The sequence below is a fragment of the Thrips palmi genome, unplaced genomic scaffold (assembly GCF_012932325.1).
Source record: "Thrips palmi isolate BJ-2018 unplaced genomic scaffold, TpBJ-2018v1 HiC_scaffold_12, whole genome shotgun sequence".
NCBI classification, from domain to species: domain Eukaryota; kingdom Metazoa; phylum Arthropoda; class Insecta; order Thysanoptera; family Thripidae; genus Thrips; species Thrips palmi.
The window spans coordinates 9,914,970-9,975,917 of record NW_023144623.1 but is presented as its reverse complement, the minus strand read 5'-3'; the positions used below and the strand labels follow the sequence as shown (position 1 = coordinate 9,975,917).

General features: G+C 56.1%; 14 protein-coding genes across 16 annotated transcripts in view; 7 read left to right on the top strand and 7 right to left on the bottom strand.

Moving 5' to 3' along the window:
* Positions 1 to 17,312: 17,312 nt before the first annotated feature.
* On the bottom strand, positions 17,313 to 17,908 carry LOC117640135 (vasotab-like). Its single transcript, XM_034376396.1, has 3 exons — positions 17,791 to 17,908; positions 17,570 to 17,710; positions 17,313 to 17,495 (listed from the first exon to the last, which is right to left on the bottom strand). Exons 1-3 carry the CDS (start codon positions 17,885 to 17,887, stop codon positions 17,413 to 17,415), a joined length of 321 nt encoding a protein of 106 aa, XP_034232287.1. The 5' UTR covers positions 17,888 to 17,908; the 3' UTR covers positions 17,313 to 17,412.
* Positions 17,909 to 19,237: 1,329 nt separating this feature from the next.
* On the bottom strand, positions 19,238 to 19,835 carry LOC117640084 (extracellular protease inhibitor 10-like). The gene is made up of 3 exons (XM_034376317.1): positions 19,653 to 19,835; positions 19,437 to 19,580; positions 19,238 to 19,363 (listed from the first exon to the last, which is right to left on the bottom strand). The coding sequence occupies exons 1-3, from the start codon at positions 19,708 to 19,710 to the stop codon at positions 19,305 to 19,307; spliced, it is 261 nt and encodes an 86-aa protein (XP_034232208.1). The 5' UTR covers positions 19,711 to 19,835; the 3' UTR covers positions 19,238 to 19,304.
* A 56-nt stretch (positions 19,836 to 19,891) lies between these two features.
* LOC117640082 (turripeptide Gsg9.2) lies at positions 19,892 to 20,671 on the bottom strand. The gene is made up of 3 exons (XM_034376315.1): positions 20,554 to 20,671; positions 20,306 to 20,479; positions 19,892 to 20,074 (listed from the first exon to the last, which is right to left on the bottom strand). Exons 1-3 carry the CDS (start codon positions 20,597 to 20,599, stop codon positions 19,986 to 19,988), a joined length of 309 nt encoding a protein of 102 aa, XP_034232206.1. The 5' UTR covers positions 20,600 to 20,671; the 3' UTR covers positions 19,892 to 19,985.
* Positions 20,672 to 20,987: 316 nt separating this feature from the next.
* On the top strand, positions 20,988 to 22,208 carry LOC117640083. The gene is made up of 5 exons (XM_034376316.1): positions 20,988 to 21,045; positions 21,123 to 21,326; positions 21,397 to 21,709; positions 21,833 to 21,997; positions 22,075 to 22,208. Exons 1-3 carry the CDS (start codon positions 21,003 to 21,005, stop codon positions 21,438 to 21,440), a joined length of 291 nt encoding a protein of 96 aa, XP_034232207.1. The 5' UTR covers positions 20,988 to 21,002; the 3' UTR covers positions 21,441 to 21,709; positions 21,833 to 21,997; positions 22,075 to 22,208.
* Positions 22,209 to 22,548: 340 nt separating this feature from the next.
* Positions 22,549 to 23,140, top strand: LOC117640129 (vasotab-like). Its single transcript, XM_034376392.1, has 3 exons — positions 22,549 to 22,664; positions 22,737 to 22,892; positions 22,970 to 23,140. The coding sequence occupies exons 1-3, from the start codon at positions 22,625 to 22,627 to the stop codon at positions 23,077 to 23,079; spliced, it is 306 nt and encodes a 101-aa protein (XP_034232283.1). The 5' UTR covers positions 22,549 to 22,624; the 3' UTR covers positions 23,080 to 23,140.
* Positions 23,141 to 23,475: 335 nt separating this feature from the next.
* On the top strand, positions 23,476 to 24,747 carry LOC117640130 (vasotab-like). The gene is made up of 3 exons (XM_034376393.1): positions 23,476 to 23,544; positions 23,648 to 23,809; positions 24,030 to 24,747. Exons 1-3 carry the CDS (start codon positions 23,511 to 23,513, stop codon positions 24,137 to 24,139), a joined length of 306 nt encoding a protein of 101 aa, XP_034232284.1. The 5' UTR covers positions 23,476 to 23,510; the 3' UTR covers positions 24,140 to 24,747.
* Positions 24,748 to 33,005: 8,258 nt separating this feature from the next.
* Positions 33,006 to 42,283, top strand: LOC117640092 (LIM/homeobox protein LMX-1.2). The gene is made up of 7 exons (XM_034376326.1): positions 33,006 to 33,197; positions 39,276 to 39,567; positions 40,338 to 40,558; positions 40,649 to 40,785; positions 40,891 to 41,077; positions 41,612 to 41,755; positions 42,018 to 42,283. The coding sequence occupies exons 1-7, from the start codon at positions 33,023 to 33,025 to the stop codon at positions 42,281 to 42,283; spliced, it is 1,422 nt and encodes a 473-aa protein (XP_034232217.1). The 5' UTR covers positions 33,006 to 33,022.
* Positions 42,284 to 43,575: 1,292 nt separating this feature from the next.
* LOC117640126 (U6 snRNA-associated Sm-like protein LSm2) lies at positions 43,576 to 44,958 on the bottom strand. The gene is made up of 4 exons (XM_034376389.1): positions 44,801 to 44,958; positions 44,440 to 44,507; positions 44,267 to 44,357; positions 43,576 to 44,181 (listed from the first exon to the last, which is right to left on the bottom strand). Exons 1-4 carry the CDS (start codon positions 44,801 to 44,803, stop codon positions 44,056 to 44,058), a joined length of 288 nt encoding a protein of 95 aa, XP_034232280.1. The 5' UTR covers positions 44,804 to 44,958; the 3' UTR covers positions 43,576 to 44,055.
* Positions 44,959 to 45,127: 169 nt separating this feature from the next.
* LOC117640125 (mitochondrial fission regulator 2-like) lies at positions 45,128 to 46,870 on the top strand. The gene is made up of 5 exons (XM_034376388.1): positions 45,128 to 45,287; positions 45,537 to 45,736; positions 45,819 to 46,021; positions 46,094 to 46,355; positions 46,436 to 46,870. The coding sequence occupies exons 1-5, from the start codon at positions 45,270 to 45,272 to the stop codon at positions 46,617 to 46,619; spliced, it is 867 nt and encodes a 288-aa protein (XP_034232279.1). The 5' UTR covers positions 45,128 to 45,269; the 3' UTR covers positions 46,620 to 46,870.
* Positions 46,871 to 47,084: 214 nt separating this feature from the next.
* LOC117640123 (eukaryotic translation initiation factor 2 subunit 2) lies at positions 47,085 to 50,073 on the bottom strand. 2 transcript variants are annotated; one of them, XM_034376384.1, is made up of 7 exons: positions 49,917 to 50,073; positions 49,105 to 49,267; positions 48,892 to 49,022; positions 48,685 to 48,802; positions 47,995 to 48,196; positions 47,636 to 47,909; positions 47,085 to 47,556 (listed from the first exon to the last, which is right to left on the bottom strand). In XM_034376384.1, the coding sequence occupies exons 1-7, from the start codon at positions 49,935 to 49,937 to the stop codon at positions 47,512 to 47,514; spliced, it is 954 nt and encodes a 317-aa protein (XP_034232275.1). In that variant the 5' UTR covers positions 49,938 to 50,073; the 3' UTR covers positions 47,085 to 47,511. The 2 variants fall into 2 exon arrangements, with proteins under 2 accessions (XP_034232275.1, XP_034232276.1); XM_034376385.1 differs by lacking the exon at positions 49,917 to 50,073 and adding an exon at positions 49,623 to 49,658.
* A 377-nt stretch (positions 50,074 to 50,450) lies between these two features.
* On the top strand, positions 50,451 to 55,344 carry LOC117640124 (circadian clock-controlled protein-like). Its single transcript, XM_034376386.1, has 6 exons — positions 50,451 to 50,611; positions 50,778 to 50,873; positions 50,952 to 51,099; positions 51,686 to 51,819; positions 51,915 to 52,073; positions 55,024 to 55,344. The coding sequence occupies exons 1-6, from the start codon at positions 50,515 to 50,517 to the stop codon at positions 55,266 to 55,268; spliced, it is 879 nt and encodes a 292-aa protein (XP_034232277.1). The 5' UTR covers positions 50,451 to 50,514; the 3' UTR covers positions 55,269 to 55,344.
* A 583-nt stretch (positions 55,345 to 55,927) lies between these two features.
* On the top strand, positions 55,928 to 59,438 carry LOC117640466 (transcription factor E2F8-like). The gene is given in 10 exon segments (XM_034376984.1): positions 55,928 to 56,135; positions 56,468 to 56,698; positions 56,820 to 56,967; positions 57,049 to 57,147; positions 57,222 to 57,330; positions 57,433 to 57,539; positions 57,642 to 57,942; positions 58,022 to 58,132; positions 58,216 to 58,767; positions 58,770 to 59,438. Coding segments are annotated over 9 exon segments (1,929 nt in total). The 5' UTR covers positions 55,928 to 56,135; positions 56,468 to 56,474; the 3' UTR covers positions 59,048 to 59,438.
* LOC117640473 (39S ribosomal protein L21, mitochondrial) lies at positions 59,404 to 60,723 on the bottom strand. The gene is made up of 5 exons (XM_034376993.1): positions 60,548 to 60,723; positions 60,157 to 60,297; positions 59,917 to 60,080; positions 59,687 to 59,843; positions 59,404 to 59,607 (listed from the first exon to the last, which is right to left on the bottom strand). The coding sequence occupies exons 1-5, from the start codon at positions 60,651 to 60,653 to the stop codon at positions 59,507 to 59,509; spliced, it is 669 nt and encodes a 222-aa protein (XP_034232884.1). The 5' UTR covers positions 60,654 to 60,723; the 3' UTR covers positions 59,404 to 59,506.
* A 146-nt stretch (positions 60,724 to 60,869) lies between these two features.
* Positions 60,870 to 60,948, bottom strand: part of LOC117640468 (tryptophan--tRNA ligase, cytoplasmic) — a 2,333-nt gene continuing 2,254 nt past the window's right edge. For both annotated transcript variants that reach the window (XR_004587427.1, XM_034376987.1), the window contains one exon: positions 60,870 to 60,948. This exon is cut by the window's right edge. The gene's annotated coding sequence lies outside the window, so the exon portion shown is untranslated.

Below are 60,948 nucleotides of genomic sequence, written 5' to 3'. Positions count from 1 at the left end.
GCGGCGCGACGTTCTCAGTTTGGCTCTTATTTCGGCGTGAGTAGTATGTTGCCCCCATAGTCACCGGCAGCCATTCCGAATGGTCTTTGGTGTCGCGACAGAGTGGTCGGCTACACCTTTCCTCGCGACTCGGCCCTCGCGCCTCTCGACCAGCTGACGAGGGTTGGCCCTTTGAAACGGACACCTCGACTCACACACGCACACACCCAAACAACAACAACAAAAGGCAGGCGGACAGCCAGACAGAAAAGCGCATGCACAGCCTGTTCCTCCCCGGCCGGTTGCACCGTGACATTGTGCGATTCCCCGCCCCCTCCCCCTCCCACCAAGACAAGTGCGGAGGCACCACGTGCACCGCGGGCAAGGCGGGCATGGCGGCAAGGCGGGGAGGGTGGCTAGGTGCGGCGCGGCGCGGGGTTGGGGTGCCGCTGCAGCTGGCTGGCGCTGGCTGGAGGGACCCTTGGAGGGAACGTGCCTCTGCATCCAAAGAACTCTATCAGCCGGGGAGCGGATTCAAAGTCGTGTCGATGTCTGGTGGGCTGGACGCGGCCGCGGCCAGGTCCTGCGAGGACGCCCAAGCCCGAAGGGACAGCGAACGGACGCCAAAGGGACAACGAAAGGACGAGGAAGAGACAACGAAGAGGAAGGGAGGCTGAAATAATCGCGTGACGGCGTTCAGCGATAATGGCCGGACATTTATTCGCTGCAAATTCGGCCGGAAATGCAAGTAATGTCTGACGGGCTCGCGGGGCTCGCAGGGTGGCTCGCAGGGCTCCTTGTACCTCGCGGGGAATCCGGCCACGCTTTACGAGAGCAAAACGTGGCCCGCCCAATTAAACTTTATGTGACTTGACATTTTATTCGTGTGCTGCTGCCCTTGCCGAGGGAGGTCCGCAGCAGCTTGTGCCTCCACAAGGAACGGTACTACTCAACAAAAAAATGTAGAGAATGAGGGAATAAAAAAATCTCACGGTGACTCACGCAGCACGGTGTATTTTTTTGTGAATTTTTCAGGTCTTTTTTGTCGGTAGGAAGTTGTCTTTTATACCAGGGTTGGCAGCACTAGCGTGGCCGGGCGCGGCGCGCGGCGTGTTGCGCCCATGTTGGCGGCCCCGGAGGCCCGAACGGGCCCGAAGGCACTGGCGCCACCCCAGCAGCTTCCAGCAGCCAGCCTGTGTTCACTTTAAAATTCAATGTACGATGCGGGGCTGGAGGGGGAGGGGGAGGGTCCGGACGGGCCCAGCCCAGCGGACGACAGTCGGAGGGGCCTCTCGGGCCGCCCGGCGCGCCCGGCGCCCGCCTCGACCTGCCAGCTACACTGTTCTCGCTTCTTTGTATGAAAGTTTGCTCAACGTGCAAAAAAAATACTCATCACTAAGAAGGAAAGCCAGATCTCGAAAGCAGGGCGCAGATTTTAGAAGGCAGGTCATAGGTTTCTAAATGCGTCAGAGATTTGCAAAGCTAAATCCAAATGTATTGGAACCAAAACTCCTAAATGTTTCCGATCCCGGCAACCATCTAAGTTTCTATGTTCCAACGCTCAAAAACACACTCAAACGCTGCACGCGCGCTCACTGATGAGCGTGTCTGGGCGGCCGCCCTTCCCGGGCCGCCAAGGCCGCGCCGCCACCACAACAAACTACAACTGCAGTGGATGATTGCGCCGCGTTGCGCCGCGCCACTGCACAGCTACACAAGTTTGCAAATAGCACGGCGGAACGGCGGAACAAGGGCCGGAACCAGGGACAAGGGGCGGCAGAAACCCCGCGCCGAGTCGGCCCGCTATTCGGTGCAACTTGGCGATGGCGGCGCGGACTTGACAAAGACAGGAGGGACGACGTACAGGCTGCACTTTGGCGGCGGACCAGACGCATTGTCGCCGAGCCACCTGTGCTACGAAAACACGGGGACAGCGCCCCGCGGCGCCGGCCAGGGGACGCCGAGGTTGGCACACCTGTCTGACTTGCCGGATCGCGCAGCCCGCGCCGCGGGAGAGGCCGCGCCGAGAAAACAAGTCTCATTCCGAACAGGCCTCAGTCTCTCTCGCCCTCGTAGGACGTTCCGCTGGGGTGCGAGAGAGACGGAGTTGCCCCGTTGTTTGGAACGAGACCCCTGCTGCCGAATATTAAAAGGCACCGCGGCGTGGCGCGAGAGGAACGGAGTGGATACAATGGCCGATCTGCTGCTAATCGCATTTGGCGACGCGTCAGAACAGGCATTGCGACAACACGCCGGCCGGGGGGTGAAACTGCGTCAGGGCCGCGTCAGGGCGCCGTCACTCTGTCTCTCCCCAGCAGCCCCGGGTTCAACTCCGCCTGTCGCCAGTCTTTCCTCTCTCTTTCTTATTTTAAAATTCACCGCCTGCAGATGGAAAAGACAAAACAAGAGAACGCCAGAGTGAAGCGGATGAGTGGGGCCTGACGCGGCGCCTCGGTAAGCGTCGCGCATTTTCACTTTCGTTCTTCCTCTCTCTCCCTCCCCGTGGCCCCAGTCGAGGCCCCAGTGGCCTTGCGATCCCGCCCCGCATTAGCTTCATGGCGGCACTCAGCTTTGTCTGCCTGCACTTGGCAGTGCTTGGCAGTGCTTGCCTTCGCAGGTGTGGCAGATGGCACCTTATAACGCGGGCCGGGGATCAAAGCGGAATCGTCTTCCCACTCCGTCAAGCAGCCGACGGATGAAATGAAAGGAAAATGGCCGAAGGAGGAGGCAGTTGGCACCGTTCAAATTCGCACTCGATTTTTTTTCTCCCGGCCGCGTACTGTGCCTGCTGTAGTTTCAACTCGGGACAGTTGGTTCCAGAGGACGATTTGAGTCGCGGCTTGAATCCGCGGGCACCCCGGCCCTGAGATAAATGCGCCTCGTTACGAGGTGAATTAGTTTGCGCGACTGTACGGTCGCGCTCTACAAGGCGGTGACGATGCAGACAGAGGTGAATTAGTTTGCGCGACTGTACGGCGCGTCTACAAGGCGGTGACGGTGCAGTCAGAGGCCGCGGCGGTGGTTAATGAGGGTCATTTCGCGACCCAGCAGTGAACCCCAGTCTTCTGGCTCACTGGCCTTTCGGCCGGGCGAAGCGGCGAAGCGGCGGAGCAGCGGGGCGGCTCTCGCACCTCATTCACAAACAGAAGAAACAATTTGTCCCTCCGCACCCCTTTTCGCGCGCTTCGCACCCTCGGCTCGCGCCTTTCCTTGCATTTAAACGTTATTGCTTTAAGCCGGTCCGTTTTCGGAATGAATCCCGTATCTGCCGCCCTCGTTGCCCCCACCTCGTTGTTGTTGTTTTGTATTGTTTTCCCCGGCCCGTGGCGCCGTGGTCCAGCGCAGGCTGCTGTTTGTGTAATTCTTTGGCCCTGGCGTTGGGCGGCGGGCCGAAATGGCGACTATCGTTAACACTTGTGGCGTGGCCAATCTTTACGACAAGCGGCCCATTTCTATCGCCAAATGGCCTTCCACCGCCATCGGACTGTCCACCCCGCCCCGCCACCCCGCCCCGCCGCCCCGCCACCCCGCCCGGCCACGCCGCCACCGGCCGCACGTGGGGCGCAGTGCCGATACTTTCCGGATACATCGCGGTTGTTTTTGTGTTGCCTTTTTTTAATCGATTAATCTAATGATAATTATTGACGATGCTAAACATCCTGCGGGTGGGAAAAACAACAACAAACACACAGAATGAAAAAGGAAATGTTGCGGGCATATTAAATTGCAGGGGGGAAAGCTGAAGGCAGCATGGTTGGCCGCGGCCAGGGCGGCGGGGCGTATAATCTGGGTGTTGTTGCTCATAAGATGGTGTGGAGACGGATTTTTGTTTTATTTTTTTTAATATCTCGTGCTGGGAGATCCTCACAGGAGCGGGCCGACCTGAGCGTCTCTGCCTGCCTATAAACCTGGACGGTCTTAGCAGCGTCCTGGTGGCCCCTCGGTGGCCCCTTGGTGGCCCCGAGCCCCTCCTCCCCCAAGTCCTTCCGGCCTTGGAAACGCCCCCCTGAGCCGGAGATCAGAGTTTGGCCTGCAAGGCAATGTAACACGGTGGCCAAAAAAAGAACGGAAAAACAGCAAAAAAATAAAATACGCGGGTAAGCAAGAGGTATGAAAAATTGGAGGGCCGTAAGTCACTTTTGATACGCTGCAAGGGACAACGATGACGGTACAAAGTGTGTACCAGCGCAAGTTGGCGCGGGGTGTGTCGTGTCGGGAGAGGAAGAGCTGTCAGCGGGAGAGCAAAAAAGAGAGAGAGGAAATGCGCGGCCCCTGGTTATTTCGCTCCAACTCACTTGCTCCACACAGTGTCTTCCCCCTCCGGCCCTCCGGCCCTCCGCCGCTGCAACAGCGGGGGGTGGATTCGGAGGCGGGATGGCCAGGGATTTGGCACTCCGGGACTTTTTATGTCCGGATTAGGGCTGCCAGCTCGGCAGCTCGGCCGGCATCAGGAAGGAGGAGGGGGAGGGGGGGGGGGTCACCTGGCGCCACAAATATTGCGCGCACTCTTGGCTTAATTAATTGCGAGACTGATTGCCCTTCACCTTCTGGGCCTTCTGGGTCTTCTGGAAAAGGGATTCGGGAGGGAAGACACCTAAAAATGGCCGCTCGTAAATTCAACGGCTCAAGATTTTCGCTGACAAAAAAATATGATGAAGTCGTTCTCGACGACTTGACGCCCCGCTGCTTCGGGGCGCGAATGAATGCGTAAGTGAATGGCGAAAACAACCGCGCGTTGAAAACTATTGGCCGCTTTTAAAATCCAATGGGGAAAGGGAAGGGTGAACGGTAGACGACGTCGCCGCCTAGAAAATGAGACAGGCAGATTCCGCGCAGTGTTTTATCTCACTCCGTCTCTCTCGCACTGCTGCGGGGCGGCCCGCGAGTGCGGGAGAGACAGAGAGGCGGGCGATATGAATATTCAGGACCGCGGGAAGACCTTCGGGGGAAATGAGCGAGACACTCGGCGCGAAATAACGGAGGCCGAGAAGAGAAACCGAAAGCCGTCGCCGCAAGGACACATTGCAATTCAATTTTTTAAAGTTTTTTTTTTTTTTTTTCAAAATTTGGTCGGTGGATTGAACCCGAGCCTTCTTCCTATAGATTTTTCTGAACCAGACGCGGCGAGGAGATGATGGCGCCTGGCGGGTAGGCAGTCCCGGATGGAGCCCTGTCCGACGGGACGGCATAGCGGCGCGGGGCTCCCAGCACGCGGCCCTAAAAAAACAACAACAATTTAACACCACCAGCAGCAACAAAAACAAACAAACTCACTCGCCACAAACGCGAGACGTGGAAATTTTTGAGAAGTAGCTCCCCCACATGGCACCCCGTCATGTCTCCGATTCAAAATGCCCCTCCCCTCCCCCTCTCTCTCACGCTCACGGGCTGATGCGCCCCTTGATCTTTCAGACAGCAGCACGGCTCGTGGCACCGCTTTGCTCTGTGAGGTATGAACTCGCCGGAGAGAGACAGACAGAGAGAGGCAGCCAGCCGAACGCATTGGCAGCCAACCGGCAGCCAACCGGCAGGCAGAGGCCGCCATGGGCGCCACGCCGTCAAAGGCAGCCCTGTTTCTTCACCGCCGCCTTCGCCTGCAGTTTCCGTCCTGCCGTCTCCATCATGGATCCGCGGACCGACTTTTTGGCGCGCGATTTGAATGAAAATCGGCGCGCTAGCATCGAAAAACTCGATGCAGTAATTACGAACGATATGTGCGTGCAATCGCCGGGCGATGGCCAGCACGGCCAGCCAGACGGCAAACTCTTTGCCGTTTTATGTGCGCGGATCGGAATGAAAATAAATAGAGATAAAAGTGGTGCGTCCACCCGGCGCTGCTCGGCCTGCCCGGCCTGCGGACGGACAATGACTGCTCAGAGGAGGGGCGAGTTGAAGTGTTGGCCATTATTTTATTTCCGGTTCGAGAGCTCGCGCTCTGCATGCAGTGCCTGCAACCTGCGCGGCGCCGAGGCTTGTCCGAGACGGGAAAAAAAGGAAGAGCAGCGACGGCAATAAATTGGGTAATCGCGTTTGCGATCCCGTTTCTGTCAAAAATAGCCGGCTTTCTTTTCCTCAGCGTTTCCAAAACGCGCACACAAAGCGCTTAAATCGCAAAAACGCACCGGAGGAAATTTCCGACCATATGCAGAAAGGCTCGCGCGTGTTGTGGTGCACTGCTCCTTGCCCGCGGAAGTTCCTTTTTAAAATTATTGGGAAAAGTGTCGTTTTTTCGATTATTGCGATTTTCGATTTGGCGAAATCGGAAAATTTTGATTATGCATTCTTATTTTGGATTAATCGCATGAAATCGCGATATATGAGAAATCGCAATCGCGATACTAAAATTTGGAAATCGCCGTCCCTAAAGAGCAGCGAAACAATAAACTTGATCTCTCTTTTGCGTTCCCCCTCTCTCTGTCAACTAGCCGGCTCTCTTTCTCTCTCTCTTTCACTCGCGCACACAAAGCAGGTTCAATATTGTCATTGCACGGAGGAAATATGATTCCGAGATATGCAGAAGTCCGCCCGTCCGTCTGTTTGATCTGTTCCTTGCCGCGAGTTCCTTTCAATTATTGGGAACAGTGTCGTCTTTTCAAAGTGCAGAGTTCGAGGGGCGCAAACGGAAATTTTGAATGAAAAATTTATTTTAAAGGAAATTATGATAATTTTCATGCTCCACAGAAAGTGGGAAAAATTATATATGTTCTTAAATTGTTATTTATTATTTTTGAAGAAAAAAAAATATTTGAGTGACAGAAACGGGTACCCTCATTTTGGCAGGAATTACCCCCCGGGTCTCCCTCGTGAAACTTACTCTGAAAGAGCGGAGGGAAAAAAATGTAGCAGCTTGCGGACTCCGGTGGGCCAAGTTTCATCTGTGACCCTATCTTAACCCAGGCCTTCCTCCAGACAGACAACAAGACCACACACACACGCGTACACACCCACACACACCCACACACACATACACGCCGCCGCCCCCTGTGCCGTCAACCCCCATACCACACCCTCCCGCCCCGCCATCCCCTCCCTCTGTGGCCGTAGAGCAGGGAGCTGGTTTAATATCAGCGGAGCCCTACTCATCTATCAGATCCCAAACAGACTGGAGTTTTATTAAAACCCGAGACAAGGACGCGATGCGCCGCGCGCCGGCTGGGAGTGAGAGAGAAAAAAGAAAGAGGGAGGAGGGGGAGAGAGAGAGGGGAGGGGGAGAAAGAAAGAGATGCCGCTACAGAGAGAGGGCCACGCGAAGCCGCGCCGCGGAAGGGCGGCAGCAGAGAGACGGGCCGAGAGGGAGAGAGAGCATCTCTCTGTGAGTGTGTCTGTAAGTGTGTGTGTGTTTTGGAGTCGAGGGCAGGGGGGCAGAAAGCTCCCGATACGGACCGCTTCTGTTCCGCATCCGTTTTCGCCTCACCGATAATCCGCTTCTTATCTTACTTCGCGCGACTTTACATGATAATCAGAAAACAAATTCGCCGGATGAAAAACAAGGGGAGGGGGATTTTTAAAAGGGATTAGTCATTGTGAACAAAATTAAAATTCAGAGCTGGCTTGTTGGTGCCCATGTTCTGGCCTCTGGCTTGCCTTTCTGTGTCACGATTTTAGTACCAAGTTCCGGGGCTTCCTCCCAAGCTTGGACCGCACCTCTTGTAGCGTACGACGGGCAGTCTCTCTCTTACACACACACACACACACACACACACACACACACACACACACACACACACACACACACACACGGCGACACACCCACACATACACTCCACTTACTTGCGCCGGGGCGGCCAGGGCCGGCAGGCGACGTAAACAACGCGGCCACACAAAATGAGCGGCCCGGGGAGACATCTTTGGAGATGGAGGTGCGCCATCACTTGTGGCGTGGAGGTGGAGGCCGAGGCCACTCCGTGCCAGGGCAGCCGAGGCAGCGCTCGGTGTGCCGGTGCGGCGAGGCGTGGCGTTGCAAGGCCCGGCCGAGCGAAGCAGCGCGGCAACCGCACGCCAGCGTCGGGGCACTGCGCCAAACCGGATGCACGAACCGAATTTCAAGATTCGAAAACAAAGCGCGATGTGCGACCTGGCGCTGAGGCACACGTGACCTGGCTCGACGCTCAACGTGACAATTAGGTTAGGTAAGGTTAGGTGAGGTTAGGTTTGGTGGGGTTAGATTAGGTTAGGTTAAGACTTAAGGACTTAAGTATTTAGATTCTTCATCGTTGAAGTTTTATTGAGACGCGTCATATGTGCGGGGCTTTTGAAATTGCAATGAAGATGTGTGTGTGTGTGTGTGTGAGTGTGTGAGTGTGTGTGTGTGTACGTGCGTGAGGGCCTCGCCAGGGGCCCACTGGGCTGTGTCAGTGGCGTGGTGGGAGGGCGGGTGAGGCGGGGCGGATATTTTGCAAGGGGTGACGCATGTATAAGCGAACAAGTCCATATTTTTAATAATGTGCGCGCCGCCCTGACTCCCTGACTGTGTGTCGCCCCGTCCCGAGCCCCGTCCTCAGGCGTCCGTGCACCCTGCGCCAACCCTGTAAAAAGAGGAACCGGCCAAAATTTATCAGTTTCACTTGTTGTCTGAGTTAATGGTCAGAGTGTTTAGCCAGCTAAAAGAGGACGGGATGCAGAAGATCATAATCTTAAAAAAACGGTTGCTTTCTTTCGTCCAAATTCCTTGTAAAACTCATTTGGTATTTTTATTTTCTCTCGCTAAGATGGCGGACGCTGAGGGGCCTGGCGAGCCCCTCCACGCGCCGTCGTGCCGTCGTGGACTCGGTCGCTTTTTGCCTTTTTGTTCTCTAGCCCGGTAGCGCGGATGCTGGCCGTGCTGTGCTGGCCGTGCTGCGCGCGGGTGGCGCGGTCTCGTCGCCGCCATGGACGCCCCGACGGCCCGACGGCCTCCACTGTAAGGCCCGCCCCGCGGCGCCCCCCACCGCGCCACGCGCTGCCACGCCCCTGTCGCTCCATGCTTGATCCGTGCCGCCGAGCAGCGCGGCAGCCGATGGCGCCGCTCAAAGAAAAAGAGAGGGAGGCACAGTGTGAAGAAAAGATTGCCGGGGAAAGCGCGGTCGCGGTCCGGCTGTCCGGTCGGTACCCATCGGTACCGCCTGCCAGTCAGTCGCCGCCACGACGGCCAGCCCGGGCAGGGCAGCCAGGGCAGCCAGGGCAGCGGCTCGTCAAGGCCAGCCAAGGCCGCCTCCCCTCTGTTTGCGGCTCGGCCCAAATCCAGAGGGACGCAATTTGTAAATAGCGCTCGGCTCGCACGCTCCGGGCGGGGCGGGGCGGGGCCGCAAACGCCGACATCGTTTTTCTCACCCCGCAAATGGCCCTGTGGGACTGACTCGACGGACCGGGCCGTCACCCCCCCCCCCTTTCCCCCCCTCCCCTCCCCCGCCGCCGCGGTGGCTTCCGCTCCGAATCTGGCGACACCTGGGAGGACCGCGGCGACGGCGGCGACACCCGGGAATGGCCCGAACGGATGATGCAGACTATAACACGACTGAAACCGAAAAAAACCAAGTCCGTACCGTATGTACTCCTGCGTCAAACTGGATCGACCTGGGAAACAAATGACTGTCGATGGGAGTGGGAGGGATGCAACTCGTTGCTCGCCCCTTCCCCCACCCCCGGGTCCAGGCGGCATCAGTCAGTAAATCGCTACAATCGAATAAAACCCACCTTGTTGATGTGTGATACAATCTGCACCCCCCGCGCGCGCTGCACCCTCAGCGTGGGTGCGAGAGAGAGAGAGAGAGCAAGCCGTTCCCACGGAGCGCGGCGTAAATAGAGCCAGGCATACTGAGTAAATAATAATAAGGAGAATCTGCCGGCCGGGGACGATGTCCCGGGACATGCGCCGCCGCAGGGCCGCCGACGGCTAGTGGCGGCTGGGTCTCGAGGGGAGGCTCGTGGGACTGGTGGCACCGAGACACCGCCCTGCACGCCCTGGGGCAACACTTTGGTCTCTATCTCTCGCACGCATGGCGCGCGGAGCTCTCAGTTTGTCCTGCCTTCTTTTGTCCGATCTGGCCCTGGCCAAAATTCTCCTGCCAGTGAATCGGCCGAAATTTCGTCCGACCTAGCTCCTTGTACGCCGCTCTCCGCCACCGAAATCCGCGAGGGAAGCTGGGCGAGGCGTAGGGCTGACTTCGTTCCACTGACGCGCAGCTCCTCCAGTAGTTTCTCCAGCTTCGGCAGCGCGCCCAGCGCTTCCACCTGAGCGGCCGACGCCGTGGACCGGACGGACCGAGGAAACTTTCAATATGTTGCAAGTCGAGCAAGTGGCGTGACGGTGCGGGGCAGTGCAGGGCCACGCGGCCACGCGCCGTGTCAAACACGCGGCCACCTCCCCGGCACGCGGCGCGCGGCACGCGACCGGCACGCGGCGGGGGAGCGCGCGCACGCCGCCTGCGCGGGTGGCCCGCCCTGGCCCGCCCTGGCCCGCCCTTGGCCCGGCCCTTGCCTGTCTCGCAGGACGGCTAATGAATTTGTTTGCGGCCGAGGAGCAGAACTTCCACGCCGGGCACGGAGGGCGCCTTGCGCGCCTTGCGCCCGTACGCTGTTGCCGAACTCTCTCTATCGCACCTTCGCGGGACGCCCAATGAGTGCGAGAGAGACAGGTATTCTTGGTGGGGATCAGCCCAATCAGCCTGCCTGCAGGTACACTGCGTCGCCCTTGCCCTCTTGGAGGCCGCGGCTCAGCCGCGTACACTGCCAAGAGCGTTTCTTTTGCTTGAGAACGTTGAAAATTGCGGTGCTCGCAGTACGAATATTGTGGCTGAAGGTCAGAAACCGAGGCTGAAAGAGGGTCCTTCGCAGAGTCCCAGACACCGAGCCGCCGGCCGCACGACGCGCACGACGCCGCCAAGTCATCACGCCGACGTCATAAATAACAATACGGCGGGAAACCGCATTCACATTCACGTCCACATTCACATTGCCGTCGCGCCCTCGCGGCATTATTCATTACCCTCCGGAATTAACCGGCCACTGATATAAATATTGAAATAAATATTGACTGCGTCGGCGTGCATTCGGGTGACGGGCGGCCCAGCCGCGTGCCCGCCGGTCTGGCGCACGCCGCGCGTCCGCGCGTCCGCGTGCGGCCAGCGACGGGGAGGCTAGCCGGCGCGGCGCCGCGGGGAGGCGATCCGTGAAACGAGAGGACTTGTTGATGTTGATTCCGACTCAAAGCTCTAAGCGGCCTCGTTTTTTGCTCGTTTAATCTCAATCTGACGCGCGGCTCGCCAGACAGGCATGGGCACCGGGGGGGCGCCGCCACGCCGCTACACAGCCGCTACACTCCGAAAAGCCTCTGGCGCCCCATTTGACGCAGCGCGCGCGGCGCCGTTTGACGCGCGCTGCTGCCGTCGCCCTGTACACAATGCACGAGGCGAGGCGCCGCGTGAGGCGGCAAGCCTCGGCAAGCCTAGCGTCGCGAGCGCGGGGCGGCGTCTTTTGTGACACCAGCCTCTCCCTCATCTGCACCACAATAGGTGCGAGAAGAATTTCACGCGAAATGTAGAATATTGGATACGCAGAATTCTCTCCCCCCAGCCCACCCCTTCCATGCACAGCAGCAGCAGCACAGCCTCATTCCGTACTCTCTCGCACACACAGTTACTTTCCCGTGTCCGGACATATTGAGTACGGCCGCTGCGTTTGACCGCGCGGCGGTCCGGCCGTTTGGCGGGCCGCGTGCGCCGCGTGCGCGTGTTTATAGTCTTTAGCCTTTCGCGTGCGTCGCGCTGTTTATTTACTTAATACCGCGTGTCACTTGGCTGCCTTCGCTGCAGCCCGCAGGACAAAGCGAGGTAATTTCGGCCTCCCCCTTCTTTCTTTTCCCACCCCAACGCTGCTCTTCTTCTTCTTCTTCTTCTTCTTCTTCTTCTTCTTCTTCTTCTTCTTCTCTTCTTCTTCTTCTTCTTCTTTTCTTCTTCTTCTTCTTCTTCTTCTTCTTCTTCTTCTTCTTCTTCGCCATCATCTTCTCACGCTAATGCGTCGCCGTACAAGACACAGAGAAAAAGGGAAACCCTTTCTTTCCCGTCCTCCGCGAACGAAATTGAAGAATGTGACTGTGTGTGTGAGAGAGAGTGTGTGAGTGTGTGCGCCGCGTGCAATGGAATTCAGGCCTTCCCCGCCGCCGCCGATGGGGCTTTGATGCTGATTTCAATTGCCGGCCTGCTTTGAAGTCGGCTTCCTCCAGCTTACTGTTCCGGGGCCTATGGCCGCCTCCTTCCCCCCACCACGGCGTGCCTTGCCGTGCCGTGCCTTGCCGTCGCTGCAGCGCCGTGTATGCCAAATCGCTGGCAACTAAGGCGGGGCAAAGGACTGTGTGTGTGTGTGCCCGCGCATGTGTGTATGCGTGTGGGCGAGGCTTTACTGCAGTGTAGGGTGAAAGGCGTGGTAGGCGTAGCGTAGCGTAGGCGTAGCGTAGGCGTAGCATGGGGGATGTTTCGTCCCGGCCGCATCCGCACGTATCCCAGCGAGACGCGCCGTGTGTGTGTGTGTGTGCGTGGGTGTGTGTGAGTGTGTTTGCGCGGCCGGGGGAAGGGAGGCCGGCAGGCCCCAGTGCCGCGGGCAGCTGGTGGCGGACAGGGTAGGACTGTTTGGCCACGGCAGACCAGGCCAATTGAACCAGAGCCAAGACGGGGCCCTTCCTGCCCGCCACGCCACACAGCCCTGGGCTGCCCTACGGGCCCTACGGGGGTCGACACTGGGCTGACGTCACGCCGGCCGATACAAACACGGTGCCCTTTTTTATGAAAGTCGTAGGGGAGAATTATAGTGTGGGCCCGGCGGTGCACTGGGGGCGGCCAAAACCCCAAACGCGTTCTGAGCTCCAGAGTCCCGAAACAGGACTCGAGCCGAACGTGTGTCCCCACCCTTGGATTCGTCGTTCGGAGAGCTGTCCATTGATGGGGTCGCACGTTCGGTTCGAGTCCCATTTAGCGACTCTGGAGCTCAAAACGCGTCTAGAATTTGGGCCGCTTCCACCGGCCTTCTGGCAAATCCACCGCGGCGACGCGGGGGTTCCTCGGGCCGTCGGCCCTCGCACGGACTGGCTCAAGTAGCGGCGTGCTGCGCGGTGCTGCGGCCAGTGTGGCGGTGCGTGCGCGCTGCGTGGTGGCAGGCCGAGGGCCAAGCCGAGGGCCAAGCCGAGGGCCAAGCAGGCCGCGGCCCTCGAGTGTCAACACAGCTGGACAGGCGCGCCGTGCCTGGCCCTGCCTCTCCCGCCGCGGGCCTGTGGGGGGTGGGGGTGGCTGGCCGGCCGCGGCGTCCACTGGTCCGCACACGCCGGCCACGCCGCCCTCCGCCCCACCGCAAGGGCTGCTCCACCGCAATGAAAGTGACGTCTTCCCTCCCCTTTTCCCCTCCCGCTCGTTTCATATTTATTTTATTCTTTTTCGCTCTCTCTGCTGCGCGCCCCGCCGATATCGGGGAGATAATGAAAATGATTAAAAGTCGCGCCGCAAAAGGACGAGCGGCCAGCGGCGCTGGGCTGGACCGGCTGGACGCTGGCATGCAGCACGACCGTTGGTGGTCCAGCATCGTTGGCGTTGACGTCAACAGCAAGGGCAGCGAGCGCGCCGTGGCGGTAGGCAGCCTCCGGGGCCCTCCGGCAGCCGTGCGCTCGCGTGGCCTACTCGCCAGGCGCTAGGCACGGTGTCCACGGTGTCCACGGTGTCCTTCGCGGCGCGGCCCCCGGTTGGCCGTCGCCACTGTGCAGCCGGACTCTCTGGACTGTCTGGACCGAGCGTCGCCGCGACGCCCCGGGCGGCTGGGACGGCCTGCGCCACATGTGCGCGGTTGTGCCGCCTGACACTGGCGGTGCTCCACAACTTATCCTCTCCAGTTTTTTTTCTTTTTCCCGCTTCTGGCTGCTTCTGGCTGGACCCAGACTGCGCGCCGAGTGCGGACTGCTGGACGTCGTCCTTTTGTTCTCCCTCCACTGTCTGGCACAGTGCCTCGCACGCCTCGCAGTGTGGTGCCGTTAATCCTTTGCCCTGATCGGCCGCACCGGGCCGCACCGGCTCGGAACGGACTAAGTCGACAGTATGAAGCCGGGGTGCCGGGGCCTCCCATGGCGCTGTCTGACTGTCCGTCTGTCTGTCTGTCTGTCTGTCTGTCTGTCTGCCTGCCTGCCTGTCTGTCTGTCTCTGGTCGAGCTTTCCCAGCGCGTTGTTGCACCTCACGGTTCGCTGGGCCATGGAGGCCATGGCTGGGCCGCGGCGCCCCGACGGGATCTTTGTCGGAAACCAGTGGAGCCGTCAAGTGGCAGATTGACTGAGTCGACGGGGGGCGGCGAGGCGACTCAGTCGCGCCGGCTGGCGTTCCCACGAGGACATGCCAGGAAGGACAAGTGTCACAATCAGATCAAAAATTCAAAATTTTCGCAATTTTGGAACTGTGCCGTACTGAGTCTACGAGTCTACCAAAAGAAGCAATTTATCGTTTTTGTCAGAAAAATACTTTTGGTCGTTTCATTTTCCTCACTCCTTGCAGGCGCGTGTATGCATATCCGGAACGCCTCGACAAATGCAAAGAAGGCGGCGCGGCCAATATTCCATACAGTCGCGCGAAGAAGAAGTCTCTCTTTTTCGAGGGGGATATTACACCCACTTGACGCGGTGAGACACGCGAGCGAGCCGAGCGAGCGCAGTGAGCGCGAGGGTGGCAAGGAAGCGTTCAAGAGGTGTGCGAGAGCGACAGTGCCACAGCGCGACGCGGTGCGCGCGCGTGATCGGACCGATAAGTATCCCATGCGTGTGAGTGTATGTGTGTGTGTATGTATATGTGTATGTGTGTGTGTGTATGTATGTGTGTGTGTGTGTGTGAGTGCCTGTGTGGCGGACGCATTATTCAACAGGTTCAAGTCCCCCTCAGCGTTACTCACACCCCGTTGGCCGCGCGTCCCCGGGGGGCTGGCCCGGGTTGGCCCTGGCCGGCGGCGCTCGGTCGCTCTGTCTCAGTCGCACCCTCGTGGAGCGCCCCATGAGTGCGAGAGAGAGACGAAAGCGATGTTCGGAACAGCGCTGTTGTCTGGCTAGTTAGTGCCTTGCGCGGCGTGGCGCGGCGCGCATGCCCCGGGGGCCCGCTTATGGTGGAGCCGCGACACCGCAGCGACTCCATGCACTGGCCGCACTGACTGGGTGCAACCTGCTGCATCCCTGCAGCCCTGCAGCGCGCCAGGCCGCGTGGCGTGGCGTGGCGGGCCGCACCCACAGGTTCCCACGGGAGGCTAGGACGGCCGGGCGATGGTATCACTGTCATCGAGTGAGAGTGAGATGCACCCCGTGACGCGCAGCGCTGCACCCCGTCATGATGTGTATCAGTCAATTCAATTCAAAGTGTCCAGCGCGGCCTCCCCCTCGCCGAACCGCTCTCTCTTTCCCGCACTGCAGCGGAACTCGCCGCGGCCAACCGGAGCTTTCCGGAGCGCCAGCACTCATATCGACGACTGTTGCCGGAAGCGCGGGTTCGATCCCTGCCGACCGTCACATTTTTTTTTCTTCGTTATTTTTCTTTATACTTTTGAAAAGTGCATGCAGCCTCCAGCGTTTGGTGGTCCGGCACTTATAAAGTCCCCTGCGGACCCCGAAAGGACCCCCAAAGGGCTCCGAGAGGGCTCCGAAAGGGCGCGGCTGGGGTCTTCGCTGGCTGCTCCCTCCAACTTTGGCGAAAGTCTCCGAGTTGCCCGTCAGAGTTCGGAAAGGCAGGTCCCGTGAGTGTCGACGTGCTGCAGGGCTGTGCCTCGCCCTGCCTCCGCCTTCCGTCCGTCCGTCCGTCCGTTTGGCCCACCTATCTGCCCTACCTGCTGTCTGTCTGTCTGTCTGTCTGTCTCCGTGAACACTAACTCGCAGAAAGCCCTCCAGCGGCCACTCTGCCGGGCATTCTTTTCCCGTCCTTTGCTCCCTGAAAGGTGACCCCTGGGCTTGCCCTGCGCTTGCCCTGGGCCCCCAGCTGCGTCACGTACACTGTGCACCCCGAAAGAAAAGTCTCCGGTTCGACTACCAAGAGCGGCGGTGCCTTTTTTTTTCGCTTTTTCCGGCCGGCCGGCGGCGCGCTATCTACAGAGGGGTCGCCTCGCCGCCACCGCTATCATCGCGCCACTTTCACTTTTCATTTTCCGGCGGGCCGCCGCCAGCGCGCCTCTCTCTCGCACTCCGAGGGGCGGCCCCGTGAGTGCGAGAGAGACGGAGCGCCGACGGCACACTGCACGCACAGCCGCCAGGTGCCGATACGCTCGGCAAACAGCCACCGCGGTGACACAGGTGCGGCGCGTGGCGGCAGCAAGGGGCGGGGGAGCTCCCCCAATCACAGCTTTACAATTATTATTTTACCATTTTTAACTACTTCGTCCCGCAAATACCCAGCCACTCGTGGAGGTGGCCTCCTTCACCTGGGCGGCGTCGTCGCGCGCGTCCTCCTCCTCCTCCCCGTGCACTCCTCGGAGGGCAGCGGCCGTTCACGACGCCAGAAATGGAAATCTAATCCCCTCTCGCTTTTAATTAAGTCTTGCCATTAATCAGAAGTGGTCGGAGGTCGGAGGGCGAAGTGAGGCGAAGCAGTCCCCGAAGGAAGAAGCCCGGCCGCAAAATAATAGTGTGGCGTCGACCTCGCGGAAAGGGCGGGAAGAGGCGGCAAAATGGCGGCAAAATGGCGGCGTCTTTATTTCGCGCGCCAAAATCCGGGCTGGACAACAGCGGCGCGACAGACGGCGCAAATATTTGCATATCGGAGCGCCACTTTTAATATCCAGTGCGATGTGTGTTTTATGCCGCTTCGAAAATTAATAAGTGCCTTGCGCGCGCGTTTTCACGTGCGTTGGTGTGGCACTGTGTGTGCGTTCCTGTGTGAGCAGGGCAATCGTGTCACGGCAGTGCCAACTGCAGTCGATGAAGGGGCATGTAGTTTGCACCCGTTACACAGTGCCCCGTACACACACGGCAGCAAACAGACGTGTATGCGCACACATGCGCACAGGCACGCATTACGCCATGTACTTAATTTTTAGGGCGCTGCACGCCGCATCGATTCGACCAGAAGTGACCGCTGGCGCGGCTGGCGCGGCCGGCCGGAGGGAGGGCGGCATGTCCGGCGGTTGGTACGCCTGTTGGACACGCTGCCCCCGTGATAATGACCCCATTACTCGTCAGGCGCAACTGGGGATGACGTCCTCAATGCACCGACACAAAATTCGCAGAATTCTTTACTTTTAACAGTATTCAATATTGCCCGAGTCGTTTCTTCTTTATCGTAGACGTACAAACGACAGTGAGAAAAATTGTAACCGTAAAATTTTCTGGTTGTGAGTTTTTTTTTAGTAAAACATGGAATGTCTTGGTCGCATCATAGCTGTTTTATTTGTTGGAGTACATGTTTCAGGCTTGGCCACTCGACGATTCGTGGAGCTGTTGATGACGTTCTCGCTGGGCCTTACTTGCCGACGCTGGGGCGGTAGCTGCCGGGAGGGGCTCCCTTCTCGTCGACGCAAGCGCACTTGGCCACCACTCTCCAGGCTGGACCGGAAGGGCGGTTATGCGAGAGCAAAGGCAACAGTTGGCGAAAACAAAGCAGCAAATGGAGTACTCACGCTGGCGCTTCTTGCAGATGGTCATGGCGAGCTGGCACTCGTTGCTGAAGGTCCTGTACACGCCCCTGAGCACCGCGCACACGGGGGCGTAGTCCGCGGTGCACACGTCGGGGCAGGGCCTCACGGCGGGGTTGCCGAAGACTGTGTGACAGCCGTTTCAACGAAAAAATTTAATTGCACAGTTAAAAATGATGTTTATAGTGGTTGGCCTCCGAACTGACCTGCCACCAACAGGCTGAGGAGGACGATGACGACGGTGGCTCTCATGGTGCTTTGGAGTGCGGAACGAGACTGCGGACTGCCACCCCGCCCGGCCATTTATACTTCCCGCTGTCCGGCTTGGGCGTGGCCGCGTGACCACACCTGCAGCCATATTCCCAATCGTCGCTCTGTCCTTCTCGCACTGTGGCGGCACGCTCGTCAGACCTCGTCAGAGCGAGCGAGACAGTGCGGAATCAGTCGCCTGTCACTCCGTGTCACTCGCCGGACTTAATGCCGTCTGGAGTCGTGCCTTATCGGTGCCGCCATGCCAGCGTGCCGACGTGCTGTGAGCGCAGCGCCCGTCACGGTCAAGGTGCCCTTCCCCTTCCCCCACCTCCCGCTTTCCACCGCTCACCTCTCATTTGTTTTTAAATTTTCGTTCGTAGGGATGTAAGAGCAAGTAATATTACCGGTAAAGAATGATAAATTACGGTAAAATACGGTATTTTACGCAGTCCCCGGTAAAATTAGTATTTTTTGGTAATTTTGAAACTATTGTTAATTTTGAAATAAGCAGTCCGCAAAGTTTGTCGAAACAGCGTCAAATGGGTAGAAATCGTGGTTTGAGCTGACTTTGGGCAGCCACTGCGTCTGATCTAAGGCGGATAATCGCTCTCCCTCAACGGGTGGCTGGTATTTGGGCCTTCCTTTAGAACACCTTTGTTACGGAGTGCGATTGGCCGCCTTAGTTTGGGAGCGGTATTGCAGCAAAGTTTGTCGAAACGGTATCAATGTGTGGAAATCGTCGTTTGGGCTGACTTTGGGCAGCCACTGCGTCTGATCTAAGGCGGATAATCGCTCTCCCTCAACGGGTGGCTGGTATTTGGGCCTTCCTTTAGAACGCCTTTGTTACGGAGTGCGATTGGCCGCCTTAGTTTGGGAGCGGTATTGCAGCAAAGTTTGTCGAAACGGTATCACATGTGTGGAAATCGTCGTTTGGGCTGACTTTGGGCAGCCACTGCGTCTGATCTAAGGCGGATAATCGCTCTCCCTCAACGGGTGGCTGGTATTTGGGCCTTCCTTTAGAACACCTTTGTTACGGAGTGCGATTGGCCGCCTTAGTTTGGGAGCGGTATTGCAGCAAAGTTTGTCGAAACGGTATCAAATGTGTGGAAATCGTCGTTTGGGCTGACTTTGGGCAGCCACTGCGTCTGATCTAAGGCGGATAATCGCTCTCCCTCAACGGGTGGCTGGTATTTGGACCTTCCTTTAGAACACCTTTGTTACGGAGTGCGATTGGCCGCCTTAGTTTGGGAGCGGTATTGCAGCAAAGTTTGTCGAAACGGTGTCAAATGCGTAGGTGTCCACCGCCTCCAATCTGGACCAAGTTTCGTACTAATTTGACTGGGCCGTTTTCTTTAATGCTTCTTTTATTGGGAAGGCGGGATGTGAATGCATGAAACTGTATTTCCTCTCATCATTTTTATTGACGCATACGTTGGAACATTTGAGCGCGGTGTCTTGATTGCCCCCCTCATTTTCCAGGGGCCAGGGCCGGCGGAACGCAGGCGCAGTCCGCCACCTTCCTCCAGTCTGGAACCGACAAAACGAAACACTTTACTGCAATAGCACTGTCGAAAATTGGTTTCGCGCGGCGCGCACTCACACTGCCTCTTGACGCAGTTCTCGAGGTCCATGATGCACGAGTTGCTGAAGGTGCGGTGCACGCCGCGGTAGAAGCCGCACACGGGGTCCTCGACCGCCAGGCACCCGAAGGGGCACCGCTCGCCCGGCTCGTCGCCCGCGAACGCTGGACAGCGAAATCATTCCATTTGAGTGTAAGAGTAATTTCATCTTCGAGGTGTATCATCCGTTGACCCACCGCTGGCGAGCAGGCCGGCGGCGAGGACGGCCACCAGGAGAACGCTGAAGGCCTTCATGGTGTGGCTGACTTGCAGAGTGGGACTGGCGGTCGTTGGGGCGTCCCTGGGTTTTGTACCCTTGTCGTTGTGCACCGGAACTGCGCTGACGTCGTCACAATCGTCGCCACTCAACGGACTTTACGAGTGTTTCGCACATCAGAGAGAGTGGGGACATGGCCAATGAAGAAAGACACCGATCTCATGGAATCGTCTCATTTATTGTGGAAGCGTTCATGTCAAGGCGTGATGAAGGGGGCGGTAGAGGACAACAGTTTGAACTAGGCGACTGGCGGCTAGACGTCGAACCTCGCGAAAGCGTCCTCGTCGTTCTGCCACTCCAGGGGGGCGTCGGGGCACTCGCCGTCGGACACGAACTCAAAGTCTGCGAGAAACAAAAGACAAACATTTTGAAAAAACGTAACAAAAACAGTTAGTTAAATCGGCGGTGCCAGGAGCATTGCCCCTTGGGGCCAAGGCCGGGTAGGCACGACGAGCACGTCGCAGCGCTGCGGGCTTGCCTACGTGTGCGCCTCACGGGCGTTGACAGGCAGACCCGCAACACAGCACACATTAATTTTGATTCCAGAAAGTTAAGTCACGCAGTCCGCCTTACCGGTGTTCTCCCTGCAGTTGAGGTAGTCGATGAAGCACTTGTTGGGGTAGGTCCTGTTCCTGCCCTCCCCGTTCTTTGCGCACACGGGCTCCAGGTTCTTGTGGCAGACCTGGGTGCACTCCTTGGGGTACTGCCCGTAGTAGCTCGGCACGGGGTCCTCCAGCGCCAGAATCACTGGAAAATTGTCGCAAGTGCTACACGCTCAAAAAAAGACGGGGAGCGACAATGATTCTTTGTCTTTGCTTCACCTGCGACGGCGGCGCTGGCGACCAGAGCGGCGGCGACGAACTTCATTTTTGCTGTCCTGGCGGCGCGACGCGCTGGGTGCAACTGGGTGCGTCCGGGCGCAGGCCGAGCTATATAGCGCGGCTCGCCGAAGGCCGCGGGGAACGTCCGCAAAAAGTGTCCACATTTGACCCCATTTTCTTTTCCCTGCTGAAGTGGCAGTGTACAGCTAGGCGACTTGGATCTCCACAACGGCGCCGCCGTGTGATGCGCACGCCGAGGGGGAAACTGGTTTCGGCCTTCGGGCCGGCCGACCCGTTAATCTTCCGAAAGGAACATTTTTTTGAGCGTCAGGGAAGGCCTAACTGCAGCGCTATCGGCGGCCGGCCTCGCGGCGCAGCGCACCGCCCTCTATAAGACACCGGCCGAGGCCTCCGACGTGCATTCGGCGCTCTCCCTCCTCCTCCACACCATGAAGGCCGTGCTGCTCCTCGTCGCGATGCTGGCGCTCTGCGGTACGGGCCACCCGGGCAAGGGCCAAAACTTTGGCGCCAAAATTTGGCGCCAACCGTCACGACTCTTGCTGTTGCAGCGGCCGGCCTGCCCGACGGCCTGGCCAAGGGCCTTCCCGCCGAGGCCAGGCGGCCCTACCTGCCCGACGACTGCCCCAAGGAGTGCCACATCAACAACATCCAGCCCGTGTGCGCGGCCGAGTTCGTCTCCAAGTACTACGCGCGCCTCAAGACCTTCGCCACCTCTTGCGAGATCCGCAAGTACAACTGCGCCAACGGAACACGTGAGCACCATCCACAAGTTTGCGGCACCGCAGGTGAACGCTGTTTCTCATTCCTCTTTCCTTTCCACAGGCTACGTCTTCCTGTTCAATGGCGGCTGCCCGCGCGAGGGCTAACTTCTTGAATCGCGACAGACTGAAACCGAAATAAAAATGTCAGCATAAACCTGAGTGTTGTGTCCCTGTCTTTCCAACCCCATTCCGCCGGCTTTAATTGCCGCCTTATATTTTCAAGAGCTTTGGGCTATCTCTGCCGGAAACGGACACTCATTCAAACCACGTCGGCTGGCTATAAAGCCCGGTGCGCGGCGGTGCTGGAGTACAGTACTCCCCGTGCTTCACCATGAAGGCCTGCATCATCTTCTTAGCTGTGTCTGCGTTTTTGGGTAACTGCGCAATTTTGGTTTTTCCAAATTTTGACTCAAAACTAAAAAGAAAATTAAAATGGTTGTAAATTTTTCAAAACGTGACAAATGTTACAAAAATATTTCGGGAATTGGCTGACTCAGGAGCGGCGTACGGTGCGTCACTGGAGCCCCGCAAAAGCTGCCTTCAGTGCGACGAGGCGGGCCCGTGGCCGATCTGCGGCATCGAGTTCCGAATCAAACGCATCAGCGTCAAAACTTTTGCCACGCCCTGCGCAATGGACCAGTACAACTGCGAGCACAACACCCGTCAGTATCAGTGCAACGGCAAAATCTTTTTTTTTCTTGCTGGCTTCTTAAAAGAATTTATTGTTTTGTTCTTTAAGACTTCATCGAGCTTTTCGCCGGCGCCTGCGAGGGTCCGAACGTCAATACTTAGGAGGACGACATCGAGATGGCCGCCTTGATTTCTCATTGATGTAAAATTGAAATAAACGCCAACGAGTTTGTTTTACTACAAGAATGTGTTTTGTTATTGTATACGGGAAAGCCCCACGCATACTCACCTTGCTTCAGGACATTCCCTCTGGGCGATTGCGTCGGACACGGGGACACACACACACACACACGCACACACACAGGCGGTCCGAGACGATAGCACCTCACTTGAGGCAGGTCGCGGTGACTAATTAGTCCGACCACCAAGTTTTTTTTTCTTTCACAAATTGTTTATGTTGCTGTTGTTGTTAGCATACAACATCGCCGTTCCATCGCCGGAAGCTCCTTGTTTACCTGCTTTTAAAAATAAAATATATTTTGTCGGTTGGCTGCCGATATCGTGGGCCTGGCCCCCGAAAAAAGTGCGTCCGTTCAGGTTTTTCCGACTTAAATACGTCACGGCGCCCGGCCCAAGCCAGTGAGAGGAACGCCGTAAACATGAACGCCTCTTTGTCTGCTCTCGTGGCGCTCCTGCTAGGTACGATTTCGGAAAGGGGACTTGGAAGTTGAGGCGGGGAAGGGGACTGTGGGTTTGCTTGCCTGCTTCCAGTGGCCGGCGCGGCCGCGGACCCCGTGGAGGGAGAGCCCTGCCCCGGCGTGTGCCCCTTCATCTTCGCGCCCGTGTGCGGCGCCAAGTGGTTCGACCGATTCCAGACCTTCCCCAACGACTGCGTCCGGCGCTCCCGCAACTGCCGCACCCGCGAGAGTGCGTAACGTGGACACTTGTGGACCAACAAAGGCACCGCCGCCTTCATTGCGGGGTTTTTGTTTCTGTTTCGCCAGCTTTCGAGTTCGTCTGCAACGGGACGTGCCTGTTCGAGCACGGCAAGGCCGAGCAGAAGCAGTGCGCCCCACTCCGGCCCGGCGACCTCTGCGTGCCGTTCAAGGGGTGATGCGCCACCAAGACAGTTTTAAACGACGAGAAACTGGCAGAATAAAAATCATTTTCTAACACTCACGCGTTATTTGAACCCGCCGTCAGTCACTCCACTGATACTCTTCTCATGGAGACGCCACTTTGGCCGGGATAGTTCACACGTCACTTTCCGACTTCGAGGACTCGGGTTCGATTCCCAGCACTTCTCAACAGTTTCCCATAAGGTTCTCTGCCAAATTTAATGTTTCTGGCGGGCTGGCGAGGCCTGTCCCCGGCTCCATATTGTTCTAAACCGATTTTTGCGTCCCGCCGTGCGATGCCCGGAAGTCGTATCTGTCCCAGCGCCCTCTGCCTGCCTCTGGCTGCCTCCGGCCGACGAGTCGCTCCTACAGTATAAATAAGCGGACCCGGCCTCGCCGACCGTCAGTCGAGTCCAGGAACGCCGCCATGAAGGGTCTCGTCGCCGTCCTCGTGCTGATTGGTGCGTTTCGGTACTCTTCAAAGAGACCAACATGAAAGAAAAGTAGTTCTCATAGAAAAGTCTTTGTGATTCAAATTTTTAAATTCGAGTGCTTGTGTGCCAGGTGTTGCGGCGTGCGTGCGCGCGGACCCCGTGAAGGGCGAAAAGTGCCCCCGCGTGTGTCCGTTGAACCTCGCCCCCGTGTGCGGCGTGCAGTGGGGCGACCGCTTCCAGACCTTCTCCAACGACTGCGTGCGCCGCTCCCACAACTGCCAAACCAAGGAGAGTAAGTGTTTTTTCTTCGCGTATTTATGCGTGTTTACGTTTTCAAATTGAAAATTTCGTCGTCTTCTCACGGCAGTTTGGAAGACCTTGTCTCGTTAAAATTCTGTAGACTTGTGTGCGAATAAATGTTGACAAAAAGTGCAGCCTTGTAATTTTTTTAATTTTTTTTTCCAAGGTCCGTTTTGAAAAAATATTTGAATGTGGCTGCTCTTTTATTGCAGCTTTCGAGTTCGTCTGCAACGGCACCTGCATCTACGCCCCGGACGACCTGACCCCGAAGCCCCGGGCCGGGTACCTGCCCGCGTCCACCCTGTGCCGGCCATGGGGCTAGCCGGGCCAGCCGGGCCAGCTGGATATCAAGTCGAATAAAGTATTTGTCGCGTCCGTCCGCCAGAACGCTCCTTTTTATTCATTGACCGTTCCTCGGCGCAGTAAAGACAATCCCCGGCGCGCGCTGGCGGCGCTGGCGGTCACCGCGAGGAACGAGGACAAATTCGGAAAACGGGCAGGACGCGCCGCGACGGCCGCGACCTCCCGCCAGGAAGGACAGGACGAGACAAAAAAATAAAAAAAGAGAAAAGGCGGTCGCTAAACGATGGCCACTTGGAGAGGCCGGCGCGGCCACCCGCACGGCCACCCGCGCGGAAACGTAAACAAGACCGATTTCATGAGCCCGGTGGCTTTGATAAATCGCGTGTTTATGTATCGCCCGAGGGAGGGGGAGGGGGGAGGAGCGCGGGAAACCTGAACGCGAGGAGCGGCCGGAGGGAGATTACGCGAGCCGAAGGCCGAGAGCCGAAGGGCGCCCAAAGGCCGAAGGGAAAGTTTGCTGTTGTTTCCATCGGTCCGCGAGAAGCAAGAAACAAGGCTCTACATTTCAGAGACCCGTGAGTCAACAAACACGGAACGCACGGCACAGCGTCAACACGACAGTGTGTGAGTGAGGGAGGGATGGGGAGGGGAGGGGAGGGGGGGGTTGAAATGTCTGAATGACGACAAGGCGACGAGCGTTAAGCCTGGAGGCCTGGAGGGTTGAATGAGGGGGAGGTGGCTCCGAGGATCGGTAGTAATCCTGGCCCGGGGGGCGGGGGGGGGCGGGGCGGGTGGGCTCGGCGAGGGGGATGCTTCGACAGCGTAAGGTTGCCGATATTCCCTCTGGCGGTAAGCTGCATAAGTCGTAACGTGGCGGCAGGGCGTGGCGGGGCGTGGCGGGGTGCGTCCCCGGCCATTTAGCGCCCCGCCCCGCCCGCCCACACAGTCCGTGGGATCTTCGCGGTGTACACTTTGCGCAACACCCAGGGATGCAATCTTTCCACCAAGAAGGAAAGAGAAAGAGGAACGGCGAAAAAAAAGGTACTAAAAAAATAATAAACTTGTCTAATTTTGTGGGCACACCTCCCTAACTAACCTTTCGCCCTGCTCATGCAGACGCCACAACACGTAAAAACAACACAGGCCGCCGAATTGGTGTTCTGGTGGCCCTGCGAGGCCTGTGCTGTGCGCTGGCGGACGGGCCGACGGACCTACACTGTGTCGGGCGGGAGGGGGAGGCGGGGAGCGCGGTGGTTTAGAACCGCCAAGATGTTGGCCGCGGAAATTGTCATCATAATAGCCTCTAAATGGGCTGGTCGATGCCGGCGTGCCCGTATTCGCACGCGACTCCCCCCTCCCCTTTTTCCCCTCCCCTCCCCCTCCCCCGGCTCACCTCGCTAATCCCCAGCATCAGGTCCGACTGCCACTATATTGTTATCCCATTGTGGCGCGTGCGCCACCAGCCGACTGCGTTTAAACGGCCGCGTGTAACTTTGGCCGTGAGCGGGACTGAGCGGGGCTGAGCCGGGGGTTGGCGGGGGCGGGCCGTGAGAACCCGGACCACCGGCCGTGTCATTGCCAGAGTGATTCCGACCGTCGAGTTAACCGAGCGGGGTAATTGCCGAGGGTGGCCTCCGCAGTGGATTTGCCAGAAGACCGGTGGAGGCGGCCAAAGACGCGTTTTGAGCTCCGTTGAGTCGCTAAACAGGACTCGAACCGAAGGTGTGACCCCACCAATGGATTCCTCGTTCGGAGAGCAATCCATTGGTGGGGTCACACGTTCGGTTCGAGTCCCGTTTAGCGACTCTGGAGCTCAAAACGCGTCCAGGATTTTGGCCGCCTCCACCGGTCTTCTGGCCCACTGTGGCACGGCCCAAGGTGCAGTCGCGCCTTTGAAGTTCGCGCCACTGCACTGCCAGCGAGGCGGCCAGCCAACCCCCTGCAGGGCCACGGCGTTATCAGCGGCGCCTCGACCAATCAGGGACCGGCGGGGACCGGCAGGGCGTCGCTCTGCCTCTCTCGCACTCGCGGCCTCGCCGGGCGTGCCGGAGGGGCGCGAGGGAGACACAGCCGCCGGGCCGTGCCGGGCCGTGCTGCAAATAAGACGAATCTGTCAGAGATGCCGTGGAAGTTTCCTTTGAGAGCGGCAGCGCCACTGCTCTTGGCGTCTCGGCGTCTCGGCTCTCTGCGGCACGGCACGGCACGGCACGGCACGGCGCACGGCAGGGACTTCAATATACTTCGCGCAGCGCGCAGCGGAAAGAAAATAAAAAATATCAAAAATAAAAAAGTAAAAAAAAAAAATAAGAAAGACGCGGCGGCAGCGCGTTTCGTCTCCGTCTCGCTCGCCGAGCGCGCGCGATACTACACCATATTTTATTAAACGTTATTTCCAGCGGAGAAGAGCAGCCGGTTGAATGCCGAACGGTGCTCTGTCTCTCTCGCACTCGTGTGGAGTCGCCGGCGTCGCGCAGCGGTGCGAGTGAGAGAATGGCGAAAGAAAGGTTCTGAACCGGGCGACATCGCTGCTTTGCCAAAAGTTGGTCAAAGAGTCCTAGTATATATAGGACGAAAGTAGCCGTTTTCGCTGATTTTGGGCGGCCACAGCGTCCGATCTAATTGCGGTCAACGGGCTTCCTCGACGCCCTAGTATTCTTAAGACCCTACTCTTTCATGCCCTGTATTGGGAAGACGTTGACCACAACGATTTTGGCTTTGACCGCAACGATTTTCCAACCAAGTTGGTCAAAAAGTGGTCGAATCTCGGAAATTTGCTGATTTTGCTGACTTTGGGTGGCCACTGTGTCTAATCTAGTCGCTGTAAAAGGCCTCCCTCAACGTCCTAGTATTCTTAAGACCCTACTCTTTCATGCCCTGTATCGGGAAGACGTTGACCACAACGATTTTGGCTTTGACCGCAACGATTTTCCGACCAAGTTGGTCAAAAACTGGTCGAATCTCGGAAATTTGCTGATTTTGCTGACTTTGGGCGGCCACTGTGTCCAATCTAGTCGCTGTAAAAGGCCTCCCTCAACGTCCTAGTATTCTTAAGACCCTACTCTTTCATGCCCTGTATCGGGAAGACGTTGACCACAACGAGTTTTGGCTTTGACCGCAACGATTTTCGACCAAGTTGGTCAAAAATGGTCGAATCTCGGAAATTTGCTGATTATGCTGACTTTGGGGGCCACTGTTCAATCTAGTTCCGCTGAAAAGGCCTCCCTCGACGCCCTAGTATTCTTAAGACCCTGTCATCCTGCATCGGAAGCTGACCCAACGTTTTGGGACCGCCCAACGAGTTGTCGAAGGGCAAAACATGAGTCGAATTCGGAATTTGCTGGGCTTTGGGGCCAGTCGGCCATCTGTGCCGCAAAGCCTGCCCTCGACGCCTGTGCTTAGCCCTCTCTGCTCTGCCTGCTCGGCGAAGCGCAATTGACGCAATAGTTGGGAGCGGTAGCCCCGTTGGTGCATGGAGGGCAAAACAATGATGATTGGGGGCCTTTTGCGGTCTTATCCGCTGGGGCCTTTTGGGGCCCAGTCCGAGCCTGGTCTCTCTCGCACCCGTGCGGGACGCCCCACGAGTGCGAGAGAGACAGAGCGACGAGTCGGCTGGCAGTCGGCCTCGTCGCGCAATCCTGCCCCGCTGCCTGCGCTGCCTGCGCTGCCTGCTCTGCTCTGCCTGCAAGCGAGTCAATATTGAAAAGTCTGGCGGGCCGGGGGCCGTGGGCGCGGAGGCGTGGAGTCCGCGACTCCAGAAGCCTTGCCGCGCCTTGCCGCGCCCAGCCGGCAGGGGGTCGCACCCTTGGCCGCACCGCGCACCGTCTGTACACTGTAGGCGTGCCCGAGTCTGCTCTCCTCTTTTCGCTCCCTTTAGACCGCTCTAGGCTGCTCTCTCTAGACTCTAGGGGGGAGCGGGGCGGGCAGCGGGGCGGGGAGTACCCCCTGGCAAACACGGAGGACGCAGAGAGACGCGCTCGCCCTGCCTAGCAAACAGACGCAATCCGCCGCCCTGGCACACACACACATACGCACACACGCACACACACGCACGCATGCACGCACACACATGCACAAACACACGCACGCACACACGCACGCATGAAGTCAACTTTGAGAGAGACATTTGGTACCGGAAAAGATGGAGCGTCAAGAGTTTAGCGTGCTTCGGAGGGGCGCTAGTGTGTGTGCGTGAGGGAGAAGGGCGTTATGCGTGCGTGTGAGTGAGAGAGTAAGTGTGTGTGAAAGCGCGTGTGTGTGTGTGTGTGTGATCCTCTCCATGATCCCGCGCTGAGCTCCGGAAGGAAGTCCGAGCCCAGGACGGGGGAAAACGTTCACCCAAAACAAATGCACACACACGCACACACACACACACGCACACACACACACACACGCACACGCACGCACGCTCCGTCTTTCCATTCTTCCAGCCGCTTCCAGCCCCACAATGGCCACAATGCCCCTCGGCCTGCAAAGGCCTGCGAGCTGCAAATTGCCGGAACGAGCGGCTACGGCTGATGAGGTCGCGATCTGCAGGTCGTCGGTGCGACCGCAAGGAAGAGGAGGGAAAGCAGACAATATCATCCGGCAGAGTGAGTGAATAGAATGCGGACCGAGTTGAGCGAAAGGGGGCAGAATTTCCCGCCGGCACGCGTCTGGGCACGCGCCACGCACGCGGCACGCGCGGAGCACGCTCGCGCCTGACGGCCCGGACGGCCGCCGGCGACGCGGGGGCGGTGTGCCACGGGGTGTGCGACGTTCGCGGCCGCGGAACGTCGACAGGACGTATATTATTCAAATCTTCCCGCCCCGCCGACGACCAGAGGGAAATCCCAAACCAAGTTTAATCGCACCTGCCATAAAAAAAAGTGGTATGAAAAAATAAAAGAGAGAAGGGAGAAGAAGAAATAAATATGTGGACTACCGCAGCGGCGTCAGTCAGTAGGGAAAGGACCTTCGGTTTCGGGATAAGCTCATTTGTGCCGGAATCAATCCACGGGAAAGTTTTGCGCCGGCGAAAAGGGGAAATGAAACTTTGCAGCAAAAAAAAGGCGGGGAAGAGGAAAGAAGGAAAGGAAAAGAAAGAAGAGTCGACGTCTCCTTCATTTTCATTATTCCACTCATCTCCCTGCAGTCCGGTGCGCTTGCTTACGTCTGAATGGAGGCAGGACAACAACAACCCAAACGGCCTTCCCTCTGTCTTTCTCCCTCTCTCCCTTCCCAGTGGAGGGATGCCGCACCAGCCAGCCGCCCTTCAAGCCCTTGCCTGTTCTTGTGAGCACCGTGAAATGACCGTGCAGACAGCCAGGCAGCCAGCCAGGCAGCCAGCCAGCGGGCCAACCCTCTCGCTCTCTCGCTCCCTCTTCGCAGTCACGCCTGTCCCTGCCCGGCCCGCCCGGCCCGGCCCGTCAAGTACGTCACACGTCACAAACGCTTTTCGCCGCTGCCCTCTCTCTGTCTGTCTCTCTCCCTAACAAGGAGTACACGTGAGGCGAGCCGGGCGAGCCCCATCAGTCAAAAAGGCAGTGTGTTTGTCGCTGGGCCCTCGCAAAGGCATGGGAAAAAATGGTTCAAAAAGGGGGAAAGAACAGGCTACGACCAATAAACAGTTGCTACCCTGTCACGTACAGTACAAAATTTTGATAAATTTACTGCGGGTTTCGTGTCGCCTGAACTTGATTTGCTAGTTTGACTAAATTCACTGCAAAACAAAAGAGAATGTTGGAATCTGCGCGTGGATGCGAGCGAACTCCTCCTGGGGGTTGTCAAAATAACAGGTAAGGCAGGGACAAGTGACGCGTCGGGTTGGCGCGACCAATCGCAGCGCGTTTTGACACGTCGGGCCCTCGGGACGCGTCTCGGGGTGACGAATCTCTTGCACCCTTTTGCTGCCCGATTAGGACGCTTGTCGAGGACACGTGACGAATACACTGTAAAAAAAACGCGCGCGCAAAAAAAAACATTTTTTGAAGCACGTTTGCTATGTCACAATCCACACAGGCGAGCCAGGTTCAGCGTGCCATGAAACGCGTCCGCCCTCTGAGTCTTCTTCTTCTTCTTCTTCTCTCCCCCCCCTCCCCCCTCCGAGGCCCACCCCGCGGCACAGCGGCGACCGGGCGTGGCTGTCGGTGGCCTGCTGGCTAAGACGCGGCGAAGACGCGCCTAAGCCGAACTAGTGGTCTCGGCAAAGCCAGACTTAGCCGCGACTCCGGGCACGCCGGGCACGCCGGGCACACCGATCCGCAGCTCGCGGATTAACTCCCCGGCCCAATGGAATTAGAGGACACTGCCGAAAAGGAAAAGGCGCCAAACAGTGGCGGCGGGAAAAGAATTGCCATCTCGCTGTTTAATATTCCGCGGCGCATTAACGTTTTAATTTGCCCAGAAAACCGCGCGGCCGCGGCCATTTGCATGGCGACTTTCAATCAGAGGAATTTGATTGGAATGGAATAATTAAAAATGAGCTCCGGATCGGCTAATTACAACTTTGTCCGTCTCTGCGCGCAGAAGTCGAAGACCGCGAGACGCGACGGTCCCCTCCCCTTTTTTCCAATCCTCTTCCCGTTTTGATTGGAATCTCGAGAGCGCCGCGTCGCCTCCGGGAATTAGCAGTGCTAGCAACGCGTTTTTTGTGGGTTTCTTTTGGGTTTTTGCTTTTAAATGCCCAAAGTGCTACTAGTTGCTCACGTCGTCGTTAAGGTTGCACCTTTGCCGTGGCTGCCGGTCCGTGCACGGCGTGCCGGTCCGAGCCGGTGCGGGAGGACACTCGCAGGCAGTGCCAGGCAGGGCAGGCAGTGCTACCAGTTGCTCACGTCGCCGTGCAAGATCGGCCTTCGCTGGGGCCGACGGCAAGCCGACGACGGCGTCGCCACGCCGCCGCGACGCTGGGGCGCGCTCCCCCACCCTCGGCCGGGCCCGCCGGGCCCACCAATGGGCGCGCGGGGCGGTGGCAGTGTGGCGCCACGCCCACCAGACCCACCACCTCGCCTGGCGCCTCGCGGGCCGCGGGGTGGGGGAGGGCGCCGGGTGGGGGCGGGGGTTGGGCCGCGGCGGGGGCATGGACCTAACCGGGCTGGCGTGCACGCTGGGTCCCTACGGGGGTCCACGGGGCTCACGCCGGCCACTGTGTGCCCCCGGTGCCCCCGCCGGCCGCGGGTCGCGGGATGGTCGGCTCGCCGGGGGCGCCGGGGGCCTCCACGGCGGCGCCCGTGGCGTGGCGCCGGCGCGGCCGGTGCGGCCGTCGGACTGAGGCTGAGGCGCGCTGAGGCGGTGCGCGCTGAGGCCGGAGGCGCGAGTGGGCCGCGCGACGGGATCGCCGTGCCGCGACCGAGACTCCAACGCCGTCCGTGAGTTGGAGACGCCACTGCCGAGGGATTCTCCAATCACAAACCTGTGGACATTTCCAAGACACATGCTTGAAAGAAGAAAAAAAACGTAAAACTTGTTTACATCATGCTCTCTTTTTGAAATGAATTGTTTACAAATGATACGGTGATATTGTGTCGGGATGCCCTTTAAGAAAATAAAAAAGACATTCGCAGTTTTCACGTTTCATTCTGACGTAGTTTTTTTGTTGCCTTTTTCATTGGGGAAAAAATAGAAGAGTGAGTGCGTAACTGTTAATGACTCCGTCGGGCCACCACTGGATTCATTGAGGGGCAAAGACCTCTCTTTCACACACGCACTCACACACTCACACACTCTCGCGCGCGACAAAGGGCGCATCGCCACGGCCATTCCAGAGGGGTTGCCGGGGCCTCGGCCTCGGCAGGGACGCGGCGTGGAGGGCGTGGAGGGCGAGGACGGCATGGACGCAAAGGTCAAGGTGCGCTCTCTTTGGATGCTCTCTCCCCGCGGCCTCGGCTCGGGGCTTTCGGGGTTCGGCGGCCCAGCCCTCTTCTCGACGGGCATGCATCCCGCCTCCCTAGCTGGCCTGCCGGTTGACCGCCTTCCGTAAGCACGTCCGCCGTCCTTCCCGCCAAAAAATTCATTTTGTTCGGACCGCCCCAGGGTCATCCCCATCTGCCCCGCGCGCCGGGCGCCCTGGCCGCCCTGGCCGCCCTCCACCACAATACCGAACTTGTTCCTCCCCTCTTTCTTGTGGCCCACCGTGCACTGGCGTGGTGCGGTGTGGCGGCACACACACAGACACACACACACACGCACGCGCGGCGTTTTTGTCGCTCGCTCCTCCCCCAGGACCCTCCCCAGCCGCTCCCCCACCCTCCGCGGGCCGCGCGGCGCGATCCAGGGGGTTGGGGGTTGGCACCGCTTCGCCTCGGCGACGGCAGGCCCGGCAGGCCGAGGCCGACGGCAGCCAGTTGGACGGGAGCAAGCAGCCGGCCCGGGTCGTGCCGCACCGTGCCGCACCGCGCCGCCGACCGCCTGCCGTGACGCGTCGTGAGCCAGCACCGCGACCACGTGCAGCGCCACGACGGCCACCTCCACGACGGCCACCTCGGGCGTCAACATGCCGCGGCGGGGCGCGCGCGACGCGAGGCCGTGACGGCGCCGAGGCCGACAACAGTGTGGTCGACGACAGTGTGCCGAGAACAGTGTGCCGACAACAGTGTGCCGAGAAGAGGCTCGCGAGGGATGGCCTGTCAGGGATGGCGAGGCCAGCGCCGTCTGGCAGCACAGTGTCGGCAAAGTGAACGAGTGTTGTGAGTGAGCATGGCCGAGCCGGCCCGTGACGTGTCAGCCTGACTGGCATGTGACACGGCCCGTGACTCCGTCTGTGACCAGCCGGTCACCGCGTCACACTACGGACGTCCCCCCGCCGTCAGCCCTGGGGCTGCCGACGACCACGACGCCGGGCCGCGGCCGCAAGCGTCGCGACGGTCGCGACGCCGACGTGCTGGAGCAGCACGCGCAGCACGCGCAGCACGTGGACGGCGCCACCATCATGTACATGAAGAAGGAGGTGGTGGAGGAGTGCGGCTCGCCCGTGGACCGCAAGCTGCTGGACTTCTCGTCGTCCTGCGCCGCCAACGACTCCAACAACAATAACAACAACGCCAACAACAACGGCGTCACCTACACCACCATGGGCGCGGACTCGCACCCGCTCAGCCGGACGGGTAAGGCTTGCCTTACGAAGGCTCTCCTTCGTGTGCTTGCGACGCCGGCCTCGCCGCTCGCCCCGTCGCCCGACTCGTGCGTTCAAATCTCGCGCCACTCCGCCGCGCTCCGCCGCGCCGGCCGGCGCGCGCTCTCTTGTCATCCCTTGGTCCCACTTACTTTTGAATTGACAAGAAGAGAGTGTCGGAGACATGAGCCTCGTCTCGCCATCCTCAGTAAATTCAGTATTAGTTTGATAAGTTTATTCCAATTTTTTTCCGCGTACCTCCTAGTTTGCATGCGTTCTTTTAGTTCAGACAGATTCCGCGATTTTTCTGACCAAGAGGCCTCTTCATGTCATGTCATGTGGGAACTGGTTGAGGGCCGAAAGGTGCATGTTGTTCGAACCGATATGAAAACCAAGTGCAAATGCCGGTGGCGTTACTGAACACGAGACCTTGTGGTTTCAAAATCAGCACTAAAGCACTCGATTAAGAGAACGAAATAACCAATCAATGTTAGTTTGCCATGGCACCGTTTCTATAAAAACCCAAAATTTAAATGAAAACACCTTGAAATAAATTGAAAGCAGCCTGAACAAAGCACCCAGTGGAGAGCCCCTGCTCCTCCACCTGTCGTCGTCACACTGTCAAACAACAAACTGCCGGGCCGCAGCAAGGCGCAGCCAGAAAGGCCCTGAATGCATGGGCATGTCTTATTCATAGGCAAAGTTTTGCAAAACAAGCAAACAGGAGTCGCTGTTTCCGCTTCCGCGCGCCACGGCGCCTCGCGCCAAGATTCAAACTTCCGGCCGGGGCGGGCCAGGGCGGGCATGGCCTACGGGCCGGGGGGCGTGATTCAATAGGGAGTAGCTCGTGCCGCTCACAGTGCCGGCCGGCGACACCAAAACCTGCCAGGCGCTCAACTTTCGACTCCCTCAGACCCCCCCCCCAAAAAAAAAAATGTGGGCAAAACACCTACATTGGTTTTTTCAAAAGAAAGCACAATTTTTGTCAGTTTGATATTTTTGACTCTTTTTCTTGCTTGCTCGCGAAAAGCTGCTGCAATAACGGCAGACAAGCACTGTTCCTGCCGTGGAAATTCCAGGGCCGCCCTTTCGCCGGGAGTGGGGGAGGGGGGAGGGGCGGGGGCCGCGCGTAAAAAGGGTCGGCACAAGTTTACACTGCGGGCACCATGGCCGCACGGCCGCATCCCTCGACTTGGCCGGCCAGCATATACGCACTGCATACTGATCCTAACTTTTCCTATTATGAAAGTTGTAGTAGGCTTCGCCGGGCTTCGTCGGGCTTCGCCGGGTCTCGCCAAGCTTTGGGCTTTGGCGTCTGCATCGCGGCGGCTTTGGAGGAGGCGCGGGGTGGGGCGGGGTGGCGGCCGAACCGAGGGGGGCTTTGCACTGCTTTGCACTTTGCAAGTGGCGTGGCAGTGTAGCCGGCAACAACAGAACGGCGGCACGGCGGTGCGGCGGCGCGAGCTGCAGCGGCGATGGGACACTTCCACGCCCGTTTGGCCGTTTGGCTCCGAGTCAGGTGTCGCCGCCTCGCTGCCGCCAGTCTCTTTGTTGTTGTTGTTGTTGTTGTTGTTGTTGTGTTGTTGTTGTTGTTGTCCTCCGCTCATTTCGTTCTCCAGCGCGGGTGCCACCGTTATGACAGGCCTTAGCTGCAACAACATCCGGCCCTTCTGGGGGGCCGCCGAGAATAGCTGGGGCCTTTCCTGCCGAGGTGTCGCGCTCCCGAAGCGGGCCCGAAGCGTGCCCGAAGCGTGCCCGAAGCGTGCCCGAAGGGTGCAAACAGCCCTCCAGGGAGCGAAGGGGCATTCACTTAGCGGCTCCTCACCTTGAGCAGGGAAGTGACGCCTCGCGGCCTCACGATTTGCAGCCTCATTCCGAACAGTGTGCTTCCATCGCTCCGTCCCTCTCGCACCCCGCAGCGGACGCAAGCGGACGCCCCGCGAGTGCGAGAGAGACGGACGAAAAGGGAATGACGACGAGTGCGTGATAGCGCAATCGCTGTGTGCCCAACAAGTGATCGGCCACTTCTGTGTGCGCGTGTCTAGTCGCCACTCCACCGCGCCGAGGGCTCTGTTGACGCAAGCGGACGCAAGGCCCCTCGTGGAAATGGTTAAATTGGATTTCCACGTAAATACGGAAAGAAAGGAGGAAAAAGAAAATGCGCGTCACTAGGAGCGACAGCAAAGTGACTTTCGGGGACGTTCCCGCGCCAAACTTGAAACTTTGAATTTCTTAAAAAGACAAAGACACTCCTCGGCGTGCATGCGTCGCGACGATCGGCGAAAACCCCGACTCCGGCGGCCGGGGCGGGCAGTCGAACCCGGGTCCGTTTCGCTGGGCAGCCGAATGGCAGCGACCGAAGCGGTGGCCGTGGCGGTGCGGTGGCGGTGGGCTGGGCGGGACCGCGTAGGACCGCGCGCCTTGGGGACCGCTATAGGGCCCGCGCCGTGACGCCGACGCCATGCTGAGTCTCGCCCTCGCCTCGCGGGGCCGCCAGCCGCGAGGGGGAGGGGGGGGAGGCCACAGGCGCCGCGCTACGCCACGCTACGCCACCGCCACGCCACTCCCCTCTGTGTGCTAACACCTCCCTCGCCCTTGTCACGTCTCAGCGGGGCCCCGCCCCGCCCCGCCTGCTGCCTCCGCCCGGCTGCGTCCGCCCTACACAGCGAAAGAAAAAGGGAAGGAGGGTACGTGTCTTGGAAGCGCCGACTCCCGTCCCGAATAACAACGCACAGCAAAACGAGAGTCAAGTGAGAAACGCGGATGAGTCGACGGACTCCGAACCGCACTGCTAGACCAGCGGCAAAGATTGGCGCGTGCCATGTTGGCGGTGCTGGTGTTTCGTTCCGTGAAAGTGGTTTACTTTCACCTCCCTATCGAGCAATGCATCACACACGCCAAATCATCGGGCGAGTTTCCCAACAAAGGGCATAACGCGTGACTTGAGGCGCGAACACACACGCACACACAACCACCCGCCGTCGAATGCGAAAAGAAACACCTCGGTTTCTGGCGGTGTGCGCGCTGTGTGCGCGCTGTGTGCCTCCCTCTCGAACGCCGTCTTCTTGTCCTCCTTCTTCGCCGCCTTGTCTTCATCGCCTTGCCCAGCACGTTGTGGTGCGTTTGGTCTCGGGGAGGCGGCGGGGGCGGGGCGGCCCGGGGAAGGGGAAGGGAAGGGTTTTTGGCGCCCCTTTCCGAGAACCGCTCGCGGGGTGGGGCGGGGCGGGGCGGGGCGGTATCCACCAACGCTGCAGCCTTTGCGCTCTCCGCATTCAGAAAACGTTCCACTGCCCCCTCCGCCCCCCGCCCCTTCTCCCCCGGCGAACAGCTCTTGGCAGGAAACGCCGTTCGCTCGGAGGAAAGCCTCCCCCTCCCGCCGCAGTCGTGGATTAGAGGGGCGGCTCGTCGGCGACGCCTTGCCTGGCCTTGCCTGGCCTTGCCTCCTAGAGGGCGCGGGGCAGCGCGGGGCGGCGCGGGCAGTGCCGGTGTCTCGCCTTGAATGCACCATTTGGCGAAGTGTACCTAGGGGTACGGCCATCGCGGCGGGCCGCACGTCGGGGGTGCGTTCATCGCGCGCCGGCTGTACCCCGGTGCATTCATGGTGGGGGTAGTACGCCCAGCCCATCGTCCCGCGCGCCCGGCAGGTAGACAGGCCAGGTAGCCGTCGACGCCGCCGCACGCCGGGCTGCCTACCCGGCCGTCCGCGGGCGCTCGGCGACAGCGCTCTCTGTCTGTCCCGCACCGCGCCGCACCGAGAGAGACAGCCTGGCGTGTTATTCATTCCGGCGGAGTAATTGTCGGCGGGAATCGATTCGCGGAAAAGAGGAATGCGTGGAACGGAACGGCGCGCGTACAAGACGCCCCGCCCCGCCCCGCCCCGCCCCGCCTTTGCGTCGCTGTCTCGCGTGAAATATGAACGCACGCACTGCGAGGCGGTGGAGCGCCGCGTCCGCCCCTCTCTCCCTCTCTCTCTCTCGCTCTCGGCGTCTCCGTCTCTCTCTCTCTCTCTCTCTCTCTCTTTCTCCCCGCGGCCGCCGCCCCCGCCGCCGTGTATTTCATCGGCGGGTCGTCGCGTCGTCGCCAGGTGCGCCCTCTGGCGGCGAGGCGAGGCGAGGCGGCCCGTCGGAACGGCTTTCCGATCCCCAGGGAAAGAGCGCGCCAAGTCGGCGCCAAGGGCACCGCCTTGCACCGCCTTGCAGTGCACTGCGTTCGACGCCGGCCCAATCAGCGCCCGCTGTGGTCGATGCGATAGTCTGGCGGCAACCAACCAGGACAGAAGAAAGAAAGTGCCGTCGGTCTCGCTCGCACTCACGAGGCGTGCCGCAGGGGTGCGAGAGAGACAGGGCGGCCGCTGCTGGAGCCGGCTGCTGGAGCTGCTGGAGCCTAGCGCCTGCCGGGTAGCCAAGGCGGCGTGCCGCTGCGCTCCGCCGTGCAGCGCGTTGCCTATCCCTGGCTCCGCGGGCGCACTGCCGCCCTGGACCGCCTCGTGCCTCCGCCTGCCTCGCGCTCGACCTGCGCATTCGGGAATGCGGCTACGCCGGGCTATGCTCTCGCTGCTCTCGCCTCGTTAGAAACCGATTGGGCTGAATGCTTTACGGCCTTTATGGTGGCGGGGCAGCGAGGCGGTGGAACGCCCCTGGGGCCGCGTCTCGCGGCGTCTCACGGCGTCGCGGCGTCTCGGCATCTCAGCGCCCCGACTAATGAATGGGGGGCGACAAGTGTTTCCTCGCGGGTGCCAAGAGGCGGCCCGGCGGCCCGGCGGGCGCAGAGGTGGCGGGGACCGGCGGGAGCCAGTGGGGACTCCCAAAGGCGCCGCGGGGCCCCGAAGAAGGGGGAGGGGCCGCGACACCGGCGCCAATCGTATGAACAAGTGTTGAAAACTTGCATTCTGAAATACCAAACTTTCACATTCATTCATATTTTCCTTTCAATATTTTTAGGGTTTTTGTGTGTGTGTGTGTTTTTTTTTTTTTTTTTTTTTTTTTGAACTGAGGCTTGCTGTGAGTTTCAAGAAAAATTTCCAAATATTTCCCGGGGAACCCTCTTAAAGTGACGGGACAGCCCCCCCGTCGAACCGCTGCCAACTTGGCGGCGAAATTTTGCCCCGCTGTCGCCGCGCCCCCGGCTGCCCTGCTGGCTGCCCTGGCTGCCCTGCCTATTGATCCGGGCGGCGCGTCTCCAGTCTGTCGGAAAAGGAAAAGAAGGAAGAGGACGCCGGTCCCGACCGGTCCCGGTAAATAGATGGCGGAGGGGTGGGGCGCTGGGGCCGCTGGGGCAGGATTCGTCCGTTGCCTAAATAATGAAGAGGGCAGGCCGTGGGGCCCCGGAAAGCCGTTTCCGAACAGGGTCGCTCTGTCTCTCTCGCGGTGCGGCGCCCCGTCGGCGTGCGAGAGAGACAGAGCGCTGTTCGGATTCCCTGGAAGACCCTGGAAGGACGGAACGGTCCACACGCCGTGGCCCGTCTTTCCCCGCAGTTGGCCGCCCTGCCCCGCCGCCCCGCCCCGCCCCGCCAGGCCACGGGGGTCCATGTTTGCGCTTCGACAAGTTATCACTTCGATAATGCGCGCGCTTACAACAAGGTAAATAAGATAATACGATAGGGCGCCGACCCGCCGCCCCGCTGCTCCCACGGCAAGCGCGTCCGCGTGGCCGCGGCGCGCAACGCCACACGTGTAGGCCCGCAATAAAAATCACATCGGAAATACAATGCCACTCCACTCGGCACTCGACAGGCGCAATAAAACGGAAACGGACACGGAGGCCGTGCGGCCGTGCGCGGGAAACGGAAATTCATTGGGGTTCTTTGTTGCTCTCGTAGGCTGTTTCAAAATAAATCAAATTGTTTCAGTTTTGACTGCATTTGACTGCTTGTTTTCTTCTTTTTCGCTGGGGGTAACATTCTGAACATTTTTAAATTTTCCTTTTTTTTACAGGGTGGAGTTTACTGTTAGGTCACGGTGGTGGAGAGCCTTTTTCTTTAACGGGCTCTTCATTACCATAGAGCGCCCAGTGTGTACGCGCATGGGTCATTTCCCGCGCTAATTCTCTCTCTTTCTCCTTTCCCCCGCAGAGAACAACGGCACGGCGGGGACGCGCGGCCTGGGCCAGCCTCAGCCCCTGGGGCAGCCGCTGGGGCAGCCGCAGTCGCTGGGGCCGGCGCTGCCGCTGGGCCAGACGGGCCAGCACGGCCAGCCCGCGCTGTGCGAGGGCTGCGGCCGGCGCATCCACGACCGCTTCCTGATGCGCGTCGGCGCGTCCTCCTGGCACGAGGCGTGCCTGGCCTGTCTCGTCTGCGGCGCCACGCTGCACCACTCGTGCTACTGCCGCGACGGCAAGCTGTACTGCAAGCAGGACTACGACCGGTAAGGAAACAACCCCAGAGCCGTGCATTGGTTTAGGTTAGATTAGGTTAGGTTAGGTTAGGTTAGGTTAGGTTAGGTTAGGTACTACCCCAATCAATCGGACAAACATTGTGGCCGCGCGGCAGGCGAGCATTCTACGGTGATACTGTTGTAAATCAATACACATTTTTAAAACAAACAGTCTTCCAAAACCTTTCCCTCTAACTTGAAAGGGATTTTTCTTTTAACTCCTGAACAACGGATGCTCGGGTGGCTGGACTGCTGGCCGTAACGGCGAGTCCGCAGCCATCGCGGCAACGGCAAGTCGGCCAGATCGTGCAGGCGTGGCCGGGGCCTGGGGTCGGCCCTGTCGGCCCTGTCGGCCCACAAGCGCGCGATGCGAAGGCAGCGGAGCTGCCAGGGCCCGCCCCCAGCGCCCCCCCCCCCCTCCTCCCGCCCCCAGACGCCCTTTGACAAATTCCTCTGCAACGGGCCGCCGGCGACGCCGCCTGCGCCCAAAGGGAATAAAAAGAAATGATTTAAAGCGAAAAAGAGGAAAGAGGGGCGAGGGGCGTCTGACTTGATGATAAGACGGAGAGGGCGACGATGGCCCGATATTTACATGAGGGTCAGCGCATTCCGCATTCCGCGTTGCCTACACCGTTAATGTCGGGGCAGTAGTGCCACATTCAACGACCAAAATTAGGTTCATCCCGATAGTTTTGCCCGGGACTTGGACGATTGGCCGCTTGTCTGAAACTCGTTCTGACCTTGTTCTCGTCCTGCCGCAGGATGTTCGCGGCCAAGTGCGCGCGCTGCATGGAGCGGGTGCTGCCGCACGAGCTGGTGATGCGCGCCCAGCACGCCGTGTTCCACCTGCACTGCTTCTCGTGCGTGGCGTGCCTGCAGCCCCTGCAGAAGGGCGAGCAGTTCGTACTGCGCGCCAACCAGCTGTTCTGCCGGCCGGACTTCGAGAAGGAGATGTACCTGCTGCAGCAGGCCAGCCCCAGCGGTGAGTCTCCCGGCCGGCACCGCGGCGGCGCCGTCGGCGGCGGACTCCACCCCGTCCCGGAAACACTGACGTGTGCCTCTCCCTGCCCAGACGAGGACCTGCTGGACGAGAACTCGCGTCCACGCGACGGCCGGCGGGGCCCCAAGCGACCCCGCACCATCCTCACGTCGGCGCAGCGGCGCCAGTTCAAGGCCTCGTTCGAAGTGAGCCCCAAGCCCTGCAGGAAGGTAAGCGGCACGCCCTGTTGGCGGACACTCCGACGTGTTGCAGTGTACCGGAGAACCTTGCGACGTCTCCACTGTTCTTCCTGACTCTTGATCTCTTACTCGCAGGTCCGCGAGGCGCTGGCCAAGGACACGGGGCTCTCGGTGCGGGTGGTGCAGGTGTGGTTCCAGAACCAGCGCGCCAAGATGAAGAAGATCCAGCGGAAGGCCAAGCAGGACGGCGGCGACAAGGGTGGCGGCGACAAGGAGGACAAGGCGGAGAAGGGCATCAAGCAGGAGCCGCAGGGAGACCACAGTGAGTTCCATGCCGTTCCTACCGCCAGGGATCACGTCGGAACGTCGGGCCAGATCCTGCATGAGCGCGAAAAGGCCAGCGTGCCCGTTGGTTGCCGGCGCCAAGGAGACCGAGGAGCTGCTGCTCCTTGCGGACCGCGCCGCACCGCCGCGCCTTGCCCAGCCTTGCCGAGCTCCGTGATCGATAGGACCCTCACGAGAACGCCGTCGCTCTGTCTCTCTCGCACCCCTGTGCAACCCCCCATGAGTGCGAGGGAGACAGCGCGACGAAAGCGCCCGTGCCTCCGCTCCGCCGCGCTGTGCAGGGCCGCGGTTTTTCCCCCGTCGTCGTTGACGGCACGCTGTTGGCGAGTTCTGTCCGTCGTCGGCGAGGACCTTCCTGACCTCCCCTCTGGCTCGGCCGGCCGGCTCCGGGTCCCGGTTCAAATACCGCCTTTGCTGGTGTAACCTCTTGTGTCCTTGTTCCCTTTTCCCTGTTGGTGATGCCAACCCCATGCCCGATGTAATGCGCAATGCGGCTGTTGTGTGTCTGCAGGTCAGTTCGGCCGCCTCCCGGACGGCCACGGCCCCCCAGGCCCCGGGCTCGGGCACGGCGCCGGCCACGGCCCCGGCCACGGCCCCGGCCCCTACGCGCACACGGCGCAGCCGCTCAACCCCAACATGCCCTACTCGCCCGACGGTCAGTAGACTCGCTTTGGTGGAAAGGGACAAAGGCACAAAGACACAAAGGCAGGGGCTAATTGGGGCCACGTTTGTTCGGACGCGGCGCTACCCCGCGCCAAGCCACTCCCCGCGGGGAGTATTGACGGCCGCCGCCACTCGAAGCGAGTCGTGCTTCCCTTCGCTGGGGCGGGACGCGAGCTAGACACTGCGCGTGTGAGTTTCAAGTGCTTCAGGCCTCTAGTCTAACTCGGCGCCTCGCCGGCCTTGCCCTGTTGCAGACGCCTACCCCGGCCACTCCGGCGAGAGCTTCTGCAGCTCGGACATCTCCCTGGACGACAGTGCCAACTTCGAGCCGCTGGACGAGGCGGGCTCGGACACGCTGTCGCTGCACAACCTGGAGATGGCACCCGCCCACCCGCCGCCGCACCCCGGCCACGGCCACCCGCACGGCCACCCGCACGGCCACGCGCCCGGCGGCGTGCAGGTCAACCCCATCGACAAGCTGTACCTGATGCAGAACTCGTACTTCAACACGGAGCAATGAGGTCCACCCCGGGCTGCGGCGGCTGCGGTGGCTGCGGGCCCCGGTGCGCTCGGCACCCTCGGCAGCGCCCTCGGCCTCGTCGGCGACCCTCGGCACCGCGCCATCGGCGCCATGCAGCTGCTGCAGCTCGGCAACCCGCTGCAGTTCGTCCAGGCCGTCCAGGGCCTGCACGGCCTGCACGGCCTGCACGGCCTGCACCCCTTGTAGCTGCCCACGCAGACGCCGCGCCGCGGAGGGTCGTCTCGTCGTCCGCCGGTGTCCGCACTCCGCCGGCAACGCGCAGTTGCCGCTGGCCTTCCCTCCCAGTGTCCCCCCGTGGCTCCAGTGTTCCAGCCCAGACTCAGTGGCAGTGTCGTGTCGCGCCTCTGGCTAGAAACGGTCTGGGAGGCACTGCTGTCGCGTCGTTCTCGGAGAGACGCTAGTGACGCTAGTGAGTGCAGTGCGACGGAGACGGAGCGGCCGAGGCTGGCAGCAGTGCGTCCCGTCCCGGCCGTCCCCCAGTTTCTGCGGTTTTGCATTCCCCGAACGGAGACTTTCTAATGTTAGTTACCTACTAAGAGTGGCTCGGCTCTCCGAGGCCATCGTGCTGTGTTACTGTGTTACCAGTCCCACCGGCCTCAATCTGCTCCAGTACTTGAGTAATCTTTGCTTCTTCTTCAACAAAAGAGCCAAGGCAGTGGCCAGTGTCGGGACAGACCTGACTCTCAATGGAATTTATTGGTGGAATAGTGGGCACTTGTGCTGCACGTTATTTCTTTTGCAATAGAAGCCACAACAGTGCAATCAGGTGTACGTTATAATTTATTTTATTTATAGGGAAAAATAATGTTGTGCCATACTTTTGAGTTTAAAGACAAGAAATGCAACCATTTGAAATGTCGCTCCCATGTCAATCTATTCAGAGCTAGATGGAATTTATCTTAGCCAAAGAAAGACCAGCTGGAGCCACTTGTAAAATTTGTTGCATAATTAGAAATATTGTAATTGATTTCCTGTCTGAAACATCTTGTTTCTATAAACATAGAAAAAAATTCACCTCTTTCTAGTCTTCTGAACCAGTATTAATATATTTGAGTGATATTGTGGTAAAGGGTAACAACACAATGTTGTGTGTTTATTTTTGTTGTACAATTCATATATAGATACAATGTTATTAAAAAGCATCTTTTCTGATGTCTCTTTCAGAAACTTCCCTCATGTAATTCATTACCCCACCTAACACCAATTCCCTCTTTCAAAGTGAATAGGTTATTGAATGAATTGAAAGACTTTCTTCAATGTTTTTTTTTTTATTTCAGATTTTGTTTTTTTCAATCATACAACTGTGGTCATTAATCAAATAGTTCACTTTTCAACTAAACATAACTCACTACATTTTTTGATGGGAGTTTTTAAGCTCCCAAAACACAAGACAGAACAGCTGTGCTATGACAGACACAACACAAGTTGCTTATAACAAAAATACAGTCAAACAGGTACACAGAATGAAATTTACAGAAAAGTAAAAAAATGATAAGGCTAAGATGAAGGAAAAGCACATATATGTTAACCAACAAGTAGTTTTTAGTGCTTTTAACTTTCATTAGGAATATTTAACCACTTGATGAAATACAAGTAAACGAAAAGGAACCAAAAGGAACAGATCACTGCTTCGTGTCTAACTGAACATCAATAGTTTTGGATTGTTGCCATCTGATAATTCCAGATGACATGGGATTACAATTCATTCAGGTAAAAAAATAAAGCAAAGGAAGAATGGGAGTAGTCTCTTCTTATCGAGTTGGTACTGCAGCCTCTTTCCGAGCAGCATCTTGTAAAAGCTGGGTATCCACTTCATCAGCAGGTAACTGAACGTATCTGACTACTGAGCCGCGAATGAAGCAATTCTTTACTGACAGCTGAAATGAAAAGAAAAATTCATGGTTAATACGCAGTTTGCTGAGAAAAGTAAAAGGCCACATAGAAAGTGATGAAAATGCATACCATATGAGGATATTTATCGGGGTCAGTAACACTGATATCAGTTAGCTTGATATTTAAGTATTGGTCAACAGAATGTAGGGTTCCGCATACGCTGTAAGGAAGAAAACATTACTTTTCAGGCTACATGATTCACAACTGAAAATTACTAAGATAGAATAGGGCCATTATAGTACCTTAAGTCATTTTTAAGTTCCACGACAACATCCTTCCCCACTAAAGACTTGAAGAACGAGTAGAACAACTGAAACAAAAAAAGTTATAGGAAAAGTTAGAACGGAATGTCAACATCAATGACAGCCAAAAAGCAATACCTGAAACAAGGACACCAAATCAAGGAAAGTCGTGTGTAAACAGAAGAAAAAGGAAAATCATTCTTCGAAAACCGCTGTTGTAAATACAAAATAAAATTAAAATAGTACAGCTATAGACTGGTTCCTACCCGGCACAGCAGATCATTTAACGACTTTTTAAATTTTAAGAACAGCAACCGCACATCAGATATCATTTGGGCTTGTGCGATAGAAGACAACTCACCATTTTAAGACAATTTGAACTAAAGCCTGAAGAGAGCCCTCTTGTTTAACAACAAATGTGAAAACAACTATAACCTAAGTTGAACTTTCGGTCAAAACACACCTCTCTTCCCCTCTCATCCTCACCCTTCCCCTCACCCCTCGTGTGGCTGGCAGCCAACACTGCAACAAGTAGATTACTTTCTGGTTTCAACAGACTTTCAAATTTCATCTTTTGAATAGAACTTTATTATTTCTTACATCAATGCAATTTTAATTTTTCCCCATCAACGCGTGCCTAGAATTTTTTCAAAGTTCCTATGAGCATGATTTTTGTTTTGAAGTTGTGAGCACCCTGTTAACTGAAAAGACGGTCGACACGCAACAAGGCAGTGAGTTTATTCATTCAAAACTCTGGTCGCGCCAAATAGTGCCGGTCCCTGTGGAAACTGTACGGAAAATGTCATTTGGCAAAGTTTAAAGGGCCCAAAATGTATTTCAACATCATGGTAAGTAGCCTTCACGTACACTTCTGTGGCCAATGCGATTGTGGCGGACTCATGTCCCTGGAAAACCTGTGTGTCTCAAGACATGAGACAATGTGTGCGGGTGCTTTGTTGGGGTTAATACGACCATGTTTCCTTGTGATCTTGTTTTCCTTCGATATCTTCGTCCTCATCGTAGCTGTCAATTTATTTCCTGTCTAAGAAGTTTCATAGTGAACATACTCATTCATGGCTTCTTCGTTTCTTTGGCAGGGCGACCAGACGTCTCGAAGATGCGGCCGCTACAGGAGTGTGGTGCGAATGCTTAGCGTTTTGCTCCCTCTGAGGCCTGCACCGAGGATATTTTTCAATATAGTTAAGAACCCAAGTAATGTTTATGATGTCAAAGGTGCGTCCAACGCCAAAGAAAAGGTGCCTGAAACGACAGCACAGACACTGATTTTCCGCAAATGGTGAGCACCCCTTCCTTTCTGTTCTTCAAATTCTCACAATTTTGTTGTGATTGCCATTCATGTTTGTTTTTACCTTCTGCAGTGAATTCAGCCCCTCTCAAATGAGTGTGAAGCCTGATCTTTTGGAGTTTGGATCAGTATCAGAAAGTATTGATGATAAAAACAGTTCCAATGAAGAGAATAAAGAAGATGGAGTGGTGACTCAGAAAATCGACAATCTCGAACGAGAACTTCAAGAGTTGAGGGAGCAAATGTCAAGAATTATGGCTGCGCAGTGTCAAATAGGTAAGCATTCTAATATTTCTTACTTGTTCCAACATTTCCGATTATTTCATAATGTTGTTGGTCCTTTTCTAGACAAAACCAGGGAGGCACCAAGAATTCCTCAACCTCCCCCAATGGCCTCATCTACACCATCTGCTCCAGCACCTCCTCCCCCACCCCCACCTCCTCCACCTCCTTTGCCCCCAATGATGAGCCTTTCCACACCCAAGTTGGTCATCACCAAGTCTCAGACTGCGAATGCCAACACTCCTAAACGTCCTGGTATGAAAATGCCATTTGACATGGCAGATGTATTAAAAGACATGGGAAAAGTGAAGCTCCGACGCATCGAAAGGTACTTTTTGTCCACCATCACAATGCTGTTTCTATATGTTACTGTGAGTTAAATTTGACAAATTTATTCATTTGTTTCAGGTCGCCTGGTGGCACACCCCTCAGACAAGCGCCTCCGGCCACTGATCCCAACACAGTTTTGATGAATGTTCTCAAGAAAAGGTATGCTGCCATGCATGACAAAACCCCAGAGAAGATTCATCGTTGTCTTGAATCAGACTCTTCCTTTGGAGAAGACAACTTCAGTCCTCAAATTATATGCTGAAGGGACCATGCCTGCTTCCAGCATACCTCTGACACTGCAGCTGATTAACTCATTGCTGTTTCATGGTTTTAATGTTGTTCAATGAATGTTTTAATTTAAGGTTTCCATCTATGTTTGCATGATTGAATGTGAGCATTATTTTTTGATAACAGTTTCAACTGTTGCTTTTATTATCCACCTGTGATATTGATGTACATTCTCTGTGAGAATTCTCTTGTAATGTTAATGAAATTAAATGACTAGATACTTAACAGGTCAGAACTCATTTCTTTCCTTTCATCACACCCATTAAATGTTATGGGTTCTGATACAGCGGCAGACACCTCCGCTAATATTCAGGCAGAAGGCAAAAAAAAAAACTCGCCAGAATTTACTACAACTAGGATGAATGGGATCCTATCCAGTGCATGCAGCACTGCATTTCAAGCTTGGTAGGGAAAGAGGGAAAAATTAATTGAAGGCAAATTATGAACCATGAATATATTTTAAAGAATTCTCGTCATTTGAACACCAACCTCCACAAATTTTGAAGTAGAAAATACAAATACTGGTTTGAAATGACCAAAAATTACATTTAAAATGTCATACAAAATGTGAATCTCTGCCCAGAGATGGCTTCTTGATCTTTTTTTTTTTTCACCAATAAAGTTCATACAGTAATAAAAGTGGAAAAAAAAACCAACCAACACAACTGATCCTCCAGATCCGCAAACAACAACAACAGTTTCCACACTTGTGTAAAAAGGACTTATTATGTTCTGACAAACAAAATAAATTATGATTTTTACAAAGCCACTTAACACTGGATTGTGATGAAGGACTTTTACCCAGATATGACAGGTCATATGTAGATGTAAACAGTGAAGGGGGAATTGGAAACAACATAAGAGCATCAAGTTGTTTTCGCTCGGATGGCAGCTCGCTTTCCAGTGACAGCCTGCAAACAAAGAATTAAAATTAATCATAATTCACGAAAGAAGAAAGAACATCCTAAATCTATGCAAACAGAAAATTACCTGGAAACCAGATTTGATAGAGGCAACAGAGCACCTGGATCCACAAGTTTCACACTGCAAGAAGAAAAGCCTGGTATCCTTCTGTAGAATGGTATCCGGTGATCGACAAGTGTGACATGTAACATATTCCTTAATATAACGTCTCAGAACGTTTTCTATTTGTTTTTGTTGGAAACGACCCTTGATAATCAGTTGACTATTTCCATCAACAGAGCCACTAGTACCCAATTCAGCTAACAAGAAATCCAACAAGTGCTTCGGTTGTCGATGCAATCTGTAAAGCAATTTTTAAATTGTGAGCTACAATCATCTACAATCACTTCCCTCAAATCAACAAAGCTATATTAAGCAATACTTACGTTTTACAAATCTCTGTAAAGTTGGCAAAAGATGTTTTCTTAGTACCAATTCGAACAACTTGGGGAGGTCGCATAACAAATTTCTGCTTCTTTCCTGCAGCCATTTCAGGGTTCTTGTCATGCATAATCTCAAACACACGCTTCAGCAACTCATCATACGTGTAGTCACGATCTGAGCCACCCCATGTCTGGTTCTCATTTTCTAAAAAAAAAAAAAAAAATTAAAAATTAATTACAAAGAAAACTTAAATTCTATGCAAACAAGTGCTAACACAGAATTCAGAGGAAATTCACAAATATGTGTCAAAACCAACTAAGTAAATAGTGCTTTCAAAATCTACTTGGAACATACAATAACAGCTTCTGACCGCTTCTGACTGAAGAGCGATTGTTACCAAGTTACAAAAGGAAAAATTCTGTTCCACCTAACTTACCACTCTCATTTATACCTTCCACAGCTAAGCAGCATGAAAAATATTACAAAACTGTTACATCATTTTAGAGAGAAATTGCTTCATAGGCTTTCTCATTTCCAAATTAAATTTATGAGAACATTTCATATAAAATAATGAAGTAAGAGGAGATTAAGGAAAAAATGGCAAGATGAATCTCTTGACAATACAAAAAAAAGATCGCTGTTTCACTGTTTCTAAAAGTGAGTTTTGGGAACACAAATAAGCTTGTACATACCATTTTCCTTTTCTTCAGCCTTTTCTTTCTCATCTTCAGCAACTAAATCGTCTATATCCTTCTTCTTCTTCTTTTTCTTTTTCGTCTTGCTGAAGTCCATATCATAGTCAAAACTATCCTATAGCACAATAAAGAACAGGCGTACTTAAAAATGTTATCAATACGGGTAATCGTGCCAAAGTAAGAAGTTAGGAAAAAGTTACGAACTTCAACAGCATCTTCCTGAGCAGGTTCACTTGGCTCCACCACAGTTGTATCTGATGGTAACGCACTGTCTAATTCTTCCAGATTGAATGGCTTCTTCTTCTTTTTCTTCTTTTTACCGAAACTTTCTAAATCTGTTGAGGAAAATTAGGGTATTAGAAATTAACACAGTAACTGACACTTCGAACTATGACAGGGAAAAGCAACTAAGCATACCATCCATATCCAAGTCCACATTGTCGGCATAGGAAGCTGGTTCTGTGTTCTCCTTGTCAGTGTTGTCACCTGCTTCGGTAGGAGATCCCTCTGCCATGGCTGCATCTACATCAAAAGTGGTCTTCTTCTTTTTCTTCTTTTTCAGCAGGCTAGGATCAAATACCTTTGAAATGAAAAAAAATTAAGGTCAGTTATGCTGGGATTAGATATTTTAATCAAGGGACCCACAGTATTAAACTAAAACTATGACCAGGGCATCATTTTTGATCACACTATAAATAGCACAAAACTATCACAAGATCTTTACAAAGTAAACCCTGTTCATGAGACAAAAAAGATCAACGGATCAGTGAAGTGACAATTGTTGCAACAGCTTGGATTACCAAAATAATGGCAACCACCGAGTATGATGGAAATGGAGGAGTGTCATGAACAGAGAAAATCACTGAGTACAGAAACAGTACAAATTCAGGTATATGCCCATAGTACTTCCATAAATTGGCACTGTGTAATGTTACTTGGAGATTGTCTGGAGCCATCTGGAGAGAGTGAGGTTATAGGTCGCCACCCGAAAGCACATCACCGACTAGACTGGGCGTAGTAGATCAAAATCTAGAGCTCTGGCTTCATCGCAAACAAAATTCCAGCCCGAGAAAGGACGATAGGGGTGCCCAGAATGATGAAATCGGGCCAATATCGCTAGGAGGTTGGTCGCCAAGGACCAAGGTGATGCTTTCACATTGGGTAAGGAACCCGTTCCCGGCCTTAAAAGGGCCTCAGTTAGAGTTCTATCGATATGAATTGCACATTACCGAGTCGTCGTTTTCCGCCATGTTTACAGAAATTATTGGTCCGCTACTATTGCATCAGCTTTCGAACGCCACATGTAAAAATTCGGCTGCCCGTGTATGATGATGGTTCATTCACATTCACACGCGGAGGGGAGAAACGAGAAACCGGCAGCGAACTGGAATGGGATTTGCTGCGCGGCGGTGAGACTGGCCTGCAAATAAGGAGTGGGTGGGGGCGGCCTTATTTGCACCACGCACACCGGGAGGCCCGCCGCAACCAAACGTGCTTCCGTGTCGAATGGGTTGCCTACCAGTCGGGCGATGCGCGAAGCGAGTTAGGGGGGAGCGGTGCGGAGACGTCCGAGTGACTACACTGCGAAGCCGAAGCCAGCCGAAGCCGCCCCACACGCAGCCAGCCAGCCAGGCGCGGGGTCGACGGACGGAGGCACGGTGGCCGCCCCCGCCCCGAGTCCGCGGGGGTGCACGTCGACGTCGACGAGAAGCTGATGCTGCCGTTCTAGTCGTGCGTGACCCAATTATTGAGCACACCACTGCACTTAGTTAGGCCCGTCCACCCCATGCAGCGCGTCCCACGCGCACAGTATCTTTCTGACTCGCCATGGACACCAAGACCCTCGTGAGCGCCGCCGCCGCGCTGCTCTGCCTGGCGGTCACCTGCGGGACCGTCCACGGCGGGCCCGTGCCGCCTTTCTACGGTGAGTCCGAGACCCTGGCTGCGGGCTGCGGGTTCGACTCCCGACCACGTCCCGCTTTTTTCAGCGTGGCGGCTGTTTTGGAGCCGTTGGCATTCCCTGCCGGTGGTTCGCTGCGGTTCGCTGGCCCACCGCGCGCGTCTCATGCGATAGCCTTTGCCTTTTCCAGAGGACATACTGAAGCAATGCAACGTCAAAGATCAAGACTCGCTGGACCAGTGTCTGTACCACATCCTGAATAGCATGCGGTCCTACCTCCCAGACGGTGAGTCCACTAACGAAAGCCCGACTAACGGTTCTGGGTCGCTCTCCCGGTGGTACTCGAACCCTCGACTGCTTGCAGGCATCCCCGAGTGGAACATCCCCGTGCTGGAGCCCCTGGCCATCAAGGGCATTTCCCTAAACCAGGGCGGCGGGAACACCCGGATCCGCGCCACGTTCAAGGACCTCAAAGTCTCCGGGCTGTCCAACTACACCATCACTTACGTAAAGTAGGTTGCGTAGGTTGGCAGACAAGCCCGGCCTCCGGCCCAGCCCTCGGCGCGCCCGTCAATACACGCACACACAATCCGTAAGCCCCAGTAAGTCTGCAACTCGACGCAAAAGGGCCGGCTGCGTCCGAAAAGGGCCTTAAAGGGCGCAGGCCCTTTCGTCCGCCAGTCAGCCAGTCGTGTTGTCATTCTTCGGAGGCGTCCGGCCTGGCCTGGCGCGCGATGGCGCGATGGCGCGATGGCGGGGACGCAGATAAGGGCTTTTCTCTTTCTCTTCCGCGCCCTTTCCTCGCCGTGACAAAGCTCGTCCCGTTAGGGGTTGCGAGCGCCAAGCGTGTGCGGCCGTCTGGACAGTCTGGACGAGGGGCGTGGAGGCCAGGATGCCGGACTGCGGACTTCCCGGACAAACAGCAAGGGCCGTCCCTTTCGTCCTGGCGTCACGCGGCGTGTTTGTCTGTCGCGTCGAGCAAAACAATTACGGGACACGCGGGCCGGGCGTTGTTTTTTGTTTTCGTTTGCCGGCGAGGGAACGCCCCCGCCGTTGTTCCCGGAGCAGGACATGAACGCCCTATTCGTCGGGTTCCAGGTCCAACCCCGAGAAGTACAAATTCTCCATCGGGCTGCAGTTCCCCAAGCTGCGCGTCACGGGCGAGTACAACATCTTCGGCAACCTGCTGCTCATCCCCATCAAGGGCAACGGGCCCTTCTGGGCGGTTTTCCGTAAGTTCGGCCCGCGGCGGGCGTTGAACCCAGGTGCTGGCTCGCACCGCACCGCCCCCTAGCGCGCTCGGCTAACCGGGACGACCCTGTTGCAGAGGACGTGAAGGCCGACTCGTACAACACGCTGGAGGTGGTGCACACGGAGGGGCCCGCCAACCCGGGCTGCCTGCACCTCTCGCACACGCAGACCGACTTCGACATCACCAAGGTGCAGCTGCGCCTCGAGAAGCTGTTCAACAACGACGAGTTCCTCGGTGAGTGCCGCCCTGTCTCTCTCGCACTCATGGGGCGTCCCGTAAGGGAGAGAGAGAGACAGCGACAGTCTGCAGGCTTGCTCGCCTAGCTGGGGTTCGCAGGGCTCCGAAGCAGCAGCGCGAGCGACAACACCGGGGATAAATAGTGTGGGGGTGTCCGTCTCGGTGTCCGTGGTGTGGCGATAACGGCGGGCGGGGCACGCCGAGATAGTGCGCAGGACCCGGAGGCCGAGTGCGAGTCCGTCCCGAGTTCCGACATCTCGCTTATCTGTGACCCCGTTAATTAGAAAGCGGGGCTTGGAGCCCCATGGCTTGCCCATGGCTTGCCCTGCTGGTTCCATGGCGACACTGTCTCCTCCAATGACTTCTCGGCTTCCAAATGAAATTTATTTATAATTTCCGAGAGTGTGGCCGTTTCCGCGATGCGGCGTGTCGTGGCGGGGCGGGGCGAGGCGACACAGGAGACGCGACTCTCCGCCGCCACCCATCACGTCGTGATGCATTCTGAAATTGAATCCGACTGCGGACCTGTCATAAAAGCCACCGGCGTCGCGCGCGCGTCGCTCGCCTGCAGTGGCGTGTCATTTTCGCGGCTAATCGAGAGAGTCCGCGCCACGCCACCTTGCCGGAGGCCGGAGGTTCGAATACCAACACCGCGCCGCGTTTCCTGTCCCGCGGCCCAAGGAGCACCCACCCGCCGATCCGCGCTCCCCAGGTTCACTTCCGGTCTTCCGGGGAGGCGTGACGGACTCGGCGCGGTTCACTTGCCGTGGGTTCGAGTCCCGGCGTCCCGATTCCACATTTTTCCCTCGCGCCGAGTCCGTTGGGCGGGCCGCGAGGCTGACCGCCGACACACTCGCACCAAACTCTTTCACTAATTGCGAGTATAATGCAGCGATCTTCACGCACGGGGTGCCTTCCAGCCCAGAGCTACCGACCGTTTGTTTTCATTGCCGACTCCAGCCGATTCACACGGTGCGTTGACTCGTAAAATCTGCATTAATTTCGAATAATAGTTTCGGCTGTCGAGCAGGTGCCCGAGGTGCCCCGGTCTCAGGTGCTCCGGCCGGCGGACGAGCCCCGTCTAGCCCCGTCGAGTCCTCCCTCCCCCTCCGCCCCATTCGCACCAGCTTGTCGAGCTTGTCGTGTATGAGTCGTGCGCGGTGTGCGGTGCACGGCTGGCGGGCCGGCGACAGGGCGGGCTAGGGCTAGAGGGGCTCCGCCACGCCGCCACGTACACGTAATGCGTCATGCCGTCATGCGGCACCGAGTGCGGCACCTTGTCGACGGCGAGCGGCAGAGGCGGCCGTCGTGGCGCTGCGTGGCGCGGCGTGGCGCGAGCCGGGTTTCCCGCCCCGCGGTCCCGGCCCACACGCGCGTAGCCCGCGCCCCCGCGCCAAGCCGCGGGCTCCTACGGGCTCAGCGCTCCCGGCGTCGCGCGGGAGACGAGCTTGGCGCGCGTAGGGCCTGGTAGGGCCGTAGCGCCGCGCGGGCCGATTCGGAACAGCGAGTCGTCGCTCTGTCTCCCTCGCACCCCAACGGCACGCCCAAACGGTGCGAGGGAGAGAAGGAAAAGCACTGTTCGGAATCGGCCTGCTGCGTGGCGGGCACGGCGGGCATGGCGGGACCGCCTCGCGCCATTCCCGTTCCCGCGTCTTGCCGGTCTTGCCCCCTCCCCTCCCCCTTGTTGTCAAGCAGGCCTACTCGGTCTAGGTCCCCCCAGGTCCCCCTAGGTCCCTAGACGCGCCGCGCACACGTGCGTCCCGGCCGCGCCCTCCTTTCCGCGCCTCCGCCGACGAGGCCGACGAGGCCGACGCAGGTGCGTGATGCACCGTATGACGGCGCCCTTCGCGGCCGACGGCTGCGAATCCCATTCAGCCAGGGAGTTGTACTAGAGTAACCCCTCGCGCGCTTCGCACGCTTCCCCGCGCGACAACGCCACGACGCCCAGGCCGCGGTCGCGCGGTCGCCCCGCAGGACACTGTGCAGGACGTCGCCGCCGCTCCTTTTCCGGTCTGGAGACGGAAGGTGGGGGAGGGGACATTTCCAGGAGTGCACCGGGCCAACCAGGCCGGGCCGCTCCCTGCGTGTGATTTCATCGGGGAGGACACGGCGGCGGCGCCCCAGGTGTCCCACGGTGTGCCGTACTCCCGCACGTAGTGTCCTGCCGCTGACGCCGTGCTGCCGGGCCAGGCAGCCAGGAGGCGGGGGGCGGCAGGCGGACTAGGGCCTCGCCGTTCGGACTGATTAGAGGCCCTGATAAGGGGAAGGCGCTGGGACCGTCCGCGGCGGCGACAGGGCCAGGCGACCCCGACGACGCGCTGCTCTGCCCGGCTCTGCCAGCTCTGCCCGACACCCGAAACGGCGCGCATAATTTCCCGCGCCGACGCTTTATTTGTGAGCCGATGCGTGATTTACCCGCGAGATAGGCCCGCCGGCCGGGTGGGCAGGCCGACGGGGAGGCGAACGCACGCGGCGCGGCGGGCGCGGTGCAGCAGGGTGGACACAGCAAACGCGCGCGCAGCCAAGGCGCAGCCCGTGACGAGATGGGGTTGGGTTCACTTCTGGTGACCGCCAAAGGCCGCCAAAGCGCGCCAAAGGCACCATGGCGGTGCCCTGGCGGTGCTTAGGCTCGGCCCCTTGCCGTCGCCGCGTTTTGGCGTTTTGGCGCGGTGCCGCTCTGCCGCGACCGCTCAGCACTTCGCGATGCTTCGCGCTTCGCAGCGCAGCATAAAACGGCAAAATCGCTGCGTGTCTCGCGCGGCTTGCAAATGCGCTTCGCGGCGTGGACGCCATGTCGCCAGCGCGCCGCGCCCCGCCCTCCCCGCCCCGCGGTGCCCTACCTGTTCACGCGGCACTCGAATGCTGAGGCAGTAGGGCCCGCCCTTAACCGGCGACAGCGAATGAAAAATCAAACTCGACCCCTACACGTTTTGTCCTTTGCCCGCAGGTGAGACGGTCAACACGTTCCTGAACGAGAACGCGCATGACATCATCCGCGAGGTGAAGCCGCAGTTCGCCCAGGAGATCGACCGCCTGGTGGCGCGCGGCTTCTCCGAGGCCATCGCCGCCCTGCCCGTCAACCTGTGGGAGGACCTCGCCAAGAAGGGGCAGCACCGCGACAAGGACGCGGACACGCAACGGCCCAGCACCGCGACCAACCAAGTCGCCACCGACAAGAAATCGGCCCGATGAGATCACGATCGACGGACTCCGACAAATAAATTAGTTCTATGTATTTTTTTGAAAATAAACCACGTTTAGTACTCAGCGTCCTGGACTTTCCCCGGTCCCAGCAACCCTACTCGGGAAGTCGCGAGAGGATCAGTCGTCGTTGTTTCATTCACCGCGCATTGGGTCGCCACTTCCCAAGGATTAAAATTTTAAGACTATTTCAATGAACGGATAAACCGCATCGGAGGGTCGCCGAGCCGAGCGAGGCCCGGACCTCCCCGAGCTGGGATTTCCCTCCAGCTCCAGCACAGCAACGCAGACCCTTCCGCCTGGGTCCTCAGTCCTCGGCTTGCAGCGCTTGCAGGAAGGTCCATGAAGGACAGTCCCTCCCGAGCCCCGCGCCGCGCCATGAGCTACCCGCCTTTTTGTCTCGATGCCGGTATGCCCTTCGACGGGACGGGGACGGGGCGGGGAGACGGGGCCCAAGCCGAGCCCCAAGCCCCTCGACCCCAACCGTCGGCACCGCCCCGCCCCGCCCCGCTACGCCCCTCCCGCCCCCTCTCCCGCGCGCGGAGCTACGCGGGGCCGCCGACGCCGTGATTCGGGCATTTCCGCCTCACTTCGGGCCGCCTTCGGTGCGCGTGGCGCCGGGCCGTTGCGGCAGTAGTCCGCGCCCTCCCACCCCACCCGCCGACTGTTTACGAATCAGTTGGTGATTTGGCGCAACGCTCAAAGAGCGCCAAGCCGGGCAAGCCACGCTCGGGCTACCCGAACTTGGGTTAGCATCTACAATTACGCACCTACACCGCGGTCAGTGAAGCCAAGATTAGCCGAAGCATCGAATGATTCTGTTTTTTGAAGACTTCTTTACCGTCAGTGACTATCTCGGTGCGTTGGTGTTGAGTTTGGTGGTGCTTTAGTTGGTCCCTTACTGCCAGGTACCATCAGGTACCCATTGCACCTGTAACTTTGTCAATAGAGGCAGACAGGTTGTGTGTTTTCAAGAAGTGTTGATTTATACCAGAGTATGATTAATTTGGTGCATGGAACTTGGATAGATTAGCTTGTCTTTTCTGTAGTTATACCTGCTCACATACTGCTGGAAGACTCATTCTCTGTTTTGAAAGATAAACTGTCGAAGTTTTATTTTTATTGACAAATCATTAGAACAATTTTATAAAATTTCTTTATGTCAACGTTAAGTTTTATTTTATTTACAGGGACATCATGATCAAATTTCAAGGATCTCCTGACCGTAAGGCCCTGAGTACCCTGTGCAATAATGTTTCAAACATTCCTGTGTCGCCCACCGCCAACCTAAAACTTTTGACGAAAGTCGCAAGTGAGCTTGTATCTCCAGTTAGTGTGAAAGTCCCCAACAGAGATGTTCAGCTCAGAGAAGCTGACCCGAAAACAAGAAAGGATAAATCACTCGGGATTTTGTGTGACAGGTAAGACTCGCATGAAAAGTGGTTGAATTTTGCACCACTAAATCTGCTTTATATTCTTGCATTCTGTTTGTTGCTCAATTGTTTACATAATCTTACATATGGGTCGCTTTACTTTCCTAAGGTTTCTAGCTATGTTTCCACTGGATCTTCCACCTGGCAGTCCAGTGATGGAAATTTGTTTGGATCGTGTTGCTGAACAGTTGGGTATTGTGAAGAGAAGAATCTATGATATTATAAATATTTTGGAAAGTCTTCACATGGCTTCAAAGGTAGATGAAATAACTTGGCTTCATGTAACTCCAGTATTTTGCTCAACTGAAGATAACAATTGCAACACTTCTTGTTAACAGGTGGCCAAAAATAGATACCACTGGCATGGCTGCAGCAATCTCCAAAAAACTCTATCTATTTTAAAATCCAAGGCCATTGACTGTGGTATTGATGAAAAAGTAAGCACATTCTATCATTAATACTTTAGAAGTAAATAAATTAATAATCAAATATTTATTATAAACTATTGCAGCTGCAGGAAATTCAAGCAAAGCAAAAAGGTGGATTCCGTCTTGTATCGGGACCAACCTGTTGCTGCTCAAGAGACTCGGCCCATTTTGACAGCTCATCAGTTAGTTCTGGTATGTGTTACTTTTAAGTCCTCAAATGTAAACAATTAACAGAAGTACGTATCTCTAAATAGTTTGCTCAGGCCTCTGCTAACATTTCGTTATTTGTTTTAGGTGGCGACACATCGGACTCTAGATCAGGAGATGGCTTCTTCACTGATGAACGTACACTTGGTGTTATGTGCCTTAAATTTATTATGCTGTTCCTGGCATCCCCTCAGGTTTGTATTCTGAGTCCTATTGGACTGATTCATGCTCTTTAGTTATGTAAAAGTTGACTCCTATTTCATAGTTATTTTTATTTTCTCTGTTTGGAATTTTAGTCAAGTGCCAAAATCAACTTGGATCTAGCGACAAGGATGCTTGTTAGTGAAGCCGCAGATCCTGCAGAGAGGGGAGTTAATGTGGAGTGTCACAAGGGAGCCTCTGACAAGCCATGTGAGGCTGGCAGCAAGGTCTGCAAATGCATGTTAAGACTTAAAACCAAAGTACGACGGCTCTATGACATTGCCAATGTTTTGACGTCCCTTGGGCTGGTTTCTAAGATTGAAACTGCAGCGAATTCTATGAGGAAACCTGTATTTGTTTATACTGGACCAGTGGTGCGAATGAAAGCTGGCCAGAGTAAGTGACCCTTGCTTGAAAATTGTATTGTGGTTGTAACAAAGTTAAAAACAATCCTTCAATGAACATTTTTTTTTAGGTAATCAGTTGTTTAACTTCAAGAATCTGTTCTCATCATCCTTTGAAGATGAGGGAGTAGAAAATAAAGTCAGCATTAGTCATAAGAGGAAGGATACCAAATTGAGAGGAGGTAAAGCTATCATTCATATGTGGAGTTTATCAGCCTCTTCTATTAAAGTTAAATTATTCTCATTTTCTTTAACTTAATTTCAGGTCCCCCTGAGAAGTTTCCCAGAGTATCAAGTGAATACAACCTGGATCCAAGCTATGGGAGATGCGCAACTTCTCAAAATGTGTCTGCCAGACATGTGTCCCAGGAATCAAACCACTCCCAGTATCAATGCTCCCTGGATGATATCCTGCACGTTGCAGGCCAGGAGTTGGAGAAGATCCGTTCTAATGAGGAGCTAGTTGCTGCTCAAAAAGTTTCAAATGCACGAAAGAAACTTTCGTTTTCACGCTGTCATTCTGATTCATGCATTCAACCTAATGCTGCACCGCAATCAGCTGTGCCCGATAGACAAAATTCTAATCATACTTTGTGTCCTGAAAATGAGAAGGTTCCTGGGGATGAACTTTCTCTGATAAGCAAGAAAAGTGTTTGCATTACTTTAACAGATTCTAAGAGTAAAAGTTTTACAATAACAAGGAAGCTAGTTGAAGTGCCTGTAAATGCTATGCCAAGGAAAGTTATGAAGGAATCTCCTCTTAATCTTCGCAACATAACTCCTAAACAAGCCCAAACTTTGAGTAAATTATTTGGACTCCCACTCAACAAAGTCAAGTGGGCGGATCAAAAGCGGATTCTCAAATCCTTTTAACTTCTGCCAAAGCAGATTTTATTAACAATAACAAGCCCATTGTTCAATCTGTTCCCAATGTAATGCTTAGCAGCTTGAATAGAGCTAATATTGGGTCCCCAAACCAAGGTGCACTTTCTGCCCCAGTAGTTCCAGGCAAGTATAGAGCCATTAAAGTTGGAAATGTTGTTCGTCTAGTCCCTTTTATTCCCACAACTGTGGTAAATAGTGTTGTGCGTAAGTAAGTGTTTTTTTTTTGTGTGTAAGTTGGGAAAAATTTCAACTGACCAACGTTGTTGCAGCTGAGTGCTGATTTGTTCAGTAGTTCGCATGTAGTTAAATAGTAGTGCAATATTATGCGCTGGTCAATAATTTTAGAAAATTGATCTCTTTGTAGAGGTTATAAATCAAGCAATGTATGCTTTGTTGTTGCTCACATTATTAATATTGTTCCATTGTTATCAAAGAAATCTTTATGTGAGTTTTAAGTAACTAGTTTATATAGATTATGTTAAAAATTTTAAATGGCTGACAAATTGGATTTATTTATGGACATCAAAAATGAAGTTTTGTATTACAATGCATTTATGAAATTTATCTATTGAATTGTTAAATAAAATTATAGTTTATTGATAACTGAATTTAATAGAGACCATTTACAGCGCTTGAGTTCACACATTGATACTAAAAGCAATATTACTAAATCAGAAAACTCTCCCATCTACTCCTTCCAGGTCCTTCTTCTCATTCACTGCACTCAGAGTGATCGAGTTGATCCGTATCATTGTGTGTTGATATCTATAAACTGATAGAAAAAAGGAATTCCATTAGACATACTTTTAATCATGAGAGATATTTTTTGTTCCCCCAAACATATTACATACAATTAATTCGTTGGTATTGCTTCCTCCTTTTCTTCTTGAAATTTGTTTTCGTGTGTGAAAGTCGCTTTTCCACAACAGTGGCCTGGATATTGACTAAATCTGGTCGGAGAAGTGGCATTCCAACCAAGGTAAAGTCGGAAGACCCAACTAAAAGGACCTGATGGAAGAGAAGAGCAATAGCTAGAACAACTTGTCAACATCAATCTGAAATCATGAAAGCTAGCAATTACCTTTTCCAATCTGATGGAATCTCCAACGTTTGGAGGCCAGTGGCCTTCAACAACAACTACATCCTCAGGTGTTATTTTCCACTGCCGATTGGCAAGTTGAATGATTGCAAATAAACGGCCATGGCTTTTGTTTTCTATTTGGGAGTTCACTTTGGATATGACCTCTGCAAAAATATGAAGGCAGATGAAAGACCATTGAACATTACTTTGGATGGAACACGAGAAGAGCTTGGAAGTTACCTTCAATGGTACGTTCATCATCTACAGAGGTATCTACAACAGTTGATTGGTGAGATGGTGTCTTTGGAAAGGCCTTGGCAGCTCTACTGACAGGTGAAAGAGTTTTTAAGCCTAAAAACGATGTCAGACTGGGTAGGGACTCTGAAACAAAGTACGAGACATGGTAGTGTCTGAAGTTGAGGTCCCTCCATAACGGAAAGACAATCCAATCTTCAGCACGCAGGAACTGATGGCAACGAAGTGAAACAAGGAAGTCACTCCAAACAAATAGATTCTAAATGTAAAAAGAAATTTTATACAAGCATCTTAGTCCTCAGAAGTACTTCACCACCTTAACCGTCTAACCTATAAGCGGGTATCTGGCTGGAAAAAAACTTTCGGAATTACTTACGATTGTTCGATAAAAAGTTCTGATTTAATAGGTTGCTACCAGGTTTCCTCAATAGGGCATTGACGGAAGGATTAACTATATGCATTAAACGTCGTATTGCAGACATTGTGAGGTGTGCAGTGAATGCACGGTGCGACTGCAGACAACCTAAACAAGTAGTGGGGAGGGGAGGGGAGGGGGCGGGGGAGACAGGTCCTTTTGTTCAAGGGAGGTTCCCTGCTCGAGGTAGCTGCGAGCCCCTGCTCCATCGCTGTTCTTTCTTATCAAGTGGACTTCCCTTACAGTGTTTTGATGATAGAGAAAGGATACAAAAGTAATGTAATTGAAATGTGTCAGCAACCATTATGATCACAGAAAAGTTTATTTTCCTTACAAGACATTTTTTAATGGCTAAGTAAGTG

Coding starts and splice junctions, on each gene's coding strand:
- LOC117640135 (XM_034376396.1), bottom strand. CDS start 17,887: ATGGCCGGGCGGGGTGGCAGTCCGCAGTCTCGTTCCGCACTCCAAAGC. Junction 17,711..17,790: donor CCTCAGCCTGTTGGTGGCAG/GTCAGTTCGGAG, acceptor GCTGTCACACAG/TCTTCGGCAACCCCGCCGTG. Junction 17,496..17,569: donor CATCTGCAAGAAGCGCCAGC/GTGAGTACTCCA, acceptor CTTCCGGTCCAG/CCTGGAGAGTGGTGGCCAAG.
- LOC117640084 (XM_034376317.1), bottom strand. CDS start 19,710: ATGAAGGCCTTCAGCGTTCTCCTGGTGGCCGTCCTCGCCGCCGGCCTG. Junction 19,581..19,652: donor CGCCGGCCTGCTCGCCAGCG/GTGGGTCAACGG, acceptor TTCGCTGTCCAG/CGTTCGCGGGCGACGAGCCG. Junction 19,364..19,436: donor GAACTGCGTCAAGAGGCAGT/GTGAGTGCGCGC, acceptor TGTCGGTTCCAG/ACTGGAGGAAGGTGGCGGAC.
- LOC117640082 (XM_034376315.1), bottom strand. CDS start 20,599: ATGAAGTTCGTCGCCGCCGCTCTGGTCGCCAGCGCCGCCGTCGCAG. Junction 20,480..20,553: donor CGCCAGCGCCGCCGTCGCAG/GTGAAGCAAAGA, acceptor ACAATTTTCCAG/TGATTCTGGCGCTGGAGGAC. Junction 20,075..20,305: donor CAACTGCAGGGAGAACACCG/GTAAGGCGGACT, acceptor TGTTTCTCGCAG/ACTTTGAGTTCGTGTCCGAC.
- LOC117640083 (XM_034376316.1), top strand. CDS start 21,003: ATGAAGGCCGTGCTGCTCCTCGTCGCGATGCTGGCGCTCTGCG. Junction 21,046..21,122: donor CGCGATGCTGGCGCTCTGCG/GTACGGGCCACC, acceptor TTGCTGTTGCAG/CGGCCGGCCTGCCCGACGGC. Junction 21,327..21,396: donor CAACTGCGCCAACGGAACAC/GTGAGCACCATC, acceptor TCCTTTCCACAG/GCTACGTCTTCCTGTTCAAT.
- LOC117640129 (XM_034376392.1), top strand. CDS start 22,625: ATGAACGCCTCTTTGTCTGCTCTCGTGGCGCTCCTGCTAG. Junction 22,665..22,736: donor TCTCGTGGCGCTCCTGCTAG/GTACGATTTCGG, acceptor GCCTGCTTCCAG/TGGCCGGCGCGGCCGCGGAC. Junction 22,893..22,969: donor CAACTGCCGCACCCGCGAGA/GTGCGTAACGTG, acceptor CTGTTTCGCCAG/CTTTCGAGTTCGTCTGCAAC.
- LOC117640130 (XM_034376393.1), top strand. CDS start 23,511: ATGAAGGGTCTCGTCGCCGTCCTCGTGCTGATTG. Junction 23,545..23,647: donor CGCCGTCCTCGTGCTGATTG/GTGCGTTTCGGT, acceptor CTTGTGTGCCAG/GTGTTGCGGCGTGCGTGCGC. Junction 23,810..24,029: donor CAACTGCCAAACCAAGGAGA/GTAAGTGTTTTT, acceptor CTTTTATTGCAG/CTTTCGAGTTCGTCTGCAAC.
- LOC117640092 (XM_034376326.1), top strand. CDS start 33,023: ATGTACATGAAGAAGGAGGTGGTGGAGGAGTGCGGCTCGCCCGTGGAC. Junction 39,568..40,337: donor TGCAAGCAGGACTACGACCG/GTAAGGAAACAA, acceptor GTCCTGCCGCAG/GATGTTCGCGGCCAAGTGCG. Junction 40,559..40,648: donor GCAGCAGGCCAGCCCCAGCG/GTGAGTCTCCCG, acceptor CTCCCTGCCCAG/ACGAGGACCTGCTGGACGAG.
- LOC117640126 (XM_034376389.1), bottom strand. Junction 44,358..44,439: donor GAACTTAAAAATGACTTAAG/GTACTATAATGG, acceptor TCTTCCTTACAG/CGTATGCGGAACCCTACATT. Junction 44,182..44,266: donor CCGATAAATATCCTCATATG/GTATGCATTTTC, acceptor TTTTCATTTCAG/CTGTCAGTAAAGAATTGCTT.
- LOC117640125 (XM_034376388.1), top strand. Junction 45,737..45,818: donor ACACTGATTTTCCGCAAATG/GTGAGCACCCCT, acceptor TACCTTCTGCAG/TGAATTCAGCCCCTCTCAAA. Junction 46,356..46,435: donor AAGCTCCGACGCATCGAAAG/GTACTTTTTGTC, acceptor CATTTGTTTCAG/GTCGCCTGGTGGCACACCCC.
- LOC117640123 (XM_034376384.1), bottom strand. CDS start 49,937: ATGGCGGAAAACGACGACTCG. Junction 49,268..49,916: donor TGGCGGAAAACGACGACTCG/GTAATGTGCAAT, acceptor TTCATTTCAAAG/GTATTTGATCCTAGCCTGCT. Junction 47,910..47,994: donor TTTACAGAGATTTGTAAAAC/GTAAGTATTGCT, acceptor ATTGCTTTACAG/ATTGCATCGACAACCGAAGC.
- LOC117640124 (XM_034376386.1), top strand. CDS start 50,515: ATGGACACCAAGACCCTCGTGAGCGCCGCCGCCGCGCTGCTCTGCCTG. Junction 51,100..51,685: donor TACACCATCACTTACGTAAA/GTAGGTTGCGTA, acceptor GTCGGGTTCCAG/GTCCAACCCCGAGAAGTACA. Junction 51,820..51,914: donor GCCCTTCTGGGCGGTTTTCC/GTAAGTTCGGCC, acceptor ACCCTGTTGCAG/AGGACGTGAAGGCCGACTCG.
- LOC117640473 (XM_034376993.1), bottom strand. CDS start 60,653: ATGTCTGCAATACGACGTTTAATGCATATAGTTAATCCTTCCGTCAAT. Junction 60,298..60,547: donor GAACTTTTTATCGAACAATC/GTAAGTAATTCC, acceptor ACTTTGTTTCAG/AGTCCCTACCCAGTCTGACA. Junction 60,081..60,156: donor TGATGAACGTACCATTGAAG/GTAACTTCCAAG, acceptor ATATTTTTGCAG/AGGTCATATCCAAAGTGAAC.